Genomic DNA, 72,089 nt, shown 5'->3' with positions numbered 1-72,089 from the left:
TGGCACAGCAAAAGTATTGGTGGCTTTGACCTTGTTTCGAGCATTTAGCTCTGAGCTCCAGATTTTCTTTAAACGAGATTTGTTCTCAGCCCGAAGTTTGTCTTGAATCTGGGCATTCTGGAGCTTGTCTCGAACTTGCAATCCAAGATAGGTGTAGGCCTGATCTCCACAAGATGCTCAATAACTCCTCCCCCTTGTAACTTGACTGATCCATCATTAGTTACCTTGCCACGTTTCAAATGAAGAGTATTACATTTGTTGAGTCCAAATGTCATGCCAATATCATTAGAAAAGGACTCGACAAGGAGAACCTGCTCTTTCAAATTGGAATCTCCTTTGGCAAGGAGCTCGATGTCATCCATGTAAAGGAGATGAGTAAGAGGTGTTGGGGATCTGTGCTGAGGAGGTCCGGGATGGTAACCCTCCTCTTAATTGAGCAGAAAGCTCAAAGGATTTACAGACAAACAAAAAAGCAAAGGACTAAAGGAATCCCCCTTAAATATTCCCTTTCTGATTGGAATAGATTCCGAAGTCTGCACCTGTCCTTGCGAGTACATCTCAAGTTGAGTCGACCAGCAACTCAGTAAAGACTTGAGTAAATCAAGTAGTCGCTCAGGGAAATTATTATTATTATTATTATTATTAAGGGTATTATCGGGATGTGTTTGATCATATCGTGATTCTTTGCCCTACTAAACGTGGAGTACGTTTACAGGACTGGTTGAGAGCCTTTCACGATAAGTTCAAGGGAAAATTGACACTGTTTATCCTAGATGATTGCAGCCCAGAACCCAGTTGCTAAGCCAAGCAAGATGGCGGACGAGCTTGGTAACGGTGCTCTTACCACGAACTCTGTTGCTAGGTCCAACCATTAACAAAACAATTAAAGGTAAACCCAACCGTTATGTTATAGTTATGTCAACGACCCGTATCACTCCGCCATGGTCAGCGGTTTAGCCATCGGCGCGTTTAAGCAAAATGATCACAAAAAACAACAAACTCCCAATCTCAAATTTAACGTGTACGATATAGGCATGCTCGTCCTAGATTTGGGGATGCCGGTGGCTACCAAAGATATGCTAATTAAGCAAGGGATCATTCCGGAGAACATATTAAAGTAAGAAAGTATAAAATATATAAATGGCTATGATTGCCTTGATGGTCGGTGGGGCATTACTTAACGCCCGGCCTTTTCGGGTAGCAATTACTTTTTTTCTTATCTACGAACGTCGAACGTGGCTGAAATCGTAGCGGAACGGAAACGTCATGATTTAGCCATCGAGAAATTACAAGACGCACAAGCCTACTACGCGAAATAACGCATGAAGAGAATCGATTTTATCCATGACCAAATCCAGCGAGAAGGTCATGCCATGCGAACGTTTAAGGGCGTGGACGAAGCCATGCACGTGTATTATCTCGTCACCGGCAAACAGCTCGAACCTCTCGGTGATGAACCCACACTCTCGCAGTATTACATTCCTTCCACGGAACAGAAAGATCGCGAGTTGATCTACGTGGCATTAGGGTTAACCACGACCATGTTGATCGTTCATCAATTAGGCTAACGTATATCTAAGTGCACATAGTGAAGATGAGACCCGCTTTGTATCATTGCAAATACGTGCTTCTGGGAAAAGCCGAGGCCTATGACAAGAAATGCAGGCCCGAGGAGTACTGCGGGATACACATGATGTCTATCAGAAAGGGTTTCGTGAACTACACGTGTTCGGTATGCGGTATTGGAGTGAAAGGCCATTATGGTTTGTGCAAAGCCCACAGAGCGGACGCAGTTCGAAACGAACTTATTTACAACAAAAAGAAAGATTATCTCAACGAACGTAACCGACTACTCAGAATAAAAAAATTTAAAAATAAATTGTGAGCCTATTAGACATTTGACTCTGCATGTGGATATACAAATCAATTAGACATTTGATTCTGCAACTGGATATAACAACCATGACTACCATCAGCGAACTCAAAACTATTGGGAGAGTATGTGGATTGGTTGATTATTCTTGCATGAGGAATACCGAATTGTTGACATTGCTCAACATTAAATATGTCAAGGCCCCTACTGTACGAGAACTCAAAGTTCAAGCTAAAGAACGTGGGTTGCAGGGTTATTCTGCCCTGAGGAAAGCCCTACTGGCGGCATTGCTGGAAGACAACGAGCCGTCGAACTGCGATTCGTGCTGACAGAGCACGCCGTGGGTAAGTATCTGCAAGGCTGGAGGATGACTGTCCAGTCTAACATCGTCATCAACAGCATTAAACCGCTGATCGCTGACAAAGTCAATGAGGAGCTGGATACTTTAAAAGTATCAAATACCAATTCACCATCAAAATGTCGCTTAACAAACAGCAGACAGATGGCAGTACCAAGTACATCGAGCCCTACTTCAGAGGCAAACAGGACGTACTGACCCAACCCAACTCGATCAATTCGACTATCGATGCGTCATGCAAAAAATACAGGAATCGATGGAAAGATGGACACACAGGGGTTCCGCGTTGGTGTTGGGAAGTATCGATAGCATCTATTTGGATATAGCGAACTACATGCATTTTAAAGGCGGAACGTACCTAGACTTGCCACCTTACTACAAAAATAAAAAAGCCTTTAATAACTTTAAAAATAAAGACAATGTTTTTTTGTGCAGTATATTCGGTGAGAGCTACCTTATTTCCTGTAGCTGTTAATAAGAATAGCCTTTCAGCTATCCTAAAGACAATGGACTTAACTGGGATGGCTTAGTTAAACCCACGCCCATCTCCTACTGAAATTGTTAACGGATTACGACATGCACCTGTTCGTCGAGAAAGTCGGGAGGGGTCGAGTGGCCTGATAACAAAAAATTTAATACGAAGAACATTATGGCTATCCCCGAAAACTTCGAGATAGGATAAACGTGAGTTTATGGGAACCGTGTCGCGGCTGTTGTCAAAACAGAGGTCCAGGTCAGGCGCCGTATAGCAGGAGCTCATCCGCCGCAAAGCCATCGTTGAACGATTTAACCGCACCTTAGCCGAGCGGTTGTTCGGACATCACTACGTCCAAAGATGGTCAAGCCTGAAAAACAATTGACGGAATGGGTCATGCGTTGACCTCGAGTGGTGTTGGCGATCAACAAAAATGTGATGCGACTCATCAAAACACCATGATGACCGAATCAGCCGCACCACCCCTGCATAAAAACCTACAGAAAAAACTACCGGGTCATATCAGCGTAAAGTATTTGTACCAACCCGGTGAACTTGAGGGAGGGGATCGACATCCTGCCACGGACCCCGTATGGTCCGTCAAAACGTACCACATCGATCGGGCGGATATCAAAGAGGACGAACCACATATGTAAGACGGACCAGGTAGGGGATTCATGTCTGAGGAATTGCTCGTCGTACCCCGAGAGTGATTTGGCGAGGGCAATTCACGACCCTGTATGATAGTTTAGGTCTCGGGGAGGGGGGGGGTACCGAACAGTTACAAGGTCTCATGGATACTTTAGTCGATTATAGCCTGGAGACCAGAGAGTGCAACGCCTGTACTCAACCTACTCCTTAGCCGACTTAGAGGAATTTATGGCAGACCCCATTCATATTACGTCTACGTTTAAAACAAGGACGTATCCAACGATGGTCACACAGACACCACACCAATATCTTACAAAAATAGTCAACATCTAACTCCCGGTCTAAATGCTGTGGTGCCTTATCAGGCGTTGCTAGGTGGGGTAGCCACTTAGCAATGGGGTTCTGGGTAGGAGCGCCGTTACCAAGTTCGTCGGCCATCTTGCTTGGCCTAGCAACAGAATTCGTGGTAAGAGCACCGTTACCAAGCTCGCCACCATCTTGCTTGGCTTAACAGCAGGGTTCTGGGTAGGAGCGCCGTTACCAAGCTTGTCCGCCATCTTGCTTGGCCTAGCAACAGGGTTCGTGGTAAGAGCACCGTTAGCAAGCTCGTCCGCCATCTTACTTGGCTTAGCAACTGGGTTCTGGGTAGGAGTGCCGTTGCTAAGCTAAGCAAGATGGCGGACGAGCTTGGTCACCAGTGAAAGAACGCTCGCTGTGTGGGTCCTCACTTGCAAAAAGTTTCTGACGCTAGCTCGACTCGAACGCAGGGCCATAGTATTGTCAGTTCAGCGCTCTACCATCACACTGCTGGGACCAGCTGTCGCTCTCTATGCGAATTGAACAGACCTAAGCTGGACAGCTAGTCGGGACATCGAACGATGTCTCTGCTCGGGGATCATTATTTTCAATGGATGCTGGGAAGAACATTGCATAGAAATAACCCCCTAGGAGGAAGTGATGCAGAACCACCATCATACTACTGCTCTATCAAGCATTCCTTACCAAGAAATCATAGGACAATAATGCTGAATTGTTTCCTCGATATCAATGTGGATTTTAGTACTTTTTGAGTTGAGTCCCATCCGGGATTCGAACCATCACCCTCAGAGTCAGCACACAATCGCCAGCACACAAAGTCAGCCACCTAATCTACTTTGCGTGCTGGCAATTAGGTGTCTGACTTTGAGGGTGTGAGATCGAATCCCGGATGGGACTTAAATCAGAAAGTACTAGAATTTGTACTTTACTGAGAAAGTGTAATCCCAAATATAACATATGATACATTTGACCACTTTCTAAATGGCATTATATGTAAACAATGTGGATTTGTAATTTAAAAAATTCTCTTTCATCCCGGGACATCGTTTGATGTCCTCACTCATCAACCGCCATATGTAAGGGGCTGCTGGGAGCTTAATTAGCAATAAATAACGCCATAAGCGGAAGTGGTCCAAAACACCCATTACTTATACTACGTGAACGTATCTATTTCTAGATTACCATTCACGTTTCTGTTTGGTTATCAACAGGTAAAATGCTAGCTGATTAACATCCAGGTTATTTTTGTTCACAGGTGGCCATGGTACTATTTTGTTTCACTGGGATCAATTGTGGTAAGAAAATGGACTTTTATCAAGCAGATATGAAACGAGTATTGCTTAAATTGCATTTACGCACTTTAAAAGGTGATATTTTCTAACACCCTATTTTCATACCTCCGACATAGAATATATATTTATGCCAAGGAATTCAGTCAGTCCGTTAGTTTCTAGAGATTTATGTTCAATTAATAACTTGAAAGCTATTGGTTAGATTACTTTCACATATAGGCCCCACCTTCCTTGTCGGAAGATGTGCAGTGATTGTTTTTGTTTTATTGTGATATTTTGATTTGCTAAAGGATTTACAAATTGGAGCTAAGAAAAATGTGTTCATCCAATTGAGCATTCTCTTCCCACAGAGGTTACTCCTGTCATATCTTTCTACGTAGGAAGATATGACAGGAGTAACCTCTGTGGGAAGAGAATGCCAATTGCGTGAAAGTACTGTTTTTCATCAAGGAAACGGTTTTCTGTCTAAATGAATGGTGCAGTGAAAGATCTGGTTCCGATATTCCAATTTTTGACACAGTTACGCCACTTTACATATTTTGAACTCAAAATCACGAAATGAAAACTGAAATTATTCTGGTGGTGAATGTGCTCAACAGATAACTTGATAACTGTTTTATGGATTTTTCATATATTGAAAAAGTGTCACAGACCATTTATTCTATCTTGATATCTTGGGAGTACCTGCATTCAATTTCAGCTCTACTGACCTAACTCTTAACGCTCAGATCAGCCTAACGTCATGGGGCTCCCCGGCTGGGTGCTTGCTGGAACTGTTCCTGGTTGTTAGCCAGCAACCAGTCCGTGACTCGCAAAGACGGAAAAATATTAATGCCTAATTCATAATGCCGAAATTGTCCGGGATCCACACATTAAAGATTAAATTCATGTCAGCAAAATAACCACCCATGTGAAAGCTAAACCCTTCATAAAACAACTTTTATATCTTGTTTTAATGACCGTGATTAAAGACGGGCTGTGAAACTATTTATGAACCACTGATAACATGGATAGGGACAACATTGATGTGTTTTCGTAACACGTTTTGAAAACGGTGTCACAATGTGCTTAAAATTATTGTTCAGCTCTAGCTGGGAGTCACGGTCGTGGGTACTTGTGAACCTTGCTCGCATTTGTTGGCTTGTCCTATTTGCGTGGGATCTGGGACCCGTGTAAGCGTCCATATGTGTTGTGCATCTCTGAACATATAGGTTCTCATACTTTCTTTGATTGAAATAATTATTTCATTATTGACATTATGAGTCTAAAAATGGTTCAGCGTTGCTCTCTCAGACAACCTCCGTGAAGATCCTGAATAAAATTGGTCTTCAACAACTCATGCTTGTCGTAATAGGTGATTAACGGGATCGGGTGTTCAGGTTCACTAACTTGTCACTGGAACATGTCATGGGATAGTGCCACCGTATCCCAATAGCGTACATCAATACTCATGTTTTTGACCACTGGATTGATTGGTCGAACCTCTATTATTTACAGAACGCCGCAGTTTGCCTTGAATATTGCTGGTTAGAATATTGATCTTTAGTAACCCATGCTTGTCGTAACAGGCGACTAACGGGATCGGGTGGTCAGGCTCGCTGACTTGGTTGACACATGTCATCGGTTCCCAATTCCGCAGATCGATGTTCATGCTGTTGATCACTGGATTGTCTGGTCCAGACTCGATTATTTACAGACCGCCGCCATATAGCTGGAATATTGCTGAGTGCGGCGTAAAACTAAAATCACTCACTCACTCACTCACTCAAGTTGACAGGTATCACGAAGTGAAAACAGAAACTGAGTGTCCCTCGTTAACGTCATACGATTGTTGGGTGATTTGATACAAGTAAACATTTCCAAACCAGGGCATAAACGGCTGTTTTTTTTTAAAGTGCATGGGATTCATAGTACTTTTTCGGTTAATGTTTCATTGTCATTAGTCTGCATTAAAACATTTGGGGGATATTTACTATTTCAGTTTCATCACTTCGTGTCACCAAAGAGAACGGTTCTCCATTCCACACAAGAGCATCATCAGTCCTTTTTAAAGTAAAGAGATGTTTTGATATACACACGTATGTTAAGTTTTCAACGCCCAATGGAACAGTCGTGACCTATGAATACGTACTGAGAGGATATAATGGTCAGCGCGGATTCATTAGATACAAAGAGAAAATACTTTGTGAAGGAAAAAAAAAAGCCAAACGAACGGATTGCAATTACTTCCAACCCTACTGGGCCAGCTGGGCGGATGGATATTTATCCAGTGGCTCTGGGTGCACAGTTGGTCAGGATATGCTGATTGAATACAGAACCGAATTTACGGAACTACATCTGATTCAGATACGCGTTAGGTTTCGCCATTCTCCAGGAGCACAATTCATCTTTGGTATGTAGCAGTTGCAGGAATGAGGTATAGATGATTCCCAAACATTTGCACTCAATTTGTGTGAATGAACTTTGTTGATGAGTTATTTAAACATAAACTACTGATGAGATAGTATGCATCTACTACCTAGAAACATGCCACACATGTAGTCACACATCATTTACAACGCTATAAGCCAAACCTCCCCTATCAGCACCACTGTCATGTATTGTAATTGTATTGAAGCGCTCATAAAATATGACACCTCTAATATGAGCGTAGATGTAAGCGGCATGTGCAGCTTGTTGTGTCGCTTAAGAGCCAATAAAGAACTTCCGGTCTAGCATCCATGATTGTCAGTTGTACATACATTACAACCACCACCCCCACCCCACAAAAAAGATCACAACAAACGCAAAAATAATTATAAACAAGAAACAAACGAAAAGCATGCACGAAATATTTTCCATTTACGCCAAACGCAAAGACGTTCTATCCTATACTTCCAATTGGGGACAATAATTGTCCAATGCTCTGTATTGTTTCAGATTACCAAAACGCTGCATTTCTGAGAAGAACACCACAATCCCTGTACAAGGGCCCAACATCCTCTGTTGTGGTCACCACAATGTCAAAACTGAGATGTGCAGCTGCCTTCCGAGAAGAACCTCGATGTGCGGCCATCAGTTACACACCAGATACACATCAATGTCGGCTGGTGGGACCCTTCAAGGCTGGCATACAAGTAGTTTCGGTGGAACTTCTGTGGGTAATAGAACGATACGAAGGATAACAAAATCATAAGATATCTGCATCCATCAGTAATTCGACTGCTTGCATTCGTGTATAACTTTTGTGTTATAACTTTACTGTCTGTTGCATGCGTTTGTGATTGGTGCCGTCGTTCACCGGAAAGGGTTTTATACACGTATTCACGTGTAATTTTGAAACATAGTTCTGAATCCAAACACTAAGAATAATGAGTGAGTTAAACATGCTTAACGCCACATCAGCAATTTTGCAGCTATTCAATGCGAGAAATATCTTTTGCATTGCGATATATTTGGCATAATACCAAGAGTGATGTTGAAAGCCACTCAGATCTCAGGCAAATATCACATTGAAGAGTAAAACCAGAATATTGAGATAAAATTGTACATTACTACAATTAAGTGGTTTGAAACTGTCTGTTGTAAAAGATTCAGGTATAAACCTATATCAGGTATAATATATCATAACAACGCTGTGCCATAAGTGCAAAATCAACACATTGAAGCAAAATGTCCTTGATTTATATTTGACTATTACTAGGGATGCAAAAGGTTCATCTTCACCATTTAAAACAAATGAATGTGTGTATTAACTGTGTCCAAAAAGGCACTGCTTCAGCACAACTTCAAAGATCAGATTAGCTGTGATCTCCAATCAATGGCGCTGAGCTTATTCGAAATTTTGGTGTTCCAGCTTTTATGCCAAAGGTCGTTCACATAAGGTCATAATGGAAGGTCGGCGATCAGACTACGGGAAATTTGTGCTTGAAGTGGATCTATACTGTGAGAAGCAAATATAAGATCACAGGAAAATTCAAGCGTTCCTTTGAATAGCGCTGTGGTGGTGAAAACTGGAAAATAATAAAAGAACGCTTGTAGTTTCCTGTGATCCTGTATTTGTTTCTCGCAGTATATTTAGAGCATCTGTTGCCGAGGCACTGGCCTTTCAGTTGCTACTGATGCCAACATGAAGTAGTAGCCAACAAAACCCGATATTTATTTGGCTAAGACTAAACTGAGATGTTCGTTTACAGTTTCAGCTCAAAATGTTTGATGCAGGTTTCCATTTTAGATTGCCCGTGAGCATGACAAACTAACTATCAGTAAAATATGAAAAAGCTGCTTTTGGGAGATGTTTGAATGTATTTTAAAGAACATAATATAGCCTGAGCTTCTGCCATAAACATCAAGCTTCCGTCCGCTTGTCATAGTCCTCTTGATCCATCAGTGTATGCATCAATTCATGACATTTGTTTATGCTCGGTAGTGTCACTGACAAAATACTGCTCTGTGGAATCACCATTTTCTGATCAGATATTTAAGATAATGTGGAGCCCACCCATACTTTATATTTTCGATCTTCGAAAGTCGTTGGATAGAATTAGGCTCACAGCCACCAAGACCCATCAGATGAAGATCTTTCAAATGGCTTATTTCCATGTTGTGTAATATGCTTTTTCTAAATAAGAAAGAAGTGTGTTCTTTTAGGAGGGTAACGTGTCATTGTATGTCAGTGTTGAAAGTTTTCTTGAGATGGATGGCTATTAAAAATCTTCCAGACTTTTTCCCGTTTTGTTTCTAGCATTCTTGCAGTCAGTAATGTACCATGGTGTATATAATGGAGTTGTTGACGTCCCAGAGATGGTTTCAGTGACAATTCTTAATGTATCAGTCTACAATTTGATTTGGTCAGGTCCACTTATGAAATGGTCAGCTTTCAATTTCTCCTGCACACTAGGGATGGCTACCGATATAGATTCTAGAGATCGATAATCATTAACTAGATATTGATTGATTATCGATAAATATCGGCGATTTAACTTTGAGCAAAAATGCCCAAAATGTCAAAAAGAAATCAATATGTTTCACATCACTGTTGAGTGGTGACTTTTTTAGTGGTTTAAAAGTATTTATTCATGTGATCATGACGGGATTGGCAAACAAGCATAAAACATGTTTACATTAATGTCGCTCCCTAACATGATACAATAGTATTAATAATAACGACAGATAGTGGCGTACACATGAAACGGGTGCAAAACATAATGGAAATCTACAAATATAGAACTGACAATATAATGTCTGACAAATTGCAAAGAACTGTGGAAGGCAAATAAACTAACTTTAAAATTGAGTAGCTGTTGTGATGTCAAGATATGGATGGATTATTAACAAAACAAAGTCCTGAGCCTAAGTTAGAAGCAGACCATGAAAGTTAATGTAAAGTTAGTGTACAATTTTATCGATAGCACAATTTCGGTAGTCATTATTAAGCTTTCCTATTTTTGCCAGCCCTGTTGCACAATGTACTTACAAAGCTGCAAAAAGCGCTGGAAAATTGCCATATGGAAATAAAAGTATATGCAAAGAGAGGGATAGCTTTATTTATCATTTTGATCAGATTCTGACCATTTAAGTCTCCTATAATAACCAAATGAGTTGGGAAGCTGGTCAATGAGAGTATCCAGATCGCTACTTTCTGAAGAATGTTGTGATCTTTTCCACCACAGTGACAACAATCCGCATGATTTTTAATAAGTTTTCCATGGCCGAAGTGAAGCACCTTAGAGGATAAGAAATATACAGGTCAATGTTCATAGAGGTGCATCCGACTTGAATAATAGTAGATTGGACCATCTTTGGAACATCAGACGTTAACAAATATGTGTTTGAAGGTGTAAAAATACCATCTTACTTAAGGTGAAACAATGAGCCTCAACTACTCCTTGCATTTGTAATTAACTTACAATGTCATCGATGGAGAGATCAGCCAGACTCTTATCTCTGTCTTGGATGATTCCTTCGTTCAAGTTCAGAGACTTGTGTGGACAGCATTTTGCAGGAATATTTGCAAACGATTTCTCTCTTTCTCTTTACACACATTAGAATTGAACCTGATCTTTGGTTTCACCTTTTACAGTTCGAGCAGTACCTTGAATTGCTTTTTACAATAGAATGAGTGAGTGAGTTAAGATTTTAAGTCCCATCGGCAATACTGCAGCCATATCGTGACTATGAACAAGTTATAATGTCATAATAAATCATTAGAAAAACCTGTCGGCGAAGGACAGTAAAAATAACTAGAATATCACAAATATAATTGTAAAACTAGTATGAAAATCTAAAATATCTTGACTATGAAAGACAATACCATATAAAAAAGTTGCAAAGATCGCCAACAACTGAAGGCAGATCATCATAATAGGGACCATGAGGACCTACAGTACCTTTGCTGCCTGCATGGACCCTAGCTGGATTTACATCATCCCTTCATCCATTGGCGATTGTAGTCAAATTTTACAATAGAAAAGGAGAACAGGAAGTTAACTTTTTCTCATTAGATTTTGCAACAATGAACGGATGCCAGGTTCCATTGATTTTTAAAGTGATGCTGAGAGGATTTTCCAGAACGCGTGTGTTGAACTTTGCTACATATATATTATATCAAACTGCATTACATACTCTACGAAATGGCGAATTCACGACCATAACATGTTTCAGTTACATCTTGGGTCGAAGTAAAACGAAACATTTGTTGGACCCATTCCTACACATTCACAACACATTCACAACACCTTATTACAAATGTATCGCAATGGTTGTGTAATGGCCATTAATAATTTCCAATCTTTAACATTAGAGGAAGAGGTCGAGAACAAGCTCAGGTGTCTTGTGAAATTCCTGCTCTCAGTGCTGGGATCCGGATTAGAACTGAAAAGTTCAGATTTGACAAGTAGTCACTATACAAGTATGAACTATTTGGCTTCAAGGACTGATTTTGTTTCATGTTGTGTTTAATACAATCGATGTTTATGTTGTCAGAATGATTACTAAACTAATAAAATGTATATAGGAAATAAGGCAATCTAGAGCATATTTTATACTTCATACTTTTGAGGCGATATGAGAACTAGATGAGTGAATGGTATTTAATGTCAGCTCTGTTCCCGCTACAGTTGGCCGACCTGTACACAACCCAGTGGTTGGAACACCTAGTGGATAGAATCTCTTGATGTTCCCAAACTGATGAACAAACATGTTCAAAAATTGTAGTAGAGCACCTACACAAATCTTGAAGGAGGATACAATTTGATTAAAAGCACAAATCAGACGATCTCCCTTGGAAAGGTTTGTTAGCGTCGTACACTTGGCCTTGATTACATCAGACCCACAGCGAAGTAACATTGCTAAGGAAAGTTCTAACATTTAATCAATAACTCTCTCCATTTGAGGTACGTAAATCCACAAACATTCAAAGTAAATTCAAACTTTCCACTATTTATAATCATAGAATATGTGTCTTTTTAAATGTATGGCTAGATTTGTCTAAATTGCTACCGGCTGAAGGGATGATGTAAATCCTGCTAGGGCCCATGCAGGAAGCAAATGTACTGTAAGTCCCCATGGTCCCTAGTTTGACAACGACTGAAGGTAGATAACCAATCTATAGCCTGTTTTTATATTGTATTGTCAATTATAGTTGAACTAATTTAGAATTAGTTACTAGTTTTTAATGGATATCTGTGATACACTAGTAGCTTTACTGTTCTTCGTCAACAGGTTTTTAATTTCAAACTTTATTGATCTTTAATATAATTATAAATTGTTTTCGTCACAATATGGCTGAAATATTGCCGATATGACGATAAATATTAACTCAATCACTCACTCACCATTTGAATTTAAACTGAACTGATCTTTTACACAAGCCTCTATCTAGTGAATCAATGATACAGGCACATTCCAGTCACATCTATCTGTACGTATAAATATGGATTATATACAACATATCGCGCCGAGTAGAATACAAATATTACAGACGGACAGGCCATTTCATGCAGAGCTTTAATACTGTTTATCAGCCTTCAGAAACCAAAGGCACCCATGAAGGGCCACCTCCTCGTGGTGGGTGCTGGGTAACGCTAAGCGCCCTTCAACCCCCCGTTGTGGACCCGGGGGGGATATTAGGTCCACCAACCCGTTTGCCGTGGGTTGCGCCCCTGTGTCGGTGGAGGACGGGAGGCTGGTGGTTGAGGGCACTGGTTCCAGGAACAGTGTTCCTTTGCCCAACACACCACTTCGCCCCTTACTTCACCTAGACGGGTGGTTGAATGGGCCCGGTTCAATCAATCGGCTGGTCACGCCGAGCCCTGTGCAGTATATTGCATTTGCACAAATTTGACTTTTTTGAAATTATTAGTTTTGGGTCTTGGCTCTATTACATTGAACTTTGTGACTTTTTTCACTGGAAGTAATCAATTCTATCATTGCCTAGAGTCAGCATTGCTCAGAAGGCGGTGGCTCAAGGGCCAATCTGGTAAGACATATCTTTTTTAAGATATATACTTGCTTGAGTATACCCTCCTGGTATCCCTGGTGTCGTCTGTTGGAGACCCACAGGCATAAGACATCGTCCTTGTTGACACTCCGTGGTGGGTGGGGAGCTAGGAGGGCGAAACATATATAAATCAACCATGGCACCCCCACTTAAAAAACGTTCTTACGAATCAGATGGTTCGGTTTCTTCGGAGGATGAGGCTCCTGCAGTTCTCTCAAACACAGACACTTGGTTTCGTTTCCTTGTGATGTCAGCACCGGATGGTGGCGCTCTAAAATTAAATCCTTTTGCTGTAGCGAAAGGTATTGAAGGATTGGCAGGAGAAGTAAAGGAGATTAAAAAACTACGATCTGGCTCACTGTTAATTGAATGTCGGAAAATCATTCAATCACAAATTCTGCTATCAACAAAATCTTTAGCAAATGTTCCTGTGGAGGTGTCCCCTCACAGGACCTTGAACAACAGTAAGGGCATCGTCCGTGATATTGACGTTGCCTTTCCGACATGAGTGAAAGTGACATTGTCACAGAATTACATTCACAAGGCGTCACTCATGTCAAACGATTCACAGCAAAAAGGAATAACGAGACCGTCAATACCAACACATATTTGTTCTCGTTTTGTCTGCCAGTACATCCCAAGACGTTGAAAGCAGGGTATTGTAACTTGAGGGTAGATACATATATCCCTAACCCCTTAAGGTGCTATACCTGTCAGAAGTATGGACACGGTTCCAGGTCTTGCCATAATCCAGCTGCATGCCAACGATGTGCTGGAACATGTGCAGACAGCAATCTCTGTGATAAACCTCCTGTTTGCGTTAACTGTTCTGGTTCTCACCCTTCCTCATCTAAGGAATGCCCTACCTGGAAATTACAATCCAAAATATCGAAAGTGAAACATGAACAAAATATTTCATTCTTAGAAGCAAAGAAGACTGTTCTTGCACAAGAACATTCTGGCCCGACTTATGCTGCCACAGTATCTGCTTCAGTTCAGGCTTCTAAACCAAAGCATGCTTCATGTTCTTCAGTAGGCTGCCAGACAGATTACTATGACATCTGCTCCTACCTTGCTCTCTGCTGAGATCCAGGAGAAGCCCTCACAGGTCACCTCCGCTTGTCAAACTGAGACTTCCTCTAAAGGTGTCTTTCAATCCAAGGTATCTTCTGAGAAGGATACATCTCCATCTCAGAAGCAAACTTCTAAATCAGACACAACTGTGAAAGGTAAATCCAAACCTAACAATGACATGTCCAAAATGAATCCAAATAACAGAACCCGAAAGGGATCAAACAATCAGGTCCAGCTTTATAACAAGTTTGGATCCCTTGAGGACATGGATGTGTCCGACCATACTCAAGGTAGGCCACATAGCTTGTCACCCTCAAGGAAGGTGAGGGGTAGATCACCAGTCTATCCTCCGCGGAAAAAGTAATGTCTTCTCCCATAATTCAATGGAATTGTAGAGGACTCAGGACTAATTTAAACGATTTACATCTATTAGTCCAGGATTTTAATCCGTCGGTATTCTGCATTCAGGAAACTTATCTAAAGCAGACAGATAATTTTGACCTACGTCATTTTAATGCATACCACTATTTTTCTCCTCCGGGCGATAGGGCTACTGGTGGATCATCTATCCTGGTCAGGAATAATGTTATCCATAGCCCAGTCACAATTAAAACCAATCTCCAAGCCGTGGCAGTGCGACTTACATTACAAGTTGCATTTACTCTCTGTTCATTGTATATTCCTCCTTCATCTGCTGTTCAGATAACTGACCTACAAGCTCTTTATGATCAACTACCTAAACCCTGTTTAATCGTGGGTGATTTAAATGGCCATAACCCACTATGGGGTGGTACTAATACAAACACCAAAGGTAAATTACTGGAGGATTTCATCTCAAATAATGATCTATGCATTTATAATGACGGTTCGAAGACATATTTACATCCTGGCACAGGAACATATTCTGCTCTGGATTTGTCGATTACAGACTCCGACCTATTGAGTGAATTTGAATGGTCTGTCCACGATGACCTCTGTGGAAGTGACCATTTCCCAACACTATTAAAACCCGTGAACCCATCTGACGTTCCTCCATCATCAAGATGGAATTTTAAAAAGGCTAACTGGCCTTTATATGAAACTCTCTGTACTGACAAACTTAAACCAGACCTTTTTTATTAATGTTCCTGATGCAATAAAATTATTTTCTGATGAACTAAACAACATAGCTGACGAGTGTATCCCAAAGTCCTCTGCAAATCCTCACATACGAAAACCTTGGTTTAATGCTGAATGCAAACAGGCTCGCAAGGCACGGAAAAAGGCTGAACATTACTTCCGTCGCCATCCTATGGTCCATAACTTGAACAAATTTAAAATTTTCAACGCTAAGGCAAGGCGTACTTTTAAACAAAATAAACGTCAATCTTGGCGAAACTATGTATCGAAAATTAATTCACGTACGCCGATTTCTAAGGTATGGAATATGATCCAGAAAATCAAAGGTAAGGGCTCTAGATCTAGTGTTCACCATCTCAAAGACGGTGATCAGTTATTAACTAATAAATCTGATATTGCTAATAAACTTGGCGAAACACTGGCACAACATTCTTCTTCCTCAAATTATGTACCTCACTTCCAACAGTATCAAAAACAGCAAGAAAAGAAGCCTATTAATTTTACTTCAGATAATGGGGAAGATTATAACGAGGTGTTTTCGACTCATGAGCTCAATACTGCTCTTGACCAGGCTCACGATACTGCTACAGGAGCTGATAACATTCATTATCAACTTCTGAAGCATTTACCGGATTCATGTTTAGAGACCCTTTGAATATCTTTGATGATATTTGGACTTCTGGAGAGTTTCCTTCTTCATGGCGTGATGCTATAATTGTCCCGATCCCTAAACCTGGACGTGATCATACGGATCCTTCGAATTATCGACCAATTTCTCTCACTAGCTGTGTTTGCAAAACCATGGAACGCATGATTAATAATCGACTTGTTTGGTACTTGGAAACAAATAACCTCATAACAGATATACAATGTGGTTTCCGTAAAAACAGAAGTACTGTCGATCACCTAGTACGTTTGGAATCGTTTGTTAAAAACGCTCTCATAAATAAACAACACGCTGTGTCTATCTTTTTTGATCTTGAAAAGGCATATGACACAACGTGGAAATATGGGATTTTAAAAGATTTACATGGCTTCGGATTGCGAGGCCGTTTGCCTCAATTTATAGCCAACTTTTTAAGGGACAGACAATTTCAAGTCCGCGTGGGTTCTACCCTGTCTGACCATTACAATCAGGATCAGGGTGTCCCACAAGGCAGTATTTTGTCTGTCACACTATTTAGTATAAAGATAAATAGTTTATCAAAAGTTTTAAACGATTCAGTTGATGGATCGTTATTTGTGGATGATTTTAATGTTTCCTGTCGTGGTAAAAATATGCATACTATTGAACGGCAATTGCAGTTGTGTTTAAATAAAATAAATAAATGGTGTCTTGAAAACGGCTTTAAATTTTCAAAGTCAAAAACAAATTGCATACACTTTTGTAGAAAATATAAGCCTCATAAGGACCCTGAACTAACTTTAAAATGGCCTTCCCATCAAAGTTGTCAAGGAGGCCAAGTTCTTGGGTCTGATTTTTGACTCCCATTTAACGTTTCTTCCTCATATCAAATCCCTAAAAAATAAATGCCTGAAGGCGCTCGATTTATTAAAAGTCGTGTCTCATTCAAAATGGGGAGGAGATCAATCTACCCTCTTGCATCTATATAGATCACTGGTCCGTTCGAAGCTTGATTATGGCTCCATTGTGTATGGTGGAGCCTGCAAAAGCAACCTAAAACTACTTGATTCTGTCCACCACCAAGGTCTAAGACTTTGTCTTGGGTCTTTTCGAACTTCTCCTGTTGACAGTCTCTATGTCGAGGCAGATGAGCCATCTCTTCCACAACGCCGTACCAAACTATCTTTACAATATATTACAAAACTATACTCTCACAAATCAAACCCTGCATATAACTGTATCTTCAATCCCCCTCTATGAGGATTTATACACCAAGAAACCTTCTCTTGTTCCGCCTCTTGGGCTCAGAATTAAACCTTTCATTTCTGCTGCCGGCATTGAGCTGGACAATATATCTCCTTCCCGTCTTCTTTCCTCTCCTCCCTGGCAATTGGTGAGGCCAGAAGTTGACTTAACATTAACCACATTTAAAAAATCAGAAACTAATGATCTACAGTATAAACAAGAATTTAGTCAATTACGAAATAAATATAATACCTATAAATCCTTATATACAGATGGATCCAAGGATGGTGGCGCGGTGGCTTGTGCCACTGTCATTGGGTCCAAAACAATATCTTCCAGACTACCCAATGACAGTTCAATTTTCACAGCAGAAGCAAACGCAATACTAACAGCTCTTAAATATATTAATAAACACCGTAAATATAAACAATATATCATCTTTTCAGATTCTCTTTCGTGTCTTCAGGCTATTAAAAATCTTTCTTGCAAACATCCACTTTTATTACAAATTATTGAATTGTACAATGAACTTGCTACTGGCCAATGCGACATCGTCTTTTGTTGGTTACCCAGCCACGTTGGCATTTCTGGGAACACAATGGCTGATATTGCTGCTAAGGCAGCACTCAACAAATCTGTGACACCACTTCTGATCCCATACTCTGATTACAAAGCTGCTATAAGATCTTATATCCGTGATCTGATGCAAAAGAAGTGGGACACCCAAGTAGGTATCAATAAATTACATGCAATAAAACCCTATATCGGTTACACTTACTTGGGTTGTCAGTCCAGATTTGAAGAGGTCATTATGCGACGATGTCGTATTGGCCACACTAGATATACTCATGAGTACCTATTAAAAGGTGAGGATCCGCCGTTTTGTATCCCTTGTGATGAAAGAATCACGGTCAAGCATGTCTTGCTTGACTGTGTTGAGTACTCCATCACAAGGGATATCTATTTCAAATCCCGAACTATGAAGGATCTTTTTACTAATATAAGTCATCATTTAATTATTGCCTTTTTAAAAGAATTAAATTTGTTAACAGATTTGTAAATAGCTAAATATTTTATGATTGGAAGTCTGAATTAGTAACATAGATTGTTAGTGGCTGTATCCTCGAGGGGGGTTAAAGTACTGTAAAATTATTGTCCTCCTGAGAGGGTACATAAGTCCAAAAACATTCAAAGTAAATTTCAACTTTCCGTTTTTTAATCGTAGAATATTTGTAATTTTAATGTATGGCTAGATATGTCTTAATTGCTAACGGCTGAGGGGATGATATAAATCCAGCTAGGGCCCATGCAGGAAGCAAATGTACTGTAAGTCCCCATGGTCCCTAGTATGGTGATCTACCTTCAGTTGTTAGCGATCTATAGCCCATTTTTAGATTGTGTTGTCCCCTATGGTTAAAATGTTTTAGACTCTATTACTAGTTTTACATATATATCTGTGATATTCTAGTTGTTTTACTGCCCTTCGTTGGCAGGTTTTTTATAATATACATATATTACATTTCAATATCGAATGTTCTCGTCACGATATGGCTGAAATATTGCCGATGTGACGTTAAATATTAACTCACTCACTCAGATCTATGGCGTCCCACAAATGAAATATTGCCGATGTGACCATCTGACCTGTAAATCAGTGAGTGAGTGAGAGAGTTAATATCTAACGTCATATCTAAAAACACACATATTTTACGATTAAAAATAGTGGAGAGTTTCAATTTACTTTGAATGTTTGTGGACTTACGTATCCTCTCAGGAGGACTATAACGGAAAAGTATTTGACATTTTTGGAAAGGTTAATAAATGGATATGTTATGCCCTGAAAGACACAAATAAATTCCTAATCACAGAACAGAGACACGTGTTCTCCTTATCAGACTCGAACAGCTTCATCCTGAGACAGGGTGACTGTTTGATTTGACAATCGTCTCTACCAAACTTCAGAAAACAGAAATCTCAAATGCAGTAAAAATGCAGCCTCACAAACCTTTGATCCAGAGAAATCAAAGGCATTACACCCGCCTGACTTTAAATTCTAACTCACTCACTCACTACTTTAGAAAATGCTGATTTGTCATCGTATCCCAGTTGTGTAGATGGTCATGCTGCTGATGACTGGATTGTCTGGTCTAGACTCGATTGTTTACAGACCAGCACCATATCACTGGAATATTGGAGAGTATGGGGTTAAAGAAAAAATGTTTATAGGAAAACAGACCAGAGTGATCTTTGTTCACCTACTTTTATTGATTTGTTTCAAAGCGGTTTGATCTGTGTCATCAATTGATTGTTACAAAATTATCCAATTTGTTAAATTATTCACAATTAGTGAAAACATGTTTTTATATTTCTAATGTGTGTGTTTTGCTCGGAGCCCTTCTAAAAGGTATTGGGGTCGTTTTCTTTGTTTTTAATATCATATCTCCCTTTTTCGCCTGAATATCCTTTAAAGTTTCATCTGTGGTCTTAAATATAGAAGGCACCCATGAAGGGCCACCTCCTCGTGGTGGGTGCTGGGTCACGCCAAGCGCCCTTCAACCCCCCGTTGTGGACCCGGGGAGATATTTGGTCCACCAACCCGTTTGCCGTGGGTTGCGCCCCTGTGTCGGTGGAGGACGGGATTCTGGTGGTTGAGGGCACTGGGTCCAGGAACAGTGTCCCTTTGCCCAACACACCACTTCGGCCCTTACTTCACCTAGACGGGTGGTAGAACTGGCCCGGTTCTACCAATCGGCTGGTCACGCCAAGCCCTGTGTATAGACTATATATATATATGTCATTGCACTAATTTGATTTGGAATTGTTTTAATTTCGGTCTTGGCCTACTTGTTTATCTAAAACGTTTGTAATTTTGAAATATACTGTTATGAACTTTGCCTAGAGTCTTATGCCCAGAAGGCGTTGGCTCATGGGCCAATCTGGTGGAATTATTAATCTTTTAATTCTTCTGCTGGAGTATATCATCCGGGTATCCTTGGTGCTTCAAGTTGGAAATCCACTTGTTTTTAGCATTGTCCTTGTGATACTCCATGGTGGGTGGGGAGCTCGGATGATGAAATCTTACTAACTAACCATGGCTTACCTAAACCCCCCCAAAAAGACCAAGCGTCAACTTGACACTGATCCTGTTGAAACTGACCTCAGACTGCCCAACTCAATTGATTACTGGCCACGTTTTCTTGTGCTTGAAACTATTGACAAGACACCTTTGAAGTTGAATCCTTTTGCCGTAGCTAAAGGTATACAAGGCATAGCTGGTGACGTTAAGAACATGAAACGATTACGTTCCGGTGCTCTGCTGGTTGAGTGTGCTAAGAGGCACCAAGCCACCAACCTTATGAGTATTGATTCTTTTGTCGGCATTCCAGTCACGGTCTCAGCTCACAAAACACTCAACACGAGCAAAGGAATTATCAGAGATCGGGATCGATTGTTTGCTGACATGTCAGAACTTGACATCGTCTCTGAGATGAAAGATCAAGGCGTACTCTATGTCAAACGTTTCACCACCAGGAAAAACGATACTGTTATCAAAACAAATACCTACCTGTTTTCGTTTTCTACACCAAATGCTCCAAAATCTCTAAAGGCAGGATATTGTAACATCAATGTTGACACGTACATTCCGAACCCTCTTAGGTGCTTCAAATGTCAAAAGTTCGGTCATGGCGTAAATACTTGCACATTGTCTGTTGTATGTGCTCACTGTGGTGAGAAGACACATACAACAGAAGATTGTGACAGTACTGTCAAAAAAATGTACAAACTGTGCAGGGGATCATTCCTCTTTCTCTAAAAGCTGTCCTGTTTGGAAACGTCAAATGGAGATAAATCAAATCAAATTCACCCAAAACATTAGTTTTGCAGATGCCAAAAAAACTAGTTCAAAGCTCCAAGCATAAAGAGAGCTATGCTTCTATCACCAGAACACCGTCAGAAGCGACAACTAGAATAACAAAATCATCTGCATGCTGTCAGACAAACTTGACCTGGGTTAAATCTGATTCTCCTCTGCTATTCTCACCTGCAATATCTACACAAACTGCAGAACCACTTCCTGGTACGCCCCAAATCCAATCAGAACCATCTTATGACCGTGCCACTTCTCAGTCAACTCAAAGATCTCAATCAACGCCAAACATTCAACCAATCGTTAAAAACAAAGGCAAACTGAAGCCAGATTCAAAGAAACAAAGTGGCAGAGCCCCCAAGGGGTCAGATGTTAAAATCAAGTTATTCAACAAATACGGATCACTTGAGGACATGGACGTGTCCGAAAACGTCCATTCTAGGGCACATAGCTTGTCGCCCTCGAAAACGGTGCGGGGTAGATCCCCAATTAATCTGCCTAAAAAATAGGTATATCTCCCAATATCGTGCAGTGGAACTGTAGAGGACTCCGGACAAATTTTAATGAAATACAGCTATTAATCCAGGATTTAACACCATCAGCGTTCTGTCTGCAAGAGACGTATCTGAAACAGACAGATAATTTTAACTTACGTCAGTTTGAAGCCTATAATTATTTTTCCCCTCCAGGTGATAGAGCCACTGGAGGTTCTACTATCCTTATTCGACAGAATGTAATTCACAGCCCTGTTACTCTTAACACTAATCTCCAAGCTGTTGCAGTGCGACTTACTCTGGGTGTAGCATTTACATTGTGCTCTCTGTATATCCCACCTTCATCGACACTTCAGCTGACTGATCTTCAATCACTCTATGACCAACTCCCAAAGCCATGTGTTATCATGGGTGACCTAAACAGTCACAACCCACTCTGGGGCAGTACTAACACTAATACTAAAGGTAAAATAATTGAAGACTTCATTTCCAATAATGACCTGTGCATATTTAATGATGATTCAAGCACCTATCTGCATCCTGCAACTGGCACTTATTCTTCTTTGGATTTATCTCTTGCAGATTCACATCTCCTGAATGAATTTGATTGGTCTGTTCATAATGACCTTTGTGGAAGTGACCACTTCCCAACTATTCTTTCAGAAATAACTCCATCTGATTCTCCTTCGTACACAAAGATGGAACTTTTCGAAGGCTAACTGGTCTTCGTTTCAAACTAACTGTAAATCGAAACTGCGACCTGATTGTTTCAGTGATATAACTGATCCCATTCAGACTTTTTCTGATGTTTTAAATGAAATAGCTGATGAGTGTATACCAAAGTCCTCTACGACTCCACATGTACGAAAACCATGGTTTAATACAGATTGTAGACAAGCCAGAAAAGCGAGGAAAAAGGCAGAGCGTTATTTCCGCCATCATCCAACTGTCCATAACTTAAATAAATTTAAAATACTCAATGCAAAGGCGCGTCGTACCTTTAAACAAAACAAACGACAATCTTGGAGAAATTATGTCTCCAAAATTAATTCGCGCACACCAATGTCTAAGGTTTGGAACATGGTTCAGCGAATAAAAGGCAAAGGTTCAAAATCACCTGTACACCATCTTAAAGATGGTGATAACTTGATAACTGATAAATCTGACATTGCAAATAAAATTGGTGAAACCCTTGCCAAAAATTCATCATCGACAAATTATGTCCCTGAGTTTCAGAGATATCAGAAACAACAGGAAAAGACAAAACTTAATTTCGAATCAAATAATGGTGAAGATTATAATGAAGTGTTTTCATTAGATGAGCTACATACTGCTCTTGAGCAAGCTCATGACACTGCAGCAGGTGATGACAATATACATTACCAGCTACTGAAACACTTACCGGAACCATGTCTGATGACACTTTTAGATATATTTGACAAAATATGGACGTCTGGAGAATTTCCTCCTTCATGGCGTAATGCCATTGTAGTCCCAATACCAAAACCTGGCAAGGATCATACCGATCCGTCTAATTACAGACCGATCTCTCTAACTAGCTGTGTTTGTAAAACCATGGAACGTATGGTGAATAATAGATTAACTTGGTATCTTGAAACCAATAACCTTATAACCAATATTCAATGTGGTTTCAGGAAAAATCGTAGTACCATTGATCATTTGGTACGATTAGAATCCTTTGTTAAAAATGCAATCGTAAATAAACAACATGCCGTATCGATATTCTTTGATCTCGAGAGAAAGCTTATGATACGACCTGGAAGCATGGCATTTTGAGGGATTTACATGACTTTGGTTTGAGAGGCCGTTTGCCTCTTTTTATATCACGGTTTTTTGAAAGACAGACAATTTCAAGTCCGAGTGGGTTCAACCCTGTCTGATCATTACAATCAGGATCAGGGTGTCCCTCAAGGCAGTATTTTGTCTGTCACTTTATTTAGTATCAAGATTAACAGTTTATCCAAGGTTTTAAACGATTCCATTGATGGATCACTTTTTGTGGATGATTTTAACATTTCTTGTCGTGGTAAAAATATGCATACCATTGAACGGCAATTGCAGTTGTGTTTAAATAAAATAAATAAATGGTGTCTTGAAAACGGTTTTAAATTTTCCAAATCCAAAACTAATTGCCTACACTTTTGTAGAAAATATAAGCCGCATAAAGATCCAGAACTATCTTTAAATGGCACTCCCATCAAAGTTGTTAAGGAGGCCAAATTCTTGGGTCTAATTTTCGACTCCCATTTAACTTTTTTGCCACATATTAAATCACTGAAAGCCAAATGCCTGAAGGCACTCGATTTATTGAAAGTTGTTTCCAACTCAAAGTGGGGAGGGGATCAAGCTACCCTCCTCCACCTGTATCGATCATTGGTCCGCTCGAAACTTGATTATGGCTCCATCGTATATGGTGGAGCCTGCAAAAGCAACCTAAAACTACTGGATTCTGTCCATCACCAAGGCCTAAGACTTTGTCTTGGGTCTTTTAGAACCTCTCCTGTAGACAGTCTTTACGTCGAGGCAGATGAACCTTCTCTTAACCAACGGCGTATAAAATTCTCTTTACAATATGTTATGAAATTATATTCTAACGAGATTAATCCTGCATTTCACTGTGTCTTTAATCCCCTTTATGAGGATTTGTATAACAAAAAACCTTCTCTTGTTCCGCCTCTTGGGCTCAGAATTAAGCCATTTATTGCTGCTTCCGGCATTGAGCTGGAAAATATAGCTCCTTCCCGTCTTCTTTCTTCTCCTCCTTGGCAATTGGTTAGGCCACAAGTTGACCTAACATTAACAGCATTTAAAAAAGCAGAAACTAATGACTTACAATATAAACAAGAATATCATCAATTAAAAAGTCAATATAATACATATAAATCCTTATTTACAGATGGATCCAAGGATGGTGGCGCGGTGGCATGTGCCACTGTCATTGGATCCAGAACCATATCTTCTCGTTTACCAGATAACAGCTCTATTTTTACAGCAGAAGCAAACGCAATACTAACAGCTCTTAAATATATTAATAAACACCGTAAATATAAACAATATATCATCTTTTCTGACTCTCTTTCTTGCCTTCAGGCAATTAAAAATCTCTCTTGCAAACATCCACTTTTAATTGAAATAATCGAATTATATAATGATCTTGCTACTGGCCAATGCGACATTGTCTTTTGTTGGTTACCCAGCCACGTTGGCATTTCTGGGAACACAATGGCTGATCTTGCTGCCAAGGCAGCACTCAACAAATCTGTGACACCACTTCTTATTCCATACTCTGATTACAAAGCTGCTATAAGATCTTATATTCGTGATCTGATGCAAAGAAGTGGGACACCCAAGTAGGTATCAATAAATTACATGCAATAAAACCCTATATCGGTTACACTTACTTGGGTTGTCAGTCCAGATTTGAAGAGGTCATTATGCGACGATGTCGTATTGGCCACACTAGATATACTCATGAGTACCTATTAAAAGGTGAGGATCCGCCGTTTTGTATCCCTTGTGATGAACGAATCACGGTCAAGCATGTCTTGCTTGACTGTGTTGAGTACTCCATCACAAGGGATATCTATTTCAAATCCAAAACTATGAAGGATCTTTTTACTAATGGAAGTCCTCATTTAATTATTGCTTTTTTAAAAGAATTAAATTTGTTAACAGATTTGTAAATAGCTAAATATTTTATGATTGAAAGTTTGAATTAGTAACATAGATTGTTAGTGGCTGTATCCTCGAGGGGGGTTAAAGTACTTTAAAATTATTGTCCTCCTGAGAGGGTACGTAAGTCCCAAAACATTCAAAGTCAATTTCAACTTTCCGTTTTTTAATCGTAGAATATTTGTAATTTTAATGTATGGCTAGATATGTCTTAATTGCTAACGGCTGAGGGGATGATATAAATCCAGCTAGGGCCCATGCAGGAAGCAAATGTACTGTAAGTCCCCATGGTCCCTAGTATGGTGATCTACCTTCAGTTGTTGGCGATCTATAGCCCATTTTTAGATTGTGTTGTCCCCTATGGTTAAAATGTTTTAGATTCAATTACTAGTTTTACATGTCTATCTGTGATACTCTAGTTGTTTTACTGTCCTTCGTCGGCAGGTGTATTATAATATACATATATTTTATTTCAATATCAAATGTTCTCGTCACGATATGGCTGAAATATTGCCGATGTGACGTTAAATAATAACTCACTCACTCACTTAAATATAGAAGAGTCAGCCTCATTAACTTTGTGGGTTCTAAGAACAGCATATTACCTATTTTTCACATCATCAGTTCCACCATGGTAGTTGTCTATTTATACTTTGTGTTGAATGTCTGTATTTTCTGTTGGCAAAGTCAGCAGATGAGAAATAGAGATTAATATCTAGAACTGCTTGATTAATATCAGACACAATTAACACTGTTATGTTTCTGGACCGTACGTAGACATGTATCATCTTCAGAATGCTGCATTCCATTCAAGTGTTATCCAGATCTGATCCGTATCCAGATCCAATACCCAGTGAAGCACAATCACTATCCTGTATAGGTTCATGACACTTTTCTCCAGACTGTGAATCATGTATTATGAAGGAGCAATGTCATGGGAAATGGTTCTAAAAGTCATATTCTGTTACACTGAAATCACTTGAAGCAATCCATGCAGTCTACTACGCTGAATCCATTATTGGTATAGCAGTGGTTTCCCCCACAGTTCTTTATATATTCGAAAAGGTCACTTGGATAATCACCAATGCCACCTTGAATTAAACGCACACCAGATGCGGCATTATGTACAGACGTTTGCAGCTTAGCGAAATGTCGCACATGTACGTGTTATACGTTGTTAGAAACAAATTTGAAAGGGCTTCCGTATGCATTATAGATATTAAGGATCGCACAACGGATATAGGACTTATTACCCCCGCTGATAGTGGGGGTGACGCGGGAAAAAACAAGCAACATGTAGGTGTTATACGTCGTTAGAAACGAATTTGAAAGGGCTTTCATATGCATTATAGATATTTAAGTCAAACCATGGATATAGAAATTAAAGCTGAAAAAAGATAGACCTTTTAAACATATAATATATATAAAATATATAGTATAATATTATATATAAATAATCGTATAAATGAATGATAAATATTACGAAATACACATACGTCTACATATGAAATAAGTTGCACAATGGTGATTTATAGCTCTTCGGAACCACCCCAAAGAAACATTTAAGAGCTATTCGTATTAACCAGCACTCACCACGTGGAGGTTGCTCTTTTAAGAGTGCCATTTTCATTTTCCTGCACCATTCCCACAACAGCAAGATCGAACAGCGAACCCCTTTACTACTGTTGTATAAACCTAATGGGTCAAAACTGACATTAGGTTATGGAATAACAGGTTATATCCTATTACTTCTAGCCTATAGTTGATTATGGTTTGAACATGTTTCCCTGTTACTTTTACCTTTCCCTTCCCCCTACCTTCCACTATCCACCTAATTTCTTACCGTTTGGGCTTGATGAGTTTTCCTATAAATTTGCTTTTACTTTTGCCTCTCCCCCTACCTTCAGGGTTTGGGGTTTGGGGCTGGGGCTGGGTGGAGGAATGTGTTGGAATTGACGCCGAGACAGGTTCCTCAACGTTTGATGTACTAGCTGCTTGCTTGATGACACCCTCTACAAATGCACACTCACTAGCAGCCTGTAAGGGTGTTTTTTTAGCATAGTATTTATGTACTGTTTTTTGGCCATGTGCAAGATAGTCACTGGCCATCTTACGTTTTGCAGCATCATTGAGATGCTGCCTTGCCACTTCAGTCTCCAAAGCTTTTCGAACATTCGTGGCTGCATATGTCCTACGTTTGTTTCCCTCGTTGGTTTTAAGGAAACCTCTTATCCTCTGAAAGCGGGCCAACTCGAGGGACATGTTTTCCACTTCGGTACCGTCCACTTTTCTGAAGAAAGGTGACTTTTCCAACTGGACATCTTCAGGCATGTTACCACGTACATACCGGCGGTAATCCCTGAACATGTTGTACTCCTCTTTGCACAAGGTGATTCTGACCAGGATGCTCGTGGACGTCTTGTGGTCCATGAAAGAAACCTGGTACCTGCCGGCAACAGATCGTGCCTTATCAAAGTCAGCCAACTTCATACAGGATGCCACTGAAGGTCTTTGGGCATGACCAAGTTGAATTATCCCACAAGACAGGTACCGCATCACCAGGCGCTGATCGTCATCGGATTGTCGATCTGCCTTGGCCCGATCCAGGATGTCCCTCACCTCCTGTCTGGTTGCAGGATCTGTGTATCCCTTTTGAGCAACGGAAATGGATGGTGGTTGCCTGGTTTCATCTCTGAATTCTGCAACAGATTTATGGGCTTCCTCGCGTTTATATTGTTTACTTACACCTGTATATGAACAATTTGTAGCACTTGTAAACCTACGCAAATTATCGAAAACCCTGGGTGACATTTTAACATATGTTTGACAGTAGGTGAGAAAGGATTTGACTGCTGACATGTAATTTTTAATGCTACCTGCAGAAACCCCGTTTTGCGAAAGTACCAAGTTAAAATGATGTATTTCATCTACGTGCTCAAATATATCAAAATTTATACAAGCCATATTACTATTTGGGAATGCATGTTTTTGGATATTATAGAAAAACTTAGAAACGCGGCGACATGCGTCACCAGTATTACGCCCTGCTTTTTTAAGAATATTGGTTAAATATTGCTTAAACCCTGAAAGTGTGGGTTCACTTTCAGGGAACCTATCGTATAAGCCAGTGTTTGTTAGATTAGCCCTGACTGAGTTGTGTTGGTAATTATACCGAGTACCACTTCTGGTCGACCCAATTAAACCAGTACTGGTACTCGGCATTGGATTATTATTTGAAGGCGAGGCTACAGGTGCGTCCTCTCCTTGTATTGTATGACCAAACAGTTTTAGTACTCTCATGTACTCAGGGATTTTGGGTTTTGTTGATGGTGTATGTGCCACAAAATGCTAATAGAGCCGACATGGATACAAGCTGAGTAGCGGTATCAGACTCGCTTTGGTGGCGATTTTTGGGCATGTATGGCGTTTATAGCAGCAATAGAACTGTTAGGATAACAATTTTTTAAATGTGCAACGCATTTGTAGTATGTTTTGCACTTTTGACAAACCACTGATACTTTTGTGGTAGGCATATTGGCACAAATTCACTGTACTATGTTTCTGGGAGCTACAGAAAAGGGCCTGGATGTCACAGTTTTGTACTGTATTTATGCTATGTATCAGTTTGATATATTGAGCAGCGTAGACGACTTATTAAAAACAAGCAAGAGGTAATAAAAGTAAAGTTCACTTGCCAATAGGGATCGTCAATGCTGACTGGTAATCGTCCACTAAGACACTCGGTCTGTGATGATGATATTGTGAGCATTCACTTTTATTACCACGTCCCAGCCAGATAGCCAATGGAATGATTTAGATGAAGCTCACTGTCATGTGGCCAAGTCGGATGTTTTTAAGGGCGAGGAGGAAACTGTGAATTGCCCATCTCCATTCTATGCATGATTTCCAATTGGAGGGGCAAGGGCACGCCAAAAAGGTGTGAATTGCCCATCCCAATGAAAACCAAGCATTCTATGCACAAGGTTGAAATCAGTCGGGCGACAAGATTATAAAATCACAAAGCTGGGGCTTATCAAAAGGAGGTGGCCCAGGCAAAGTGATATTAACAAAACGTGGGCAAAACAGGTGACGAAATTAAATTTGCTGATTAGTTGTACATCTCCGGCAATTACCTGCTAAGCCTCAGACTAAACAGTGAACACAGCAGAGTGATATACAGCTAATGAAGTGATAATTAGATTTACAGGAAGCTAGAGATGTGCATGTATATACAACCAATCCATGAGGACAGATCAAACAATGATGATACGTAGATGTTATATATAGAGTGTGATATACAGCTAATTAAGTGACAATAGAGGCGGCTTTTGTGATAAATTATAGCTGTCATAATGCCGACGGGCCGACGGAGCATGCACGCCAGATCATAGATTTGATCCGGTATCAGCAGAATATAATGGCGCGTATAGCCCGACTATCAGAATTCATTCACGTATCATATGTTGTTGGAGCTGGACGTACTGGTCTCGCCTGGTGCGCCCCACACCATCATCGATACCCCTTTCAAAATATTCAAGCCTACACCAAATCTACCCTCCTCCTCTGAACTCCAGACACCCTTATCAGCAGGGCGACCGGCATTCCCCACCCCACCGGCCGCTGGTCGCGGCCACCCAAGCTGGGACAATCAAATTGCAAGTGTGCGCCATTTTCCCATTGTGACTTGTGTAAATAGACTAGCTGTATATAGACATTCAAATAATCAAAAGACAATTTTCCCCAGTTCATTTTGTTCACCTTTCACTTGTATATATGTTCATTTGCAATTTGTTTCTATCGTACTTATATTTTGTTTACATACCCAAACCACCCATCACAGCCCACAAACCAACTCTACACCCATCCCTCCCCGCCCCCATCCCCACGCATCATGGCCTCCCCTACCCCAACTCATCCCTTTTCTCAACCCCTACCAAAGACTTCCCGCCACTTACATCCCCCACTCAGTTGAAGCAATACCAATAAATTTCTGAATCGACCTAGAAACTATCCTACCTGACCTCCAAACCACAACCAATCCCTCCCAACCCCCAATCTCCAATCCCTCAAACTAAACCCTCCAAAACAGCCAAAAGACCTCATGTCTCACCAAACGAAAACACCCAATCTACTAAAAAACAATGTGCCCAAGAAACACCCCCCCAACCCCAACCTATCAAACACATTCTCTTAGCTTTCGCCATCAACTCGCACACACCCCTCAACCACAGCTACTCCATCAACAAATTCGCTCTATGCCTCCAACAACAACATATTCAATACAAATACATTAACAATTGTGGCCGGGGGTTCAAAATTACATTTCCAGATAAACAATCCCTCACAAACACCACCAAACACTCACTCATCGATGGCAAACAAATAAGCTGGCAGCTGCTACGATGGCAATCATCCATTCAGGGGGTTATCCACATTGACGCCAGGGAATCACAAACAGATATAGAAAACTACATAGACATTGCAAACACTATCCCAACACAACCCAAAATCACCCAATACCGCACAATCAATAACCAGCAACCCACCATGTACAACTCAAACACCCAAACAACCTTCTTAACCTTCGACACCACCACACTACCCACTCATATCACATTTGGAGCACTAACATACAAAGTTCACCCCATCAGGAAAAACCCACAACAATGCAGATACTGTTTCTCTTACACACACACAACCAACACTTGTAAATCACCAATGTTATGTCCCAAATGCGGGTCGGACAGTCACACAGTAGAAGAATGTTCATGGCAAAAATATTGCATCCACTGCGACACATACGGACACACTTCAACACAAAATACATGCCCCATCAAGCAAAACCACAATCTCAAACTAAACAAACACATAAAACACACCGACCTGCCAAAACCAGCACGCATTCCACTCGCATATCACTCTCTCCTCTCAGTGTCTTCCTCCACCCCTTCTGCTAATACCACATCCAGCTCCATCCTCAGCCCCCCTCCACCCTCAAAACCCCCCAAACCACGCTCCATCCAACCCCCGCCAAACCTACCCACCCACCACCCACCAAAACAAACCCCCCTGCACCCACCCAACCACGCACAAAACCCACCAAACCTAAACAACCACTCCTACCCACACCCACCACACCCCACCCCCAAACCCCGCCCAAACACTGCCCCCACCACCCCCAAACCAACCCCCACCTACAAATACCACCCTCCCCAAACCACCCACCACCCAAGCTATCCAACCCCACCTCCACACAGCCAAAAAACAGACTGCTCCCCCGCACAAACCCAACCTCACGCTCACACCACAAAAATTAAATCAAAACCTCAACAAGCTCATAGAGTTCATATCTGCAGCCATTCTACTCAAAGCTCCCACAGCTAAGAAACTACATACCCTCGCCCACAAACTCAAACTCTACCACAAGGGTCTAGCCAGCCTCCTTATCGCCATCAAAAACCTATCTTAAATCTCATCAACCACTAAGCTGCCCTAGCCAACAACAACCTATTGCAAATTATGCCCCATCCCATGGTCTTTACTAATCTACTGCTACAAATTTCTGCAACCATGGCTTTATTACAGTGGAATTGCAACTGACTCCGAGTGCATGGGCATGAACTTAAGGCACTCATCGCCCAAAATAAAATCTCCCCCCAAATAATCGCTCTGCAAGAAACCAAACTATCACCTAAAAATGCCTTCAAAATACCAGGCTATATTTTCATTTGGAAAGATAGACCTCGGCCAGTAAATATCCCAGGCCCCCCTGCCGGAGGCCTGGGCTTCTTTATAACAGAGCATTTAAACTATACCATTTTTGACATCCCCACCCAAGATCTAGAAGTCCTGGCTATTAAAACAAAACTAAATAATAAAGAATTTACCATCATAAACGTATATAGAAGACCCACCTACAAAATCACTACTACTGATTTAGAAATACTATCCAAATTCATAAGCCCATATACCATTATCCTCAGAGATTTCAACGCTCACCATCCACTGTTGGGCACTAGACCTTTCACCGACACAAATGGGACTCGTCTCTCCGACTGGCTAGACAAACACAACCTAAGCTCACTTAACGACAACCAACCCACAAGATACCCACTCTCCCACCTACACTCACCCACAGCAATAGATATCACACTCACTACACCTAAACTTACACAATCTTGTATATGGGAGGTCCACACTGACACCTGGGGCAGTGACCACTGCCCCATTAAAATCACAATTACATCACACATACCCACCCACACCACACCCACTACCACCTCACCAAAACCACACACAGAACTACGACTCAACATTAAAAAGGCAAACTGGAGCAAATTCTCAACACTTTGTAAACAAATAGACACTACAGCCATATTTAACACAGACATAAACACTTTCAACACAAACCTCACTAGCACCATACTTGACATCTCAAAAAAATGCATTCCAACTTTTCGTTATAACCCTACACAAAAAACAGTCCCTTGGTGGAGTACAGAAATCATCAACGCCAGAAAGGCAAGAAAAAAGGCCCTTAATCAATCAAAGAGGGACCGTTCGAAATTACATTTGGCAAAACTACCAAGAAATAAAACAAAGAAATTAATAGAGGCAGCAAAAAATGACCATTGGAAACAATTCTGTTCTACCCTTAAGCTAACAAGTCGAAGCTCCAGAACTATGTGGAAAAAATTTAACGCCATAAAGGGCATCTCCAAAAAAACTATTTACCCAAACCTTCCGGACCTAGCCACAAATAAAGACAGAGCAAATGCATTTGCTGCCCACCTCTCGGCCGTCAGTAGCTTCACCAACTACCCACCTTCTTTTCAAAACACCATGAAAAAGCAGCCCCCATACACCCCACAACCACCACACACAGATTTACCTATAAACAAAATAATAAACATACATGAACTCAAATCTGCTCTCAGAAACAAACAGACAGCCTCAGCCCCGGGTCCAGATACCATTACATACACTATACTGAACAAACTAACACCTAACATGCAAAACTTAACACTTACCCTCTTTAATCATATCTGGACCTCAGGTACTATCCCAAACACATGGAAAACAGCCAAGGTGGTGCCAGTTCTCAAACCAGGGAAACCTAGAAATGAGCCTGATTCTTATCGCCCTATCTCCCTCACCTCTCATCTATGTAAAACTTTAGAAAGCATCATTAACAACAGGCTCAAACACCTCATATATACTAAAAATCTAATTAAGGAGGACCAGAGCGGCTTTACTCCAAACAGGCAAACTTTAGACCATATTTTACATTTGGAACAAGACATCAAGGTAGCCCATGCACAAAAACAATACACTATGGCCATTTTCATCGACTTTAGTAAAGCATTTGATATGGTTTGGCAAAACGGCCTCATACAAAAACTCCAAAAATATGCCATTAACGGCAGAATTCTAAATTTCATTCACTCTTTTCTCAATAATAGACAGATAATCCTCAAATCGCACAACACCCTCTCGGACCCCCATCCCCTAGAACATGGGACCCCCCAGGGCAGCATAATATCACCAACACTTTTTAATTTCATGATAAACGACATATTCCCAGATAAATGGCCTGAAATTTCTAAAGCCAAATTTGGCGACGATATTTCTTTCTGGACTTCCTCCACTTCTGTCAAACAAGCCTCTACAAAATGCCAAAAAATGCTTAATCATATTCAAAATTGGGCCCAACAGTGGGGGTTTCTCAAAAAACCCGTGGGCATACTCTTCAAAACACAACGAATGCAAAATTTAACACCCAAACTACACCTAAATAACCAAAAAATTGAATTCAAAAAGGAAGCAAAATTCCTAGGAATAACGTTTGACCAACATATGACATGGACACCCCACATTCACAACCTGGTCAATTCTTGTCAAAAAGATCTCAACTTAATGAGAGCCACCAGCGGCACAAACTGGGGTGCCGACAAACACACACTCATCAACATATACAAAACCCTCATACTGCCTAAACTGGACTACGCCGCCCCGATTCTCCACTCCCTCTCCTCTTGTAACCTCCAAAAAATAAACTCCATCCAATATAAAGCCCTCAAATTAGCCCTAGGCATGAGGGCTGGCACCTCCCTAAACACATTACTTCTACTCTCAGGCACCACTTCATTCACACAAAGAATCAACCAAACAACACTCACTTACTGGGCTGGGGCCCAACATAACCCACTATTCAAACTCGTCACACATAAATACAGCAACATAAGAAAATCAACACTCAAGAAATTCAAATTAAATCCCCTAAAAGCTCCATGCCTCACCCACCTCCATAAACTACTACAGGCACAACAGCTTAACGACATACAACACACACCTCCCATTACAAGCTACATCCTCGACATACCCCCACCCACCACAGACACCACCCTAGACAACATTCTCCAGCAGTTACCAAAAAACACCAACAAATCCACCATAACAAACATTACAAACAACTACATAAACAATAACTACCCAACACACACCCATATATATACAGACGCTTCAATCAACCCAAACAAAACAACTGGTATAGGCCTACATGTCCAACAAACCCCCCCCATTACAACCAACCTGCACTATACAAACCATACCTCAATACACACAGCAGAACTAACAGCTATCCTCACTGCACTCCATCTAATACCCACCCTTCCACAATCTAACTTCTTAATTTTCTCCATTAGGCAAATACATAACAAGTACTCCAAATCTCGCCCTGATCTCATTCACAATATCACAATCCAAACCGACTCACTTAAACGAGCAAATAAAAACATAACTTTCACCTGGATACCAGGCCATTCAAACATATTAGGAAACGACACAGCAGATACAGCAGCCAAATTAGCAACAACACAAAAATCACCAAACATAAACTTTCATACATCCAAAACAGAAACTAAACAACTCGTAAAATCAAATATCCCTCATACTGACTTTCAACACAACATAAACAACAACAAATCAACATGGGTTACTTCCATTATTAAATCACCCTTAAGAAAAATTCCCACATTCTCAAACATTAAAAATATTGACTCAGCCATAAACAGACTCATCACAGGCATCACAAACCTCAACCACACACTCTACCAAGAAGACATAAATCACATACTCATACACTGCCAGCTACAAAAGACCAACATTAAGCAACTACAAAATAACATTCCCTCTAAATATCACAATAACATCCCACTACTCCTCAACCCCCACAACCCAACAAGTATCTTCAACGCCCTAACAGTATTCCTACAAAATTCAAACCTCCTAAAAAGAATCTAAAATTCATTAAATAAACTACAGCTACCTCTCTCACCTCCCACTTACTGCAACATTCAGGCCAGCCGTTCAAACCTCGATTATCCATTCTGCCCCCCTACAATTTCAGACACGGCTCTCATGTTCATTTATCCATACTCTGCACACGCCACGCTCGTTCTCCCCTCTCGCTAAATGTAAACAACCCGTCACAAGCCCACACTGCCAAGGTCAAGGTCACTCGCCAGCCAGCTAAACAACACCGCTTGTCCCTCAACCCGGCCTCTGCCTCTCTGCGCCTCCCTTGCTCCCCTCACCTCACCCCCTCACCCCTCCAACCTAACACCTGTTATTTATTCATTCCTTATAGCCCCTTATATAACTTATGCAGCTTAACTGCATCAAATATCTGCCCCCTATGCTTTACATTCTTAGAACAAACACACACCCCGTCCCCCCTCCCGCGTTACCCACCCCCTAGGCCCCCTTTTACATTCACCTATCGTTTATTTCAACTCTACTTCTTACTTATTAACAATCACTATTCCTTATCACTTTTTACTTCTTTCTCTTTTACTTAACTTAGCTTTTTATTATTTTTATCTCTATTTATGTTTTAAACGTTTTTTATTCCAAATTCAACTTAGGTTTAACGCCCCATCATTTATATTTTTTTGGGTAAGGTGGTTTATCCCTTATTAACATTTATTATTTATTATATTAGCTCCCACCTACCCCGTCGGCGAAATTGGCTTACGCCAGAAGCCGACGTTAAACCTCCAATTTCATCGTCGTCGTCGACTATCAGATGTGACTCAAATGCACATTATACCTTGACAGAACCGCATCTTCAACGGCTTCCGATGCATTTTAGACATTTAATTTCGGGTAACGGATATGGAAATTATGGCTGCCGTAACACTGACGGAACATGGGCACCAGATCCCAGATTTTACCAGCTATAACATAATGGGTGACCGGACAAAATCCACCTGGACAAAATCCACCCGGACAAAATCCACCCCGAAATTGCCACCCCGGACAAAATCATACATGCATACATACATGCTAACATTTGTATAGCGCCGATATCCAGCTCAGCTCAGCTGCTCAAAGGCGCTTTGTTTTTCCCCTCGTTCACTGGATGTCAATCTCAACGGCACATCATATTGTCAATCTCAACTCCCTGGGGATCATACAACTCTTGCAGCCACTAGGCGCACCGAGTTAGTGTGGCATTCCCATTCTTACGAGGTACCCATTTACAGCTGGGTGGACTGGGACACACAGTCACAGCACTTTGTCCATTTTTACTGCACGTTGCTGTACCCGCAACTGGGTGTTTGCACGTATTCATGCTGCTGCTGATTTAGGGTTTAACGTCGGCTTTTAGCTGTAGCCAATGTCGCCGACGGGGTAGGTGAGAGATATGATAATAATAAATAGGTTTAAAATAAGGAATAAACCACCGTACCCCAAAAAATATAAAAGCTGGGGCATTGACCTAAGAGGAATTTTGAAGTAAAAACTTAAAAAACATGAGAAAAATAAATAAAAAGCCGATATTATGAAGGGAAAGGGAAAGAAAAGAAAAAAACCGTTACACTTGAGTTAATTAGTGATAGGAGATAGAGTTATAACTAAATAGTAATGATGAAAATGTATGGCATATGGTTGAGGGGGGTAGGGGAGGGGATTATAAGCAAGTATAGCATAGTGGGGCATGTAGTTGAATGCAGGTAAGCTGCATAATTAGCATAAGGGGATTTAATAAAGAAAGAAAAATGGGTTAGTTGGTGGGGGGTGGGGATGGGGGGTGAGGAGGGAGCGAAGAAGGCTGTGGGTAAGGGGCCGTGGCTGCTTGGTGAAGATTGCAGGTAAGCTGGCGGGGGTGGGTGGCCTTGACCTTGTGTTAGAGAGGTTGGACTGCTTTGTTTACAATTTTAGTGTGTCTGATTGGTTAGGGGTGGGCGCGGACGTCGTAGCGGATTTAGAGCACTATGGATGAATGAAATTGACTCCAAGGTCTAAATGTATAGGCATGTGCTGGTGATAGAATGATAGTATGGATAAGTGAAATTTTGACGCCTGATCTAAATATGTAAGCTAGAAGTGAGTGGTAATGAGAGGGTTTGTTTGGGAGGTTCTAAATTTTACGTAGTAGGTTAGAGTTTTGTAGGAAAGTGGCTATGGCATGGAAGATATTGGGCGGATTGTGGGGGTTGAGAAGGAGGTGTATGTTATTGTGATATTTCTTGGGAATGTTGCTGTGTAATTGCTTAATGTTTGTTTGTTGCAGCTGGGAGTGTGTGAATATGTGGTTTATGTCTTCCTGGGTTTTACAATGTGAGCATAGTCCATCTGGATGTCTGTTTTGTTTATAGAGTGTGTAATTTAAGTTTGTGATGCCTGTGATTAGTCTGGTTATTGCCGTGTCAATGTTTTTTATATTTGAATATGTGGGGATTTTTCTTATTGGGGATTTTATAATGGAGGTGACCCAGGTTGATTTGTTTGTGTTGATGTTGTGTTGAAAGTTAGTATTTGATATGTTTGTTTTAATGAGTTTTTTTATTTCTGATTAGGATGTGTGGGAGTTGAGATTTGGTGATATATGGGATGTGGCGAGTTTGGCTGCTGTATCGGCGGTGTCGTTTCCTGTGATGTTTGAGTGGCTGGGAATCCATGTGAATGTGATATTTTTGTTTGAGCGAGTGAGTGAGTCTGTTTGGATTACTATATTGTGAATGAGGTCTGGGCGCGACTTAGAGTGCATGTTGTGAAGTTGTTTGATAGAATTAAGTGAATCAGTTAGGATAAGGAAGTTTGTTTGGGGAAGGGAGGGTATTAGGTGTAGTGCAGTGAGAATAGCAGTGAGTTCAGCAGTGTTTATTGTGGTGTAGTTGGTATAGTGGAGATTTGTTGTGATGGGAGTGGTTTGTTGAACATGTATGCCTAGGCCTGTGGTTTTGTTAGTGTTGATTGATGCATCTGTATATATATATATGTGTGTGTGTGTGTGTGTGTGGGGGTTAGTTTGTATTTAAGTAGTTGTTTGTGATATCAGTTATGGTGGTTTGACGGGTGTTTTTAGGTAGTTGTTTGAGGATTGTGTCAAGGGACATGTCTGTGGTGGGTGAGGGTTTGTCGTGAATATAGCTTGTAATGGGAGGTGTGTGTTGTATGGTGTTTAGCTGTTGTGCATGTAGCAGACTGTATAAGTGGGTAAGGCATGATGCTTTAAGTGGGTTTGATTTGAACATTTTAAGTGTAGATTTTTTAATGTTTTTATATTTGTTTGTAATTAATTTAAATATGGGGTTGTGTTGGGCCCCAGTCCAGTAAGTGAGTGTGGTTTGGTTTATTCTTTGTGTGATTGAAGAGGTGCCTGTGAGTAGAAGTAATGTGTTAAGAGAGGTACCATTCCTCGCGCCGAGGGCTAATAAAGTTGGGGATAATATGCTCCCCAGGGGGGTTCCATTTTCTAAAAATGGCCATAGTATATTGTTTCTGAGCTTGTGCTACTTTGATATCTTGTTCTAAATGTAAAATGTGGTCTAAAGTTTGTCGATTTGGAGTAAAGCCGCTCTTGTCCTCCTTAAGTAAGTTGTTGGTTAGAATAAGGTGTTTGAGCCTGTTGTTTACAATTGTTTCTAGGGTTTTACAGAGGTGGGAGGTAAGAGAGATGGGGCGGTATGAGTCAGGCTCGCTGTTGGGTTTCCCTGGTTTGAGGATTGGTACCACTCTGGCTGTTTTCCAAGTGTTGGGGATAGTTCCTGTGGTCCAGATATGGTTAAAGAGGATAAGTGTGAGGTTATGCATGTTGGGGGGTACTTTGTTTAGTATTGTGTAAGTAATGGTATCTGGACCTGGGGCTGAGGCTGATTGTTTGTTTTTTCGGGCGGATTTGAGTTCATGTATGTTGATAATTTTATTTATGGGTTGGTCTGTGTGAGGAGGTTGTGGGGTGTAGGGGCGGGTGTTAATAGTGTTTTGGAAGGTGGGTGGGTAGTTGGTGGAGCTGTTTGTAGCCGAGAAGTGGGCAGCAAATGCATTTGCTTTATCTTTGTTTGTGGTTAGGTCTGGAAAGTTGGGTGAAATTGTTTTTTTAGAAATGCCCTTTATGGCTTTAAATTTATTCCACATAGTCCTGGGATTTCGATTAGATTGCCTGAGGGTAGAACAGAATTTCCTCCAATGAGTGATTTTTGCTGCCTTGATAATTTGTTTAGTTTTGTTACGTAGTTGTTTAGCTAAATGTAATTTGGAGCGGTCCCTTTTTTGACTGATTAAGGGCCTTTTTTTTGTGTGGGGTTAAACCGAAAAGTGGGAATGCATTTATCTGTGATATTTAGGATAGTGTTTGTAAGATTACTGTTAAATGTGTTTATATCGGGGCTGTAGATGGACTGACTGACTGACTGAGTTTGGTTTTACGCCGCTTTAGCAATATTCCAGCAACATCACGGCGGGAGACACCAGAAATGGGCTTCACACATTGTACCCACGTGGGGATTCGAACCCGGGTCTTCGGCGTGAGGAGCCAACGCTTTAACCACTAGGCTACCCCACCGCCCCCTGTAGATGGATGAGGTGTTTACTTGGTTGCATAGTGTTGTGATTTTTTTTTAATGTTGTATCTGGTTTCTGTGGGTGTGGGTGGAGGAGTGGTGGTTCGTGAGGTGGGGATGTGTGAAGTTAGATTATGTTGGTCTAGCCAGTCGGCAAGGCGGGTTCCATTAATGTCAGTGTAGGGTCTTGTGCCCCACAGTGGGTGATGTGCGTTAAGGTCTCCGAGTAAAATGGTATTGGGAGCTATGAATGTAGAGAGTGTTGCCAAATCTTGGGGAGTGATTTTGATATTAGGACGTCTGTAAACATTAATAATTGTGATTTTTTGTTGTTTAGTTTAGTGTTGATAGCAAGGACTTCTAGATCGGTTACGGGAATTTGTAAGATGGTATAATTAAGCTTCTCTGCATGGGGCATGAATTTGGAAGAAAGGGATTTTGGTGCTTGAGTAGTTTAGTGGTTGGTGTTTAAAAAGGGTTTTTGATGGCGATGAGGAGACTGGCTAGACTTTTGCGATACAGTTTGGATTTGTGTGCGAGAGTATGTAGTTTTTTGGCTGTGGGTTTATCCATTAATGTGGCAGCAATGATAAATTCCACTATTTTGTTTAGGTTTTGGTTGAGTTTTTGTGGTGTGAGGGTTAGTGTGGGTTTGTGGGCTGGTGGTGGGTTTTTATTAAGTGGGGGCGTTGAGTTTTGTTTGTGGGTAGGGGTTGGTGGTTTGTGTTGGGAGGTGTTTGGGGTGGGGCAGGGTTAGTGGGTTTGGATGGGGGCTGTTTTGGGACGTGTTTGTTTAGGTGGGGCAGTTGGGATGGGTGTGGGGAAGAGCGGTTGTTTGGGTGGTGGGGTTTTGGGAAGGGTTTGGGAAGGGTGTGGTTTGGGTGGGTGGGCAGGGCGTGTAAGTTTGGTGGTTGGTTGTGTGGAGCGGTGTTTGTTGGGTTTGGGTGAAGGGGGGGGGGGGTGAGTAGAGTGATGAGTTGGGCTGGAGGAAGTGTAGGGGGAAGATGAGCTAGCTAAGAGGATGGAGTTGTATGAGAGTAGGGTGCGTGCTGGTTTGGGCAGGTCAGTGTTTTTAATGTGTTTGTTGAGCCTAAGGATGTGTTTTTGTTGGATGGGACATGTATTTTGTGTAGCAGTGTGGCCAAGAGTGTTGCAGTGAATGTAGTATTTTTGTTGGCGACATTCATCTAGTGTGTGTGTGTCCGACCCGCATTTTGGACATAATATGGGTAGTTTGCATGAGTCGGATATGTGTGAGAATGAAAAGCAATATTTACATTGTTGTGGGTTTTTGCGTGTTGGGTGTACTTTGTAAGTGAGAGCGCCAAATGTAATGTGGGTTGGGAGAGTAGTGGTGTCGAACGTGAGAAAGGTTGTTTGTGTGTTAGGGTTGTAGGTGGTGGGTTGTCTGTTGTTGATGGCTCTGAAGTTTGTGATTTTAGGTTGGTTGGGGATGGTGTTTGCGATGTCAATGTAATGTTTGATGTCTGATTAAGTTTCTCTTGTGTCAATGTATATAACTCCTTGGATGGATGTCTGCCAGCGTGGATATTGCCAACTTATCTGCTTGCCGTCTATGAGAGTGTGTTTTAGGGTGTGGTTTAGTGATTGTTGGTCGGTGAATGTGATTTTGAAGCCTCGTCCGCAATTATTTATGTATCTGTATTGTATGTTGTGCTGTTTGAGGCAAAGGGCGAATTTGTTGATAGAGTATGTGTGATTGAGCGGCGTTTGTATGTTGGTGGAGAAGGCTACTAGTATGAGCTTATTATCTTGGGCTTGGGGTGGGGTGGCTTTGTCGCATTGTGTTTTGTTTGATTGGGAGCTTTCAGAGGGAGAGATGTGCGGGCGTTTATTGGATTTAGTTGTGTTGCTTGGAACAAATGGAAATACAAACAAATTTACATTGAAAAGCATATATACAAATGATAGGAAAGAAAAAAGGTATGATTTGGTAGCAAGCTACAGTTCAAAAGTTATATAGTAGGTTTAACAGGTAACACTTGCGTGTTTCCTGGCCCTGGGGGCCACGGTGCGGCGACCGGTAGAGCGTCTTTTTTTATTTCACTTCAGCTGAGATCAGTAGAGAGGAGGGTTGGAGGGGGCGAAGCCAGCTTGGTGGTGATGAATTAGACGGCGATCGGTGCGGGGCATACAAGGTGACCAGCTCCAAGCGCAGTAAGAATGAATGTCTGAGACGAGATGAATGAGACGTATTCATGTGGCCACCATCTGGTCATATACCAACGGAAAAATCCACCTCTTCTTAACAAAAAAATTGACAAAATCGACCCCTCTCAAATTGCTTTTGTTAAAAGTTTTAGTGTGTCCTGATCTGTGATCAAGTTGTTTTGCTCAAGCATTGCAAGCATTGTTTTGATAGCATTTTCGTTTTCCTAATTGGCTGTTGTTCCTAGATGGTGTTTTAAACATTAAAGGTTTCTCCATTTGTCACATTTTGATCACTACTTAATCCTCTTTCATGTATCATTAAGTAGTCTCACACTTTGATCATCACGTAATCCCCTTAAAGAATTAAGATGTTTTTGCTAGCCTGATTGGAGCCCTTTATACTCATGTTTTGATAGAACATACTTTTTAATGAGTTTGAGAAGAAAGAGAGCAAGTCAGCAATTAGGTGGGAGTGTTCCCAACGGAAACCGCTGTCTTGCAAGGGTTCAGTTCAGAACGCCTTGAAGGTCTGTGCAAGACCTACGCAGCGAAGGAAAAGACACTCGAGGACTTTCTCCACGGCATCGGCCGTTGTTTGCGTTGTTGAAATTTGGCAAGATGTTTAGTCATAGATATGTGTGAATGTGTGAAAATATATGCTGTTGTCATATTTATATATGTATTGATGCATGAATGATTAATAAATGTGAAATGTGAAAATGTGCAATTGTCATACATGTATTTATATACGCAAAAATGAGCTTACATATGTATTTTGGTTTTTTTTGTTATCGATTATGAATGACTGATATGAATAAAATTCATTTCTGTGACTAAATATGTCATGATTTTTTTTCTTAGGGTGGAATTTATTAGGGGTGGATTTTGTCCGGGGTGGATTTTGTCCTAGGTTGCAATTTTGGAGTGGATTTTGTCCAGGTGGATTTTGTCCTGGGTTCAACATAATGGCGCGCATTGCCTGACTATCAAAAGTGACCCGAATGCACATTACACCTTGGCAGAACCGCATTTCCAAGGGATTTCCGATACACTAAAAGTATAATAAGTATTAACACTACAGGTATTGCTGTTATGGTTAGATTCCAAATTATTGTACTTTTTAGTTCTGTCAAGCATATCCATTCCTGTATTGCTCAACTATCTAATGTTGCACAACAACATATTATATATTTCCAGAATCCCACATGAATGATCTTGCACATGCTCTATAGGTGTAAATATTAACGCCGCCGGTATAGCCGGTGTACAGATTCATCTAAATTCCGCCAATCTATATCACGTCCCATATATTTTGCAGCTCGCACGTTAATACTTATATAGCTCCACCACTGAATGTGCAACATGTGCGTATTATACATTGTCTGTCTAAAACATGCCTTAAATGGCTTTCAAACGCGCTATAGAAATGAATTTTCTGAGGTGATGTGTAAGAGTAGTAGCCGTTATATCATGACTGCATGATGTTGGTGAAAAATTGCTATATCACAGAAGAATTCAACTTCAGTACAATTACACAAAACATCACGTCGGAGTTTCAATCTGGACTGGTTACCAGGGGCAGCACAATATTCACGTTTGCATATTTGGAGAGAGCGTTTCCTCAGGTTTCCAACAATGTATAACATGCATAGATATGACAAAGACTGACTGACTGAGTTTGGTTTTACGCCGCTTTTAGCAATATTCCAGCAACATCACGGCGGGGGACACCAGAAGATATGACAAAGAAGGAGGCTTCCAAAATGCAATAGCGCAGGCGACTTCCACCGGAGGCTGGGTGGAACAAACTTCTTCCACCGGGACCTACGTGGAAGAAAAACACACAGCTTAAAATCACAGAAACCTTAATTGCTCGGCTATAAATTTGCATAAAAACAAACGGAAACATTCACCGTGTAACTCCAGGATCCAGCTATCCAGCGAGCGCGTGTAAGGCGATTTATGCAGCTCCCAAGGGAGCCGTGCTGAAATAGGCGATACAGTATGGTGTGTAATCTTTTCGTTTATGTGGAGGAGTAAACTAGTAATTCTTAAAGAACAATCGAACATCATCTTTGTAAGAATGGCAAGCTGTTTGATAAATTCAATGCCTTAGGACTTCTGAGTGGTTTAGTGCGAAACACTTCCCAAAACGCTCCATGGTAAGAGGAAAGACTTCAACTTTTCCAAATGTATTTTTTCTTTACCGAAGTCCCTCCAGCCTTTGCACAACTTTTAAGGCACAAACACGCCCCTTCTTTGTACGAATTAGATTATTTGACACGGGTTAGATAATTCAAGGCCTCCGAGAGTATAAATGGAAGGCATATAGCGAACACTTACCCGTTCGATGCATCGATGTTCGACTAGGCATTACATTTGTTTTTTCATTCTTGTAAAATCAGTATGTCAGTGTTGTCCATATACACTTGCTTATAATATACTCGGAATCGTATAATGAAATCTAGTCTGCCAGTAGTATATATAGGGCATCATTCTCAGTTGGAAGGTTTCATTTTTTCTTCCTATGGGGCAGTGGAGTAAAACCCGAAAACCCGGGTTCGATTCCCCACATTGGTACAATGTGTGAAGTCCGTTTCTGGTGTCCCTAGTCGTGATGCTGCTGGAATAGTGTTAAAAGCGGCGTAAAACCACGAGTTATCTCACCTATTCTCACGTTTTTGACCAATTTTAGACAATGTAAAATCTGTTCTCGTTTTTCTGAACAGAGGCTTGGTGAATAATTATTTTTTCTGGGTTAAATCTCCTGGTCTGAATCCAGCCCACGTGTCGTCTATAATGATGTTATTGTTTCACCAGGACTGGAACCTTTTATCCAGACAAACACCCCAATAAATTGCATAAGGCATGAAAGTGAGATTGTATATGGAATTGGTCAGATTATGCCCTTTTCCGATACCTCTGGAACGGCACCAATGTGTAAAATTATTTTGAGCAAATGTAAAAGAATGGTGTAATGATACTTAGTGGATTTTTATTAACGATGACGAAAAGAAAATGCGCATTGTTCTTAATTCATGAATGAGTCCAATTAGGTCCTAAGGAATTTTCCTTTCGCGATGTACTCGAAGGCTCATAGCTAATTCAAAACACGAGTTTGCAAAATCGAAGAGCTTTAAACGCCTCAAATGTTTTACGGTTATTCCTGGGCCTTGTTAAATTCAATCCAGCCGCGCTCGTGATAAACTCGCTATCTTCTGAAATGTATTCCACGATGCTTTTACCACCACGGGGAAGAGAGTAATGGAATCTTAACGATGCAATGTTTTCAGAATTTCTGGAAAACTCGGTACACATAGCTTCTTACGCTTTAATCAAATTCATCAACCTGGTTAGGTGAATATTTTGTTGTTATTGGCCAAACTGTTTGTTACAACGGATCGGCATGTGGTGATTGTGAGTGTGCGTGTGCGTGCGTGTGTGTGCGAGCGCCTGCGTGCGTGCGTGTGTGTGTGTGTGCGTGCGTGCGCGCGTGCGTGCGGTGGGGTGTCCAGTGAACCCTCCATCAATAAATGTTGCAGATCCTGGCTGATAATGTCAGGATCCTGTAAAGTATTGATATGGTGTAGTGTATTAGCAAGTGTGTATATTAGCAGGGTAACTATATGCATTATCGTATATGGGGTATAGTATATGTATTAGGAAGTTGCGGCGTGTGTATTAGCGAGTTCTGATATGTGTATGAGCAATCATGGTGTCGCGGGAAGGTGACGTTGTTCTGCATATTTCTACTCCTGTTTCATGGATTCTTGGACCCGTGAAGATCCGGGTGTAGAATAGGTCTTCAGCAACCCATGTGCTTGCTAGAAAAGGCTACTATGCTTGTCGTAAGAGGCGACTAACGGGATCGGGTGGTCAGTTTCGCTGACTTGGTTGACACATGTCATCGGTTCCCAATTGCGCAGATCGATGCTCATGCTGTTGATCACTGGATTGTCTGGTCCAGACTCGATTATTTACAGACCGCCGCCATATAGTTGGGATATTGCTGAGTGCGGCGTAAAACTAAACTCACTCACTCACACACTCATGGATTCTTACTGGATTGTGCATGCTGTGGATATGAGTCAGTTTATTTGTTGTTTAACTGCGAACTCTGATATATTCCAGCTATATCACGGTGGTCTTTATATAATCGATCTTAGACCAGACAATGCACTGCAGTGATTAATATCATATCGATCTGCGCAGTTGGGAGACGATGACATGCATAAAGCAGATCAGAAAGTCTGACCACCCGATCCCGACAGTCGCCTCTTACGACAAACGTGGGTTGCTGAAGACCAATTTTATCCCTGATCGTCACGGGTAGTGGACATTTGTAACTAATGATGACTATTGGTGACGTAAGTTCGTTGATTATTTAAAGATTTGGTGTTAATTTCGGTTATGTTGAAGTACCATCTACGTAGATGATGTCTATATAATTAAAGTGTGTAATTATACGCTCCCAAAGAAATTTCCTGGGATATATGTAAATACTAAATCCAATTGAAAACGCACCGGATCGGTGGGGATTAAATTATAGATTGCTGCTGGAGCCGATGATGTGTCATAAATAATGGCCTTGGTCTGCAGACATGGCAGTCACCGCCTTATAGATCAAACTAAATCCGGTTAACAGTTATTGTGGATGGAATCAGGCGTCTTGGCTCTCCACACGAACACTATATGAAAATCTCAGATTTAGTCTCAACTGATGTTCAGAACTTTTAAAGGTATCGGTTCTGTAGGACAATGAAGGAGACTTATGTTATTAGTTATTAGTTATAGCACTTCCACGATGTGTAATTTCATCCTGCTAAGAAGATTGGACTTTAGTGTTATCTGCGTCTGTGCAGGTATAAATATAAAGGGGCTTGACTCCCTACACGAGTGCAATGTGGGAAAATTATTGGTGTCCATTGTAGTGATACTGCTTGAATATTGCTAAAAGCGACGTTGAAACTTGCTCGCTCACCCACCCAATGAGGACACATCCTTTTTCAGTAAGTGATCACAGTGATTTAGAAACAATGTCACTTTTCCGAGTTCTACTCCCAATCCTAGAGCTATATGTAAAACAAATTCTGAGTAACATCTGTTGGGATTTTTCCAACTCACTGGGTTTGTAACAGTAATGTAAATATTTCAACTCTGTGCAGAAAGTTTGTGTCTCCTCTCGAGATTTTTAATATTCGGTTACTTCCGTGTAAATAAAATGCATGTGACCCCGTGGCTTTATTTACTGACTATCAGATAGCATGCCTCTTATGAGATTTGCGTTATCCTGTTTCTGTCCCGGTTTGTGTGTGTGTGTGTGTGTGCGTGCGTGCGTGTGTGTGTGTGTGCGTGCGCGTTCTGGAACAGTAATGTAAATATTTCAACTCTATGCAGAAAGTTTGTGTCTCCTCTCGAGATTTTTAATATTCGGTTACTTCCGTGTGAATAAAATGCATGTGATCCCGTGGCTTTATTTACTGACTGTCAGATAGCATGCCTCTTAACTTTGCGTTATCCTGTTTCTGTCCCGGTTTGTGTGTGTGTGTGTGTGTGTGCGCGCGTGCGTGCGTGCGTGTGTGTGTGTGTGCGTGCGCGTTCTGGAACAGTAATGTAAATATTTCAACTCTATGCAGAAAGTTTGTGTCTCCTCTCGAGATTTTTAATATTCGGTTACTTCCGTGTGAATAAAATGCATGTGATCCCGTGGCTTTATTTACTGACTGTCAGATAGCATGCCTCTTATGAGATTTGCGTTATCCTGTTTCTGTCCCGGTTTGTGTGTGTGTGTGTGTGTGTGTGCGCGTGCGTGCGTGCGTGTGTGTGTGTGTGCGTGCGCGTTCTGGAACAGTAATGTAAATATTTCAACTCTATGCAGAAAGTTTGTGTCTCCTCTCGAGATTTTTAATATTCGGTTACTTCCGTGTGAATAAAATGCATGTGATCCCGTGGCTTTATTTACTGACTGTCAGATAGCATGGCTCCGATGAGATTTGCGTTATCCTGTTTCTGTCCCGTTTTGTGGGTGTGTGCGTGCGCGCGCGCGTTCTGGAACAGTAATGTAAATATTTCAACTCTGTGCAGAAAGTTTGTGTCTCCTCTCGAGATTTTTAATATTCGGTTACTTCCGTGTGAATAAAATGCATGTGATCCCGTGGCTTTTTTACTGACTGTCAGATAGCATGGCTGTGATCCTGTTTCTGTTCTGTTCACCGCGAGGTGACTCCTGTTTTGTTATTTGTGCCTTGTAGTCTTGCCTTCAATATGACTTTGCGTTCCCGGAGGTCCCACTGTAGAATTGAGATGATTGTTTTGCAGTGTCAAACCCACTTCATTCTGAATGAATTGGTTAGTACTGGGCTACCCATACTTCATTCTGAAACGACCCGAGACGGTGGGGTAGCCTAATGGTGAAGCGTACGTCCGTCACCCCGAAGACACGGGTGTGATTCCCCAAATAGGTACAATGTGCATAGCCCATTCCCAGTGTCCACCTCCGTGATGTTGCTGGAATAAATCAGAATCACATGCTCCCTGAGCGAGAACTGTATGTAAACATCTGAAGAGATAGACACATATCACAGCTGTGATTGGATGAAATAGTGTAAGATTTTTTTGTTTTTAAAAGCACATCCATTAAGTAATTAAAACTGACCGCAATTTTAAGTATTTAGTGCTGTCATTTTTATCACCATGACTTACGCTTATTGTGTGTACAGATATTTTCCAGTAGGTGGCATTTGGTGCGGAACTGGCGTTGATGTGTTCCGCTTACTGTGCTGGGAAAATGAGCCGGACAATTTGGCCAGAGATTGTGTTTTATTGTATTTTAAACGCCAGACATGTACCCATGTGTACATGGAGTGGCTGCTGATAGCCTGGATAATTTAATTATTTTTTTTATAAGGTTACTATAGAAGTCTATGAGAAAACATTTGGTGTTGTGCAACCTGTAAAATGATAGGCCTTCTTAACTCGGAGAGCCCAAGCTGTCGTCAAGGTTTATAGTCATATGACGCATCCCACCGGGTACCCATTTTCTGCTGGGTATACAATGTCAACAAAGGTGAGACATGTGTCACGTATGCTTCGTTGTGGGGTAGGACAGACGTCCTAAACACCTCCCAGGAGTCAAGCTGTCAAATCTGCGCCCTCCATTGGGATCGGGTGGTCAGGCTTGCTGACTTGGTTGTCATCGTATCCCAATTGCGTAGATCGAGGCTCATGGTGTTGATCAATGGGTTGTCTGGTCCAGACTCGATTATCTACAGACCACCGCCATATAGCTGAGACGAAGACACACATTTCCACAGTATCAAAATATAATGTATTTATATGGGTAAGAATCCATGAAACAGTAATAGAAGTATGCAGAAACGTTGTCATTTTTTCCGTGACAACATATATATGCCACAACTTGCCGATAGTTATACCCTATACAGCTGTAAGAATGTAGGGTGCGGCGTTAAACAACCAACTAACCAAGATTACCATTAAGATGAAAATGAGGTTACCTGTTGAATGACGCTGTGTGATGCAATTATCTACTAGATAGATCCAATGAAAATAGTCGCAGCGTCGGGTAATTTTATCTTGCATTAAGAAGTGTTTAACCATCTAAGCCCCCTCTCTCTCTCTCTCTCTCTCTCTCTCTCTCTCTCTCTCTCTCCCTCTCTCTCTGTGGAAATTTACTGGCCCGTCTGGATTTTTACTGACACAGTGTTTATTCCTATTGAACGATATTAACCACTCGAAAACACACTCGCGTGATAACCTATATGTATTGCTAAGTCAGATCAGCTGATATCGGATGTTCAAACTCGTTTCATTCCTATTCCATATTTATGATGTACATGTATGTCGGAAATGTATCTAACACAGCCCGACAATTAATCAGATGATAAACGACGTGTCATACCTTTGACACCCGGTGTAATAAATCTTTGACCACGAACCTAAGATGACATACAGACATTCCAAAGAGTCCCGTGGAGATCCGGTTTAACATTTGTCTCCAGGAACGCATGCTTGTCGTAAGAGGCGACTAACGGTATTGTGTGGTCAGACTCGCTGACTTGGTTGACACATGTCATCGTATGCCAACTGCGTAGATGCTCATGGTGTTGATCACTGGATTGTCTAGTCCAGACTCGGTTTAATTACAGACCGCTGCCGTATTGCTAGAATATTGCTGGAATATTGCTGGAACATTGCTGGAATATTGCTGGAATATTGCTGGAATATTGCTAGAATATTGCTGGAATATTGCTGGAATATTGCTGGAATATTGCTGAGTGCGGGGTTAAACAACAAACAAAACAAAACAACCCAAAGATAATGATATTTTACTTCGATCTGTCCATATTGCAAACATGGATAGATAGATAAACACCACATGTTATTAACATGTCTAGTATATGAAGATGTCATAATCAAATACCTGACATTTGTACATACTCAACACAATGACAATTTAAATTAGCCTCAAGTGTAAAGTAGATAATTATATTGAATGTTAGTAAATATACATACATTTGTATATTGTATTCAGATTTAGCAAAATGTTGTGGTAGTAATGACCTAAAGGCCACAGGTATACGAGACAAATCTATCCCTCTAATAGTTTAATTGACTAGTGTCAGTGTTTATAGCAGTGTTATCTGTTTACCACTTCTGGTCCCCCGACGCACATGGTTAACGTAGTGCACAAGACACTTCGAGGAGAGATAAACAGGTCGGTCCTCCTCGTAGCTTTCTATTTGTTTAACAGTAAGTGTCTCAACACTGAGCCTTACCGCACACACATTCCCCTCAATCTCTTCAGTCGCGTAACAGCAACCATTTCTAACCCAACACCAACTTTATTCCTCCTGAAGTTGAAACGCGTAGGAACGAAATTCGTGTTGTGCCGTTATTCTGTGGATATATTTACATATGTTCTACTGTACTACACATAGAATTTCCTTCCTATACGTCTTCCTGAAGATAAAGTTGAAACGCGTGTGCATACATACATACATACATACATACATACATACATACACACACATACATACATACATACATACATACATACATACATACATACATACATACATATATATATATACATACATACACACATACATACATACATATGTGTGTGTATATGTGTATATATATATGTACATATATATATATATATAGTGTGTGTGTATATATATATATGTGTGTGTGTGTGGATTCCATTTAATTTGAATAGAAGCCCCAGTGTGATGGGTGATTTAGAACCTGAGAAAAAAATCCAATTTGATTCATTTTTGAAAAGGCAAGGCGGAAGAGACAATAGTGCGGTAGGAGTCCTGTGAGACACATCCCAAAGACAACACCTTCCGATGAACCTCGCCCCTCTCCCATCACGATCCCGACTGCCACTGTACCCACATCCGTACCCCAAAACAATCTTCGGCCAACTTATCCCCTAACCCCGGACGCCTACGTGAACGCTTATCCAACCCAGCTACACTGAACTGAATCACAGCCAAGCATGTCCTGCTTGACTGTTTTGAATATTCCATCACAAGGGATAAGTATTTCAATGTCAAAACATTGAAGGATCTTTTTTATAATGTTAATTATCATGTAATAGTTGATTTCTTAAAAGAATTAGATTTGTTGACAGATCTGTAAGTAGCTAAATATTTTATTGTTGGTAGTTTAGATTAGTAACTGAGATTGTTAGTGGCTGTACCCTCAAAGGGGGTTAAAGTAGCGTAAAATTATTGTCCTCCTGAGAGGGTACGAGAGAAGTCCCAACACATTTAAAGTACATTTAACTTGCCACCTTTTTAATCGTAGAATATGTGTGCTTTTAATTTATTGCTAGATTTCTCTTCCATCACCAATGGCTGAAGGGAGGGTGTAAATCGAACTAGGGTCCATGCTGGTAGCAAAGGTACTGTAAGTCCCCATATGCATGGTCCCTAGTATGGTGATCTACCTTCAGTTGTTGGCGATATATAGCCTATTTGTATATTGTGCTGCCCCTATAGTTGGAATTTTTAGATTTAATTACAAGTTTTAAATTCGAATCTGTGAAAATCTAGTTATTTTACTGTCCTTCTTTGACAGGTTTTTACAGTTTACCATTACTTACTATGTATAAAATGAATTGTTCTCGTCACGATATGGCTGAAATATTGCCGGTGTGACGTTAAATTTTAACTCACTCACTCACTCATCTACACTGAACTAACCCAGCTAGCCTTACCCTAATTCGCATTCTTACCGTGACCCGTGACCCCACACCTACTCCCCAACGTCCCTTCCGCAGAAATCCATATTGTTTACTTTGGTTACCATGCAACACTGTTAGCTTAACCCAATTTCGATAAGCAAGCGGGCCTTAGTGGACATGTATTTACCCATTCATTTCCTGATACCCAAGCCTGAATTCCGAGAATTACAGCTCAGATTTCGATAGCAGTGGACGAGTGTTCATCGTCAAAGCCAACATGTCAGTGGTGAACGTCGGATACAATTCAGCTTCACAAATGAGTCGGACTAGATCTACGTTTGTTATCCTGTGCATATTGACCGTGACTGTTACTGTGATATTTATATGGAATAACAAACAGAAACTTGAGGACAACTACAGGTAATTACTATATACACAAACACGGAGTTTGCTAATCTTCATCGTAGCATCTGTATTATTTTAGCCAAAGCGACGAGAACAATTTTATCCATGTACACCAAGTTACCGTAAGCTGGAGATCCCAGCTGAAAGGAAACTGTGACAAACACATCCCAAAATATTTCGATAAATGTACCGTCCGCCTAGCCTATGTATAAAATGTATAAAAGGTGCAATACCTTATGTCGAAAAAGTAATCTGTTTTGTTCACATTGGATGAATATTTGCTTTGAAATACTCACTCAAAATGTTATGCTATTATTGGAGACCGTCACATGCACATTTTGATGATTTTGACTAACATTTTACCCTGAGTCACACATTTAAAGAACAGATCATTAACAATTTCTATGTCTCGTGTACCTACCTAGCCTGTCGCCTAATATAAACATGAAATGAACAGGTGAAATCTGTTAAAAGGTATCTTTTTTATGCGGGGACACATAAAATTACAAATGGTGCAGATTTCGTGAGAGTAGGTGCAACGTGTTGCACAAGACACTTCGGGAATAACAAGATCCATCCGCCTCATAGCTTCTTTTTGTTTTGTTTGCTCAACATTGAGCGTCTTACTACTGATCCTTACCGCGGACAATAATGAGGTACGGGGCTGTGAGACTAATCTCAAAGTCTACACTTCCCTTACCAGTGAATCTTGCCCTCTCCCATCAGGATCCCGACTGCCTTTGTACCCACACCCCGTATCGTAAAACCACTGACATATTGGTTGTGACTATAAGCCTCCTTCTCCAGCTATCCAAATCAGGTTTAAGTTTCAGGTAATGGAGCAAATGCATGTTCACACGGCATTCGTACACGAATGCCCGCTAGCCTAGTGTTAGAGTTTTAAGCTAACAGTGTTACCTGGTAAACAAGATAAATGTACCTACCAAGCCTGTCGCCTAATATAAACATGAAATGAACAGGTGAAATCTGTTAAAAGGTATCTTTTTTTATGCGGGGACACATAAAATTACAAATGGTGCAGATTTTGTGAGAGTAGGTGTAACGTGTTGCACAGGACACTTCGGGAATAACAAGATCCATCCGCCTCATAGTTTCTTTTTGTTTTGTTTGCTCAACATTGAGCGTCTTACTACTGATCCTAACCGCGTACAATATTTGACCCAGGTACGCCAGATCTTGATCAAATACTTCCAAGCATAGGAGGCGAAATATTTGCCCTCTACTACTCTGCTGTATGGTTCAAGATTGGCGGATTGACTTACTGATTTGTTTATTGGACATGCATTATCGATTTTGGTTAATTTATTATTTGCTTGTTAGAACTTATTTATTTATTTGATTGGATGTGGTGGATTTCATTATATAATTCATTGGTTGGACACTTGAACGAGTGATCGATTAATCTATTGATAGGTCAGTTGGTTGCTTGGTTCGTTATCTTTTGGTTGGTTGTTGGTAGGATAAAGCAAATTTAATTATTATCTACCTCATTATACCACGAGCCAAGCATATTTCACGGAAAATGATGAATAGTTGGGCCTTGAGAGTATGGGCCTTCAGACAAAGATCGGACTGACGGGTGCAAATCTATTCAAAGAGGTGTTTCCAAACAACATTTGTAAAGTAATAGACGATAATCGGAGGGGGTTGGGCCGTCATGAATTATTTTTTTTCAAACCTTACTGATCAAAATTCATACCTCATTTATCATTTTTTGTTCTTGCAGAAACGTACCTCTCAGTGACACCATTGAGATGCATATAGTTGTAGAACCCAATAGCGGAAGAGTGGTAAGCGATGTTCCTCGCTATCTAAGTGAGGCAAACATGATCAAGGGAGGTAAGCAAAGGGATACCCGGAAGTGCACAAGTGCACACCACTCCACAATGACGTTATTAAATCCACAGCCTCTGTATAGACTCGGTGATGTCATAAAAGTGGAGATCAACACCTACAATCATTACGGAGAGAAGCAAACAGTTGGCGGCGATTTCTTTAGATTATGGATGGAAAACACAGAGGACAAAGCTGCAGTTGCTGGAGACGTCTTCGACAACAACAATGGTACATACAATGGTGTTCTCAGAGTCCAGTGGTCAGGTGTTGGAAGGATTCGCTGCTTTCTTGAGCGTCGTAGGGAGGAACTAGCGATGTTCTATTCCATCATGGCTGAACATGGAACGCTGTGGCAGTTGAAGCGGGAGTTCGGATGGGGCTTCTTGGTAAAAGAGAGTACGAGCTGCAGCATGTTACGGAACAGCCTAAGAGACATCTGCAACTTTACTTCTCTAAATGACGGTTTTCCGTGGTACTGTGAAAAGCCGAAGAATCCACTCTTAAGCTGCGACACCTACAGTAAGTCCTGGTCCCTGAATGTAGCATATCTCCCGAAGGAAACACAGCAACGTGGCATTTACTATTTGTAAGTATGGTTTTATTCATTTTATAGTATTTTGTTCTTATACTGACCAGCAAAAGAAATGCAGTTCAAGAAATCAAACTATTTATTCCATCGATCAAATCCAAACTCACGCTGAAAAGTATAATTTTCCTGAATTCTGAGTTGCGTTTTTATTGTTGGTCAGTATAAGTATGAACCAGATTGTTATCAATTAAGAGATCGACCCTTGTAGAATATAAGCAATGTTGTGACATTATTGAAAGCATGTTATGTTTTTTATGGTCTAATTATCATTCCTTAGTTTTCTAGGTTTTTTAAGGAAACTCATGCGTGACATACATACACCAAACGCACAAAATACACGTGCATGCATAGTTTAAATATTAAAGACCAATTAATGTTACTTTCAACCTTGATATGTTTATGTTCAGATATTTTCAGAACATTCAATAAAGTAAGTGTTCATTTGGTGGTGTCGGAATTGTGTTAAATGTAATTTTTAAATTTTGTTTTCACTGACGATGATACTTTGAAATGACTTTAGTTTTGAAAATTAAATAAGTGAAACCATGTAGCTCAAGCCCATATACACACACGCACACACACACACATAGAAAAAAAACCCCAACCAAACAGAAAACAACAACCCGAAATATACATAGTGCTCCTTATCAATTGTTCTTACTACATTCTTTAACAATGTTTTCTATCTCTATGTTTGTGGATTTATTAACAAGAAAACAGAAATGCCTTGGCCTTACAATGATATCATCAACAAGCGGAACCTCAATTGCACCAACCAACACTACATTAGTAACAGAGGGAAACGTCCATGTTTCAGATCATCAGAACCAGACAATGATTTCCTTCTGTCCTCCTTCAACGTAACAGGTGTATTGGGTAAGCACGTATCAATGATGCATAAAAAGGCAAGCTATGATATGTTGTAGTACTTAAGAGATTATTTCTTTCTTTCTTTCTTTATTGTTCAACGAGGCACTCAGCAATATTCTGGATAAGACAATCCAGTGATCAACTGGGCTATGTTCTAGTACTGAAGAGATTATTTATTTATTTATTTATTTATTTATTTATTTATTTATTTATTTATTTATTTATTTATTTATTTATTTATTTATTTATTTATTTATTTATTTATTTATTTATTTATTTATTTATTTATTTATTTATTTATTGTTCAACGAGGCACTCAGCCATATTCTGGATAAGACAATCCAGTGATCAACATCAGGGGCATTGATCTACCGAACTGGGCTACGATAACATGTGTCAACCTAGTGAGCTAGTGAATGTGACGTTGAAAAAATAATAAAACACAAAGTACCGGAGCATACTATTTTGTCCATCTTTCAGAAACTGGAGAAAAGAAGGTCGACACACTTAAAACGCCCTCCAGTCAACTTTTGCCAAAGCATACCTGGCAACGCAAGTATCCTGTTGGAGTTATTCACAGAACTAAGTGGAAACCCACACTGTGTTTGGACACCCTGGAATCTACAGCCTGGGCATATCGACAATGTTTAAGGAACCGACGACTTTGGATTCCTGGGGACTCAACCAGTCGTCAATTCAAGGAGGCCCTTCACGACATACTGAACTTACAATGCGCCCTTAAAGGTCTCAACCCTCAGCTCTTGGAGGACAAGCAAGACAATTTCTCAGTGGCATGGTTTGCTCATGAATTCCCACTGTTTCACGGACAGGAACGTTACTCTCCACTAGCTAACAGGGCACAGCATATTCTTCTTGAATCTTTGCCCAATAACACAGTGGATATTGTGGTGCTGTATTTATATGTCCACTTCAATTTAGTCCACCCGGACATATACCGCCAACATGTTCAGCGACTGGTTCGGGCAGCTACGTCTCTCCTTGAACGGGCGCCTGGTGTCACACTTGCTGTTCGAGGACCCTTTGCTTATTACAGGAATCCGGCTCAGGAACTTGTATCGTACTGGGGACTGCTATATACAGATATATTGCATGAGGAGTTTTCATCTATTGCACACAGAGTGGTGTATATAGACTACTGGGATATGACAGTGGCCTTAGGCCCCAACCACATTCATCCAGATACATCAACAGTTAGAACTATGGTTCACTATATGATGTCTCTTCTCTGTCATAGACGGGTGGGGCATACATCTTAACCAGGAGATGCAGGTGCCTTAATTCCGTCCACTGACTTGTCTCCCCTAGCTGTGCCTGTATAAGCTCATCAAACGTTCAAATCCACGTTCAGATCCTTGGTTTATGAAGACTCCATCGGCTCTGTGTTAAAAGTCCATTTCTTTCTCCACTGGGTGCTTTGTTTTGTTGATGAGGTTCATGATTGTTTCGTCCATTTTACGCTTGAACAATTTGACATTTTCCGACACATAAACCAATTACAATATAATCAATCCTTGGTCTGCGAACACTCCATCAACTCGGTGTTAAACGTCCACGACTTTCTCCACTGGGTGCTTTGTTTTGTTGATGAGGTTCATCGTTTTCCCGTCCATTTTACGCTTGAACAAATTGACCCTTTTCCGACACTTGATGGTCTCTCATCAATTAACCAATTGTAATTCAATCAATCCTTGATCTGTGAACACTCCATCAACTCCGTGTTAAACGTCCACGACTTTCTCCACTGGGTGCTTTGTTTTGTTGATGAGGCTCATCGTCTTTCCGTCCATTTTACGCTTGAACAATTTGACCCTTTTCCGGACACTTGCTGAAAACTCACCAATTAGCCAATTGTTTTTCATTTATGTCAAATGCCCACATACGGAAACAACGAGGTTTTTCCAGCTGCGAGTGATATTTATTATCATAATGGAATAATACTGTATGATCAGATTCATTGGTCAGTGGTTCAGGGGTAATTTATTCTAGTCACGTGTCATATCTGTTCTCAACTCGACTCAAACAGCTCAGGACACTAATTAGTCAACTCAAACAAACAAGGGTCCAGTTATGCGCGTTATAGAATATCAAACTCAGCATCAAAGTGACGAAATATCGCATAGTCAGATTTGAAACGCTCAGTCAAACACGATTGTGTGGAACTTCGATGTGTCGAACTTACGGTTGTCTCGAAGTGAATGTTTGGTCCTTGCGTTTTCCTGATTTACTTTGGATAACTCAAAGTATTTACATAATGAAAACCAGGTTAAAACTATGGATAGTCAACTTCTTTATTGCAATGAATGTGAAGCTTCGGTGTTATCAAGCACCAAAACGTCGCATTCATTGCAATAAAGAAGTTGACTATCCACAGTACTTGGTTTTCCTTCATCCTTACAACTTCTAAAATGCCTATCAAAACACGGAATTTGACTGAGCAATCTGATATGTCAGGCAAATCAATAATAAAATCTGAAAAAAGAATCACGAATATGGTTCATGGAAATAACAAAAGTTACTTCCGTGTTCCGATACACGCGCTACATTTGAACAAGCCATTGTATCCATATGGAGAATCGAATCACTTTCTCCGTGACGACCGAATACCTTAACCAATGGGGTACCCCTCCGGTTTTCGCTAGTTTGAGACGTCTTCAGCTCACCCAAAAAAATCTTGGTGGTAGTAGCAAATATTCAAACAGTCTAATTGTGATGCCGATATACTTTTATGTATCCAGTGTCAAATTAAATATTCGCAATCCTTATTGAATAAAATACACGACGCTAACATACTTTTCTCATTTAAGGATACTAATTCGAATAAAATGCAAATATAAAAACTTAATCTCTATGAATTTAAGTCGAGCCATAACCACTGTGCGTTGTTATATTATAATAATGTTGATCATGATGTTCGTGTCCGCAGCACTTGGAGTAGCTCACGTTAAGGTTACACAAAAACAAATATTTTCCCATTAAAATTTACAGTATTCTTGTATTATTTTTTAAAATAAGCCACCAACAGTTACTACATGCACATGTGTGCATAACCTTGTCTTATATATAAACAAAAAAATACAAGCTCAAATACAATCTAGTTCTTTTCCGAGCATAGAAATCTAAACAGACACATTCACACAAAGTGTCATTTGCTTGAAAATATCCGTGGTCATATGAAACACAGGTAATATTTTAGTTCGTTATAACCTTTGTTCGACTCAAACACACAAGTGGCCGAGACAAGAAAAATCAGTTCGTCATATCCGTTAGCCGTGATAAGCGTGTTCGTTTTGATCGTTCGTTTGCTAAAATGGAGAAAGTATCCCTCAACATTTTCTCACAAAACATTCGAAGACCGCTTTAGACTATGCACTCACATGTTCCTCCACATAAATATACTTCCCATCCAATGTTTAGACTCACTTAAAGCACTCACTCTATATTATGTGTGTATATATATATGGTTACATCGAAGATTTATTTCCCCATTAACTTGGGGGAACCAACCACAAACTTTATGCAGATTAATTGCACGGGGATCATGCATCAATTTGCTGAGAAGCATTTGCTAATTTCATGCATGTGAACAGCAGCGTTTTGGTGTAAAATTTTGTTAAGAATTCGCCAATTTTCACTGAGTTTTATCATTTATGGAACTCATGACAATAATCTTTTCAACGTTACGAATTTGTTTTATAATGCACCAGTTCATGTGTGAACACTACCTTTAAACAGAATGGAATATTTTGCAAAATGTAGTTTAGAACGGTTGTCTGAAGTAAGTGGTTATATTTACACTAGTGAGTCTAAACTTTTGATAGGAAATATATCTCATATCCTTTAATCACAATTCTACGGGTGTATTATTCCCTTCCATATTTGGGCACAACATGCTTATGCGGGCGTGGACGCGTTCAGTGTTGTTTGAGATCTGTGTTTACTCTGGAGAAAGGGGTCACAATCCTTATCCACATGTGAGTGAAAAGGTGCTCCATTCCTAGCCGGACGGATTTTATATGAGTGAAAAGCTTACAATAGTTCATCATATAACATCTAAGTAGCTAAGAGTTCCTTTGTTACACCAAATCACTGTTTCGATTCCTAAAATGTGTTATGTTGTCCATTCTTGTGTCCACCTGACCTGAGGTATTTTACGTGAGTGGTATGCGTACAATAGTTCGTCATATAGCAACCTCCGACTAGGTAGCTCAGAGGTGAAAGTGTTCGTTGAAACACCATATGACAGTATTCGTCTGCTGACCTGCCGCCCTTTTCGATAAGAAACTGATATATTTCTCTTCCTTTTTTAACGCAGCGCGCAGCAATATTCGCGTTATATGATGGCTGTCTGTAAATAATCGAGTATGGAGCAGACAATACAGTGATCAGCATCATGAGCATCTATCTACGCAATTGGGAAACGATGACATCATCCAACGATGTCAGGGAGCCAGATCAGTCCGTTTGTCGCTGTTTGGTTGCTGAAGACCATTCCAACTTATACACTCACCATTATCGTAATGTGTGTCGTCTACTACTACTACTACTACTACTACTACTACTACTACTACTACTACTACTACTACTACTGCTGCTGCTGCTGCTGCTGCTGCTAGAAGTACAATGTAGTAGTTGTAGCAGTAGTGAAAGTAGTTGTGGCTACGCAAGCAGCTGTAGCTGTAGCTGGTGTAGTTGTAGTGGTCACTGAAGTATATCATCATGTATTATTATGCAGCTGGACCTTACCTAACATCAGACGAAAAACACACATTATGAATAACTTATTGTGTGTTTTATTCATGTGCACCACATGGATTAGGACAATGTACACATGACATTAAGGTATTGCGCTGTCTCCAGGATAAGGGGGTTGTAGGGTAGCCTAGTTGTTAAAGCGTTCGTTCGTCATGCAGAATATCTGGGTTGGATTCCGCGAATCTGACCACCCAATCCCTTAGTCGCCTCTTATGACTAGCATGGGTTGCTGAAGACCAATTCTAACCCGAAACTCCATGGGACCATAACCTATTGTAAGTAAAAGGCAAACTAGTAATGCAAGTAAGTTAATGGATCAGCGATGTTCAGTTACGACACCAGGTGCTCGCGTAAAAGGTAAGCATGCCCTGCCTCACCGGTAACACCTCCACTTAGAACGTCCCATTAAGTCACCTTCAGCAAAATTGTAGCTACATCATATAAGCATGCCCTGCCTCATCGGTAACACCTCCACTTAGAGCGGCCCTTTAGGTCACCTTCAGCAAAATTGTAGCTACATCATATAAGCATGCCCTGCTTAACTGGTAATACCTCCACTTAAGGACGGCTGTTCAAGCCACCTTCAGCAAAATTGTAGCTACATCAATTCAGAATGTCCTGCTTAACTGGTAACAACTCCACTTAAGGACGGCCTTTCAAGCCACCTTCAGCAAATTGTAGCTACATCATATCAGCATACCCTGCTTAACTGGTAACAACCTTCACTTAAGGACAGCCTTTTAAGCCACTTTCACCAATCATCTCTGGTAAAGTACTGCTCAGAACTCTCGTCTGTTTTCAGTAAACTATTTGAGGAATCATATAACTCTCACATTATTCCACGAATATGGAAACTTTCCAAGATTATTCCAGTTCCAAAGATCCTATGACCTAAAAAAACTTAACGATTATCGACCAGTGGCATTGACATCTATTATCATGAAGTGCCTTCAACGGATCATGCTCCGACGTCTCTAGTGTGATGTTAAAGATTACCTTGATCCACTACAGCGTGCATACAAGTCTAAGCGAGGTATTGAGGATGCCACAGTGACCCTACTACATGCAATCACGAAACATCTTGATTCACCCAAAACGTATGCCAGTGTTTTAATTGTGGATTTTAGGTCGACTTTTAATACTATACAACTTCATTTGATGCTACAGAAACTGTGTGCTGTAAATGTTAACCCTCATATTCCTCTCTGGATAAACGACTTTTTAACCAACCGTCAATAATATGTGCGAGTCAATTCGACACACTCTAAAATACGTATTTTAAACACAGGTGCTCCACAAGGATGTGTAGTTTTCCTAGTCCTATTTACATTATTTACTAATGACTGCAGAAGTAATGTGAATCAAAACCTAACTGTAAAATTTGCCGATGACGCTGCAATAGTTGGATAAGTAAGTAACAACGATGATTCACATTACCAATAGGACAATTTTGTAATTGGTGTGATGACAACTTCCTAGTTATTAATACGAAGAAAACAAAGGAAATGATTATAAACTTTAGAATGAAGAAAACTACGTAAAGACCTGTTCTGATTGATAATTGCAACATCGAAGTTGTCCCTGAATACAAATATCTCGGCACCATCATTGATGAAAAGCTTAGTTTTACTGCGAACACAAAGATCTACAAAGAATGCCAACAAATACTGTACTTATTACGGAAACTCAACTTTTAATGTCAATTCTTTCACTCTTGTTTTATATTATAAAACTTTTATTCAATACATTCTTTGTTTATCATACAAAGCTGGTTTTGGTCCCTTTAATTACAAAATAAAAACAAATTGTCCAAAATCATCAATCAAACCAGCAAATTATCAGGAGTCTTTTTAGAAAATCTAACTATTTTAGGCTGTGCGGCATGTTGAAAAACTAGCTTTCAAAATTGCTTCCGATTCCGAGCATTTTCTAATAACGAATATAAACTTCTATCTTCCGGACGCCGCTTCCAAACTCCACTCTCAGAGCTAACAGGGCATCAAAATCATTTATTCCAACCAGCATCGCTATTTTAAACCAGTAAATTTACACTAAACTTTTATCGGTTTCATTCTCATACGTCAACCTCACATTTTAATCTTTTGTATTTTGAATTTGTAGCTTCGGCATCAGGCATTTACCTCAATGTTATTTTATTTACTCTTCTTTCATAACCTATTTAGAGTGCTAATTTTTATTCTTTAATGTAAATTATACATCACTTAACATAATATTCTTTTACCCAACTGTACATTTCTATACCAGTTATCATTGTTCTGATGTGGTTGAATGTATTACTTGCTATAAGTGTCATGTCATAGTCCCCTCGTGTAAATACTGTGTTGTTTTGGTGATTCTCATACTGTTAAATGTACTATTTATTGCTCTATGTATCACAGCAGCTGATGTACAACAAATTCCCTTTCTGGCGAAAAAAAATATTATTAAAGTTAGAATTATTATTAAAGCTGTAGCTCCCTCATCTATAGTCTGTTTGAAGTGAAAACGTACCGATGAATTTCACTTTGAAGCAAAAAGTTAATCAAATAAAGTGAAATTAAAATTGCGAATCCTCATAGGTTTACCTTGCCAAATGAACATTTAAACCTCAGAATTTTATTCAACTTAGGATAAAAGTTGTTTAACAAATGATCATAGTTTAAAATCGCTAGTATTGGTTTGTATTACGAGTGGGTATTCACATTAAATGAAACACCGAGAACAAGTGGGGTTGGTCTAACTTAACGCTCATTACGTACCGGACATGCATTTGTTTCACTGTTCCAACTACTGCGCTTACCCCCTTGATGAAGATTCCAAGGAACTTCTATCAATCAACACCCACAAATAACTGTGTCAGTACAACCGTCTTGTTTTTTGGAATAGCCTCAGCACCTGCTATATGTCAGAAAGCTATAGATCAAGTTCTTCAGGGTATACCAATGACAAAGTGCCTACTCGACGATATGATCACGACGGGTCATAGTGATAATGAACATCTTGACAATTTAGAACTCCTGTTCAAGAGACTGAAGGATAACAATCGACGTGTAAACAAAGAAAAGTGTGAATTCTGCAAAGAGAAAATCCAGTACTGTGGCCATGAAATTGATAAAGAAGGTTTACACAAGTCTTCAGACAAAATCAAGGCAATTGAGGAAGTACCAAAACCGCAAGATGTGTCACAAGTCAGATCCTTCCTAGGACTAGTCAACTACTATCACAGATTCCTACCAAACATCTCATCGGTTCTACATCCTTCGAACGACTTGCTGGAATACAAGGCAGAATTCAAGTGGGACAAGAAATGTGACAATGCTTTTGAAAAAGCTAAACGTTTGATTACATCAGAACAAGTTTTGACCCACTATTATCCCTGTCCGTGTTGCCAGTGACGCTTCACCATAGCTGTGATGTCACATGTGTTCTCTGACGGAAGTGAACGACCTATTGTATTCGCCTCTCGTTCACTCAATAAGGCAGAACGGAACTATTCCCAGATCGACAAGGAAGCACTTAGTATTGTCTTCGCTGTCAAGATGTTTCATGTCTATTTGTATGGGAGACACTTCACGCTTGTGACTGATCACCAACCTCTTACTTCCATATTTCATCCAGAGAAATCCATTCCTGCTATGACAGCAGCCCGTCTACAAACGTATGCTCTGTTCCTGTCCGGACACCAGTACGACATTGAATACAGAAACACAACTAAACATGGGAATGCTGACGGAATTTCCAGACTTCCATTCAAGACTGAAAGAACAGGACAAGATACGTCAGTTGTGTTCTATGTCCATCAGATTGAAACTCTACCTGTTACTGCAAGTCAACTCAAGAGTAGAACTAGAAGAGACCCGGTGCTGTCACAAGTACTAGAACTTACGCTACAAGGTTGGTCAGAGTCGTGCCCTTGTGAAGAGCTCAGATCATTCTACACTAGACGGAGAGAACTCTCCGTGTGTCAAGGCTGCTTGATGTGGGGACTCAGAGTTGTCGTACCTTCATGTCATCAGAGCCAGTGCTTAGAAGAAATACATACTGGTCACATGGGCGTGGTTCGTATGAAATCCCTGGCTAGAAGCTATGTATGGTGGCCCAACATCGATTTCCAGATCGAACAGATGGCCAAGACCTGTCAGTAATGCCTGGAGACCAGGAAGAACCCGCCTGTACACCCATGGCTATGGCCTACGACACCATGGGAAAGAGTACACATAGACTTTGCTGGACCTTTCATGGATAGAATGTTCATGGTCGCAGTGGACGCGTATTCCAAATGGCCAGAAGTGGAAATCATGAAATCAACCACTCCTTTAGCGACTGTTTCAGTCCTACGCCAGATATTTGTTCGTCATGGAATACCAGACAACATAGTGACAGACGATGGTCCACAATTCATCTCAGAAGAAATGTCCAGTTCCATAAAGAAAATGGTATCAAACATGCTATCTCAGCACCATATCATCCTGCAAGCAACGGACTAGCAGAGCGATTCGTCCAATCTTTCAAGAACTCCCTGAAAGCAGAAAAGAAACACATAACAGTTGAACAGAAACTTGCAAACTTCCTACTAGCGTACAGAAATACGCCACATGCAACAACAGGGGAAACACCAGCCATCCTGATGTGTGGAAGACGCTTAAAGACCAGGCCTGACCTAGTGAAACCAAATCTAAGCAAGACTGTTCAAGAACGGCAAGCTGCAAGTATGGATTCAGCGAATGCAGTCCGACAGTTGTCACCAGGACAACATGTTTTCATCAGGTCTTACATGACAGGCGAGAAGTGGATGACTGGAGTGGTTCTCGAGAAAAGAGGAATTTTATCCTATAAAGTTCCAAGCTCTAATGGCACAGTTGCTCGACGTCACATCGACCAGCTGCTCGACACAACGGCTGCTGATACCAACCCCAATACTGAGCTGTCGTCATCTGATATTCAGCGTGGCACAATGAGACCGGTGGTGAACGGCATTGTGTCTACCAAACCAACCATCGCAGATAGTGTCAAGACAAAAGGTGATGTGAGTGTGCAGTGTAGTGCCGAGAGCAGTGAGAACCCTGCTGACGCACAAGGAAATGTGTCTGTGCTGTGTGATACAGGCAGCAGTGATAATCCTGCTCCTGTTGCGTGTGATCTGGAAGTGCAACCGATTCCAGACCCTCTTCTGGAACCAGTGTCGTCGGAATCTCGCAGAAATTCTGAACGAATCCGGCGAGCGCCTAACAAGTTGGATTTGTAGATCCATATGATTAACTGACATTGTTCCTCAGTTTGTGCAAATGAGTAAATAAGTTAACACTTCACCTGCACCATAGCACGAGTCATAAACTGTAAATGTGTTAATCAGTCTCAACTGAGAAGCCGTTTCTATAAACACTACGAGGATAAAGAATAGTGGGGAGGAGTGTTGTGTATGTGAATACGAACTAACACGTAGAGCATGTAACGAGTTATCTCCCTTAGTCTGCGCATGTCCATACAACCCGCTCCTTGTCTCGTACCTGCCACCCGAGTGTTCGGTCGTGTTGTGATAGGTCTCGCATATAAAGTTACATTTGTGTTGGAACCCGAGCCTGGGGACACTAAAATTGGTACGTTAAATGTAGTAGTGTAGCCAATCAAATTGCCATATGAAAATCAAGGGCGGGTAACTTGCCATCAGGGGTTTCTGTAGGTCATGGAGAAATTAAGGCCTCAGAAATATGGAGGATGGCAGATAGATAGATAGCCTTTACAAAATAGATTTCGACTTCAGCCTGTTGTTATGCACGCTCCAACGGACATTAAGTCGTGTAATTCCGCAACGTAAAGTGACAGTCAGGTTCGTCTTGTATGCTGGATGATGAAACGTTTTTAGCGTTGTTGTTGTGAACGTTTACAGTCTTATTGACACAGCTATAGCTCCTTTCTCTACTGCTACAACTCCTACATTGTACTTGTAGTAGTAGTAGTAGTAGCAGCAGCAGCAGGAGTAGTAGAGAGACACATTACGATATTGGTAAGTGAGAATTCAGCAATCCAAGTTTCAGGAAACAAAGAGGCGACAGACGGAGTGATCAGGCTCGCTGACTTGGCTGGAACATGTCATCGTATCCCCATTGCGGAGATGGATGCTCAATGTTGCTCATGATATTGATCACTGGATTTTCTGGTTTATTCGATTATTTACAGTCCGCCGTTGTAAAGCTAGAATATTGGCCTCGGCCACTTGTATTTGAGTTGAACTATGGTTTTAAGGAACTAAAATATGCGAGAGTGTTATAACAGTATTTTTCTGTAGGAAGGTGATATCCACTTACAAAACATTACCTCAGACGTATGCCTGTAACACTTGCGTGCATCAAGAAGTGAGTGGGTGAGTATGGTTTTGCGCCTTTTTTAGCAATATTTCGACAATGTCACGGCGGACTTATTTGCTAAAATTCTATTATTCCTTTTTTGTCTCTTATTTCATCACTGACTGACTGAGTATGGTTTTACGCCGTTTTTTAGCAATATTCCAGCAATATCATGGCGGGGGACACCAGAAATGGGCTTCACAAATTGTCCCCATGTGGGGAATCGAACCCGGGCCTTCGGCGTGACGAGCGAACGCTTTAACCACTAGGCTTCCCCACCGCCCCTTTATCACTGACAATATTATAGGGAGAGTAAACAGTCAAAGAAATACGGTTGAATGTGTATACTGCATAAAGTATGGTGCGACTGTGACGTCAAAATATTATTGACCATGTAGGTTATATTGAACCAAATCCTTCCGAACAGATTGAATAATTTTTGTGTTGTTTCAATGACATTTGTACATTTATGCAGTAATCAAAGCTATACATGTACATGTTTTTTATATATTTAGAACCGTATGTTTTAACACGATGACTTATACTGCATGTGATAACTGATATTTTCAAGGGGGTTACATTTTGTGTTGATTGGTGTGTTTAGATTCCTGTGCTCGGAAAAGAACTATTTGAACTTGTCATTTTTATGTTTTTATTTAATACCAGACAGTTTTGATGGCTTAATTTAAAACAAAATATAAGAATACTATAAAATTCAATGGGAAAATATTTGTTTAGTCTAACCTTAACATCCGCTACTCCATGTACAGCGGCCACAAACATCAAGATCAAGTTTACTGCAGTGTAGCATAGTGGTTAATGTTCGACTTTAATTCATGGAATTTAGGTTTTCTATTTGCCTTTTAGTCAAATTATGACCGTTAGTGAGAAAAGTATGTTATCGTCGTGTAATGCATTAAGTTAAGATTCCGAATAATGAGTTTGCCATTGGAACTAAGACAGCTTTTGCTTTATGTCCGTTAGGACGACCTTTAGCGCTAGGTGTGCTAAAGGTGCAGTCAGGCCTCGATTTGGGGAATTAGCTATAGGGAGCAAGCCTTGAAACAAGAAAGGAGACAGAGCTGTGAGTTCCGGGGTTTATTCAAGCAAGTGTCTTTGCATGACATTCAAAATACATCCATTCATACATAACAATGACATACAATAATGGAAATAGTAATCAATGATATCCTAATACAGTTTAAGTCTAAGTCAGGTAATACAAGCAATGTGTGGCACAACAGTGTATGTACGGTACCTGCTTACAGAAACATAATACAAATAATACAGCATTTCCTTGAGTAACTACGGTACTGATAAATAACATAACCTGACGGATAAAGTAATCATCAAAAACAATTGCAAAGAACAAGTAGTGAGTGGAGCGCCCAACAGTTTAATGACAGCATGTAGTGCCTAGTTCATTAACTGTTGTGCAGATTAATGACTATTACGTTATGTCGCGCCTAATGCGGGACAGGACCCATTTATGACAATTACGGTATGTAGTGCCTATTGCGTTAACTACGGTAGGAATTTATGATTATTACGGTATGTTGCGCTTAATGTATTGACTACGGTAGGAATTTACGACTATTACGGTATGTCGCGCTTAATGCATTAACTACGGTAACGATTTATGACTAGTGTAAGTAAATGTCCGTTATCAACATACATGCCTTGAGCAAATACGGTAAACGGCGCAAAGTGCTCAGATTTGCCATATACTATTTAACTCCGGTATTGACTGTACGCGTTCTAACTGCAATGTTAACATTTATTTTCTCAATACAATAATTTCAGTAGATACGGTAAGTGATATTAGAGAGATATAAAAGTGTTGTAAATAGGGGGACAGAAGGACTAGTTTTAGTTAGAGTACTACTTCTTAAGCTTGTTTTATCATGAATTATTTGGGTGACTACGGTAAGTGTATTTAGACGGTGGTGTTGCTATTGGCAACGTGCAATTTCGACATATACCGAGTTAAGCCATGACCAAGAATATATGTAATGCTGTAGTGCTACATTTTTGTGCGTTACAAAACTACACGGATTTGAACGTATATTTTCTGGTAATATGAAGAGTAGACAATACCATTTTCTACTGATTACGGTAATGTGATTCGCGTATAAACTGTTCTGTACGGTAAAGGAAAGTCCATATGTTTACGAAAGTGACCTCACGAACTACGCTCACTCGTGTTCCGGTAGACAGAAAGCAACAATGGCTGACGATAACAATGAGAACCGGTGTAGCGTAAAAAGCAAACAATGATCGGATTATGTACTTAATCCTCTCAATGCTACCGTCGAACCCATTCGACAGGAGAGCAGCATAATGACATCCCCAAATAAAACTTGCAATAATTATTCAACAAGTCGGATTTACATGTCATTTGAATTATGTATGAAATGAATTAATTTCTCATATATAATCTTCAATTAGTTTATGTACCTTAAAGCAAAACGTCCGTGAACTAAAAATTTGTTCGCCAAAATTCTCAGTACACACCCGCAAATAACGGCCATTTTTTACTTCAGGCACATCACGTCGAGTGGTACCCTGTCTAATATTTTCTTCATAATGAAATATTTTTTTTAATAATTTGATCAGTATTTTTGTTCTTTGGTCAAGGGAAAACACTGAAGTTTCCCATTTCCTAAAAATTAGTAACTTTCGGTTTAATTATTTATGAAAAAAACAAGCTCAATGTTACATCACCGATTGGACGAATAGGAACGATCATGGCAACGGTGGTAAACAAACATCTCCACATGCATCGTGATACCGAAAAACATTTGCCATCCTTTTGATAGATCCAACTGTTTTCGTTGGAATTAATTACATGGTCTGATTAGGTAAATGGTATTGTCTTTGTAACAACATTATCATATTTATCGAGTTTATACTGATTTTGTTGGTGAAATATCAAAACACAAATGTTACCTATCATGTGAGCGCGTATCTGAGGTAAATCTACACGAATATCATTTGATCTGCGGACTATCGTAAAATACATAAAACTTCGTCTTTGCTGGAAATGATTGTATAAACTCTCGGAACTGTTTTTGTGACTAAGCTACTAGAATCTAGGCTACTGAACGGGAATCTAACCTGCATATACAGATCTAACACGCAAACATGAATGAAACAAGACAAAGACTGGGGATGTACACATGTGTGTCGAAACATAGAAAAGAAATATTTGTTTGTACACGAACGACATAAAACTTGAGGAGCCCACGACGCAATGTGCATAAAAAAATATCCCTGGATAGTGCCTAAGAATTAATCGGTTATCTAGAACTAGCATTTGCAATGAAAAAGTGCTTCAGTGTTGTAGGAATGTTTCTAGCTAACTCTAACATCTTCTAGACGATAATTACACAGAAATAACAAGTTAAACATAAACAAGAAATACAGTTTGAATGTTTCTTACCTTGAAACAAGAAAGGAGGCAGAGCTGTGAGTTCCTGGGTTTATTCAAGCAAGTGTGCCTGAGATGCAAGAACCCAGGATTTTATACCCCACAGCCCTACCCGTTTGTCATTATCAAGTTTCTATAAAGTTGAAGTTTCCATATGCGTTATCTACCCAATGCTGACAAAGTATACTACACGAGGTAGATGGTAAGAAGATGATTTCCTAACAAGGTTTGATTTTCTTTATGGTGTAGCCACGGTCAACAAACTATCTGTCAGCGCCTGACTAGGGCATTTACGACAGGAGAAAGTGGATAGCATTATGGTAATCTCGATCTTGTTCACCAAAAGTTGATTTTCGATTACGACTAAGTTGGTGGTAGACATGCACCTGCTGGGATGGGACTACTTATCTGTGCTTGACCAAGGGATGTACCCGAGAAGAAAGGCCGGAGCCGACACAGCTCAATAACTTCATCTTTGATTAATGAGTTTAAGGTTGGCGTGGACACTGTTTGCTAATTGCCTACTACTGCGCTTGTCATGCGGGGCTATAAACAAAACAGACTATGCACAGCGACTTGCACCTATACAGATTTCCTATGTTATGAATATTTTGTGAAAAATATAAAAATGTATGAAGAAATATATGCACTGTAATAGAACCATAAAAGTATATATGTATCACAACTAGACTGTCTTTTTACGCGATTTAAGTTTTCTTTGAGAGGTGAAGATCTCCTAAGGATCAGACTTGAAAAATCGGTCATCAATTTCGGGGCGGTGAGGGAGGAAAGTGCACGGGCGTCACGCCGAACGTCCGGGTGCGACTCTCCTTATGGACACAATGGCTTCCCCCGCCGTGATATTGCTGGTATATTACTCTCAGCAGTATAAAACCATACACGCATAGCACAACGATCAAAGTACACAAATGTACGTGCACTACCGAAATTACATGCTTGTTCAAATGTAGCACGTATGTCAAAATACGGAAGGTACTGTTAGATATGTTCCGCTTGTCA

General features: G+C 40.5%; 1 long non-coding RNA gene across 1 annotated transcript; it reads left to right on the top strand.

The window, feature by feature from the left end:
* The first annotated feature begins 42,955 nt into the window (after positions 1 to 42,955).
* On the top strand, positions 42,956 to 67,067 carry LOC124265622. The gene is made up of 3 exons (XR_006895495.1): positions 42,956 to 43,057; positions 60,755 to 60,766; positions 67,057 to 67,067. It is a non-coding gene; the product is annotated as an uncharacterized LOC124265622 (long non-coding RNA).
* The last annotated feature ends 5,022 nt before the right edge of the window (positions 67,068 to 72,089 follow it).

Source organism: Haliotis rubra, unplaced genomic scaffold (assembly GCF_003918875.1).
Source record: "Haliotis rubra isolate DU_JTF1 unplaced genomic scaffold, ASM391887v1 Scf989, whole genome shotgun sequence".
Lineage (NCBI taxonomy): Eukaryota > Metazoa > Mollusca > Gastropoda > Lepetellida > Haliotidae > Haliotis > Haliotis rubra.
The sequence above is the reverse complement of the archived record's forward strand: the minus strand, read 5'-3'. Positions and strand labels throughout refer to the sequence as shown.